Genomic DNA, 71,622 nt, shown 5'->3' with positions numbered 1-71,622 from the left:
GAACACCGTGGCCTGTGTTTGAAGGTCAAAGGGCCATTGACAGCAGCCAGTTCTCACTGTGTGGGTTCTGGGGGATCAAACTCAGGGCATCGGGCTTGACAGCATGAACCTTTGCCCACTGAACCATCTCACTGGCTATGTTGACTGATCCCTCTTGTTTGACATTGTCCTAGTTAGGGTTTCTATTGCTGTGATGAAACACCATGTCCAAAGTAACTTGGGGAGGAAAGGGTTTATTTGGCTTACACTTCCACATAACTATTCATCACTGAAGGAAGTCAGGACAGGAGGCAGGAGCTGATGCAGAGGCCATGGAGAGGTGCTGCTTACTGGCTTGTTCCCCTGGCTTGCTCAGCCTGCTTTCTGATAGACCCCAGGGTCACCAGCTCAGGGGTGGCTGGACCCTCCCCTATCAATCACTATTTGAGAAAATGCCTTCCAGGCTGTCTACAGCCTGATCTTATGAAGGCATTTTCTCAAGTGAGGTTCCCTCCTCTCGTGGCTTTAGCTTGTGTCAAGTTAACATAAAATTATCAGCACAGACATCCAGCCCTTGAGAGTCCTCTGAGAGTTTTGCCTTCTGTTCTGCTGCCTGCCTGGGCCGGGCCGAGTTCCTGGCATTTGGCTGATGTGGGGTGGGTTGTATAAACGAGTGAGCAGACGACGGAGTGCTTAGAGAATCTTTCTACAGAGTCTGTCGGAGTGACAGTGAGGGAGTTCAGCGTTCTGTTCTGCGGTGGAGAAACAAGCCTCCTGGCCTGCCTTCCTTGTGGACAGTTCTTTAGGGCCCCCATGGCAAGTGTGCTTAGCTCTGGGGTGACTTCCCACAGTAAGCCACGGCAACCGAGGGGTCAAGGAGGCCCCTGGTAAGCCACACTTTGTCCTGCACAGTGCTTTCAGAATGGAGCCTGGGCTTCTGTCTTTCTTCAGTGCCCGAACACCCCCGAGAGTGGACAAGTGTGCCCTCACAGACCTGAACCTGGAGGCCTGGGAGGAGAAGGGCAGGGAGTGGCAGCTGGCACAGGTGTCAGACAAGTCAGGTCATGCCTCATGCCCGTCCAAACGGATCAGGCTGGCATGTGGGTGGTGTGGCCTGACTGGTTGGGTGAGTGCAGGGTGTGGCCTGGGGAGAGTAGAAACCAGTGACTGTGAAGACAGAGGGCCGCAGTGCAGACACCTGTCTTCTGTCTGCCCTGGCTCTAGTTCTTGTCAGTATTGATTCTGGGACTGGGGTGACCCACTCCAGAGCCCCCACAGAGCCCTGGCATCCTTCCAAGTCCCAGGGAGGTGCCAGGAGCTAGGTCACTCCCAAGGGCTTCCCAACAGCATTGTCTTTTTTGGGGAGAGGGAGGCCAGGTGCTCAGGGTTAGACAGGCAGAAGTTGGGGCAAGAGAAATGGACCTGGGGCCAATCAGAAGATCCCCAAAGAGGGGTGAGAGAGCTGGGTGTGGTCATTGGCAATGAGGGGCCACAGTCTTCAAATCCTGGCTTTTATTATCCATTTAATTAGCCTGTCTGGATCCTGGTCTCCTCAGATCACAGAATCTGCTTCCATGGTGCGACTGTCAGGATGTAAGAACCTGGGCTTGTAAAGTGCTTAGTACCTGAAGGGAGGAGCTAAGCGGCTATATGAAGGCCACATTGCTCCATGTGGACTTGCTAAGTCTCACTTTCCTAGAAAATGCACAGATGTGGACCAGCAGGATGCTTTCGTGGATAAAGACATGTACCACCAAGCCTGAAGACCTGAGTGTGATCTCCACGATCCCCATGGCAGAAGGAAAGAACCTATTTCTGCAAGTTGTTCTTTGACCTCTCTCATAGGTAAATTTAGAAAAAGAAAAGAAGGAGAATAAAAGGAAATGCATGGATAAGTCAGTATCTTCCAGACCTATCTGCTATGTCAACTTAAAAGCTGATTGAGAATTGCATTAGCAAGCCTGGTGTGGTGGCCCATACCTCTAATCCCAGCACTGGGGAACAGAGGTAGGTGAATATCTGTGAGTTCAAGACTAACCTGGTCTACATAGTGAGTTCCAGGCCAGCCAGGGCTACACAGTGAGATCCTGTTTCAAAAAGTGAAGTCAAGCTATAAGAGTGTTTCCAGCTAAGGTGTTCGTGGCTGTCTTGCAGCTAACAGAACAGTGAATTAGCTTGAGAAGCCAAAGGAACATTCTTTGTAGAGCCTAAAAGTGAAGGGGAGTATAGTATGAGGAGGAAGTTTGAGCTAAAGGGGCTTCCTGAGCCGCCCCCTCCTGACGGCCCTTCCCCAGCCTTGGCTATATTAGATGGACCACGGTTGGACACCCTGAAAGAGGGATGATGGGGATTAAAGCCTCACATCTCCTTGGTGATCATATGACTACTTCTTCAGCCTCCACAGAGGGATGGAGTCACCAGAGGCTCTTCATGGGAAGAGACCCCAAAGTTCCCGCCTTGTTCCTCTGTGGTTTTGACTTTGATTCTTACAATGTATCTAGAAGGAGACCCTTGAATATCTCATCTCAGTACCACCTTCCTGGTCACTGTCTACACTTGTGTGTGGAGGAGTGTATGAACATTTGTGTGGGCCCAAATGTGTATATGTAGGTGTATGTGCAAGTGTACATGCATACATGTGGAAGCCAGAGGTTCATGTCAGGTATCTTCCTGATCACTTTCCACCCGTCTATTGACAGAGGGTCTCAGCTGAAACCAGATCTCTGGGATCTGGCTCCACTAATCAGCTGCTCTGGGATCTCCTATTTTGGTCTCGGAAGTGTCAGGATGACGGGTAAGGTCACCATGCATGGGTACTAGGAATCCAGACTTTGGTCTCCACTTGAACTATTTCACAGGCCCCTGTATTTGTGTTTTTGATGTGTAGCTGTTTTCTTGAGTCTGAAGCACCGCCCCCCTCAGGAAACTCACCAAACTCACCAGCCCCTCCCTGAGGATGCAAGAGTAGGGAACAACTGCAAGAGAGGAGACTCTTGGGTAGTGCAGCTGCAGGCAGGCTTTTCACTGTTACCCATGCAGCTGCATGCAGACTCTGCACCGCTACCCACGCTGGAGAGCATGATCTGGTAGTGCAGATGCTCAAACCACGCTGTTCCCATAAATCACTCCAGAAAGTTCATTAGTTGCCCATGCTTGACTTGGATGGAATGGTTTCTTTGGTCTGACAATACTGTCACTATCTGAAGTGACTAGAAACAGACGCTGCAGGAAGTGTCATCCAAGAACCGTCTGCCTCTGTGATAACTTCAGAGGTTGCAAAATTGACCTGCAAGCCGCATCTGATCCTATGTGTGCTTTTGTAAAGAAAGATTTGGATTTTTAACTTTTTACTTATTTTTGAGACATGGTCTCATGTAGCCCAGGCTACATAACTTCACTATGTAGCCAAGAATAACCTTGAACTGCTGATTTTCCTATTTCCGCTTCCCTAGTGTCAGGATGTGGTGGTTTGAATGAGAACGGCCTTTTTAGGTTCCTCAGTTGCTGGAACTGTTTGGAGAAGATTAGGAGGTGTGGCCTTGTTGAAGGAGGTGTGTCACAGGAGGCAGGCAGGCTTTGAGGTTTCCAAAGACTTGAGCCGTTCCGGTGTACTCTGCCTGCTGCTTGCAGATCAAGACATGAGCTCTCAGCTGTTTCTGCTGCCGTGATTTTGCTCCAGCATCATGGACTCTGGGACCATAAGCCCAACTGAATGCCTTCTTTACTAAGCTGCCTTGTGATGGTGCCACAGCCGTAGGAAATAATGAAGACATGGAGCTCTGGGCGTGTCCACCACAGTCTTATGCAGTGCTGGGGTTGAAACCATGACTCCCTGCATGCTAAGCAAGCGCTCTACCAAATGAACTGCATCCTTGGGCTGTATAACTAGTTTTATTAGCCTGCAACCGCCCCACTCCTTAGAGCTTGTCTGTGGTTTTGCTCTCTGGCCCTTGACAGAGAAAAAATGAGTTGATGCTTAGTTCTACTTCATTGAAGAAACAAAGTAGTTGTTTCTCGATGCTTCCTCTGTAGTCCCCATACTCAGAAGGATAAGAATTAAAAGCCAGCCTGGGCTACAAAGCAAGACTTTGTCTCAAAACAAAACAAAAACAACACAAGGTAGTTGAGTGGAAAACGTAACTCCATCCCAGCACTTGGGAGGTAGAGGCAGGATAGTCGGGAATTCAAGGACATCCCGAGATACACACCAGCTTCAAGGCCAGCCTGGGCTACCTGAGATGCTGCCTCAAGAAACCATCCTGAACCAAGAGAAAACAAAGCAAAATAGCCCTCTACCATCAATTGATATGATATCTGAAATATTTTATTTTGCTTGTAGGTATGTGTTCATGTGTGTGTGCGTGTGCCCACAGAGACCAGAGGGGCATCAGTCCCTGGAGCTGGAGTTGCAGGTGGTTGTGAGACACCTAAGTGGGGGCTGGGAACACAACCATAAGAGCAGCAAGGGCTCTAACTACAGAGTCATCTGTCCAGCCCTAGCTTACCTTAAAATTGACCTTTTTCTGTTCTTTACACAAGGTGCTGCTGATGGAACCCAGGGTTTTGCCATGCTCTGCCCTGAGCTGCATCGCCAACTCTGACTGAAGCTTTTCATCATGGTTCCACCTAGAAATCCAGCCTGAATTGGAGGAAACCAGAAAAGTAAATACGACCAGAGCAGAACAATGAGCTTCCATTCCATCTGCAGGCCACGGGCCAGCCGGCTTCTGAGCTGAGGCTGGTGGGTCCTTCCTTCAGAGAAAAGCTGCCGGGACGTATCAGGAGCACAGCAGCCCTGGGCTCTCACCCCAGTCCTGCCCTGCAATCTTGAGCCAGTGAAGTCCTGTCTCTGGGCTTGTTCCCTCCATGTTAATGTTTATCCAGCTAACCTGGTCACAGGGTCACCCGGGACTTTATGTACTAGTTGTAAAAATGGTAACTGCTGGTGCCTGCCTTTGGCAATCCTGGGATGTTGAGGGTGAGTTGTTAACCACTTCTGCCTCTCAGCCTTATCCAGATGGTCACCCTTCACTGTGGCCTCTAGAATCTTGCCTGTCACCCCTTCAACCTCACTGCCTTGCCATTCTGGGCAGGGGACTTGAAGTAAGCAGAGAGGGAACTGATTCCAACTGGGTATAGAGACGATATGGCAGGTGCCCTGGTCCCTGTCATGCCCTTTATTATTCTTTGAGTATGGAGTGTCCCCCACAGGCTCATGTCTCCAATGCTTTGTTTCCAGGCTGTGGGGCCTCTAAGAATTGGGGCCTTCTGGGAGTAGATCATTAGGGTGGGCCTTCTCTAAAGGTTAGAATTCCTGAGTTCCAGCCAGCCTCGGCTTCTCTGCTGATGAGGGTCCATCACACAGTCCCTCTGCTGTGAACTCAACCATGTCCTCTCTAGCCATGACAGACTGAAATTCCTCTCTAACTATGAGCCCAAATGAATCTTTGCTCCCTTGGGCTGTTTATGCCCGGGTTGGGGCCTCGGGATGAAAAAGCAGTTGGTCCAGGGCTGAGAAGATGACCCCACCTACAAAGCACACATGGAGAGGGCTGGCTGTGGCAGTATGTGCCAGCTCCCAGCTCTGAGGAGGCAGAGACAGGCAGCTGCATGAGGTCTGTCATCCAGCCGTGCTAGCCTGCTCCGTGTCAGAGACATTCAAAACCAAAACAGGAAATCAAACAACAACAACAACAACAAAGCCACAACAACTTGAAAGAACGCTCAGCAAATAAAGACACTTGCTGCCACGCAGATGCCCTGAGTTCTAGTCCTGGGTAGAGACCCATACGGCGGGAAGGAACAAATGACTCCAAGTTGTCATCTGACTTCCACACACGTGTGACTGTACCAGCACACACATGTGCATCTGAACACACAGGAAGGCACACCTTCTACCCTTGGAGCAGGTGCTTGGAGAAGCTACCAGGACCCATGAGAGTGTTCAGAAGGCAATTCAGGAAATAAAACAATACTGTTTCTTTTATCTTTAACTAAAGGCTTGCTTGCCAGTTTCCTGGGATCATTGTTTCCTCATGTCTGGTCCTTGGGAATCCTTGCGCTAGGAGTGGGAGGCCAGGGGAGCCTGTACAGATGCCTTCAAAACTCTTATGTCAGGGGGCAGTGGGTACGACACAGGATTGTACCAAATGGGTAGAGTCATGGGCCACCATTGCTGAACAGCCCCATATTGTCTCCTTCTCCAACTATCTCTACTTGAGCCCTGAGCCTGTCATTTCAGGTTCCAGTTCAATACGGATGAGACTAAGGTGTCCATTCTAGAATCCTCTGACCACTCCTTCAAGGGCAATCCACCTTCCAAGCCTAAGAGACTTGCCTTCCAGAGGCCGTCCCTAAATATCATGAATCTTTTCCTGCCCTTTAACCTTGCAGCTATTTGGCCTACTAGAAAGATCTCCCCCACCTCTTGTTTACCATGCAATGTTTACCATGTAACCTTTATCAGAAGTCATTCTTACAGTTGCATGTATGTTTCTTTCTTTACTTATTTTGCCCAAGCTCCCTTGCCTGCCCTCTTGCCCTCACCCTCCACTGGGCCAGAGATGAGCTGTTTTCTTTCATCATGGTACTTGGAGCACAAATCAAAGCCAAGTCTTGGAGGCCTCACAAAGCAGCTGCCGTTAGGTAGCGTATGTTGTACACACCTGTGATCCCAGGATCAGGAAATTGATGCCAGTGTGGGCTACAGCGGGAGCTCTATGCCAGCGTGAGAGTCTGAGACCTTGCCTCAAAACTAACCAGTTAGGGATGTGACTATGTTGGTAGAGTCCTTGGAGGCCAGAAGCCAGGGCCACAAAACTGTGTGTGGTGACTCACACCCATAACATCAGTCCTTGAGAGGCAGAAGCAGGAGAATCAGAAATCTAGGGTTATCCTCAGCTACATTGTGTGTTTCTAGCCAGCCTGGGGTAAGAGAGATCCTGTCTCAATACAAAAATGGTAGTGGTGGCTGGAGAAACGACTCTGCAGTTAAGCGCTCTTTCTGCTCCTCCAGAGGACCCAGGTTCGGTTCCCAGCACCCACATCGGTTAGTCTACAAGAGTCTGGAACTCCCACTCCAGGATGTCGGCCACTCTTTCGGCTTCTGGAGACACCCATACACACCCACACAGACCGTAAAAAGCTCTAATTAGATGCTGGGTAAAGAAATACTTACTTGCAGCATCTCTTAAACTTTGCATGCACACTAGTCATCTGAAATTTTTATTAAAATGCAAATTCTGATTCAGCATAACTGGGCCCAGGAGTGACGCTGTTCTCAGCTGTATGTCCCACCTTTGGTAGTAACCACCTGGGTGAACTCTGTCCTGTAGTAATAGGAGCGGCGGGGCTGCATCCCCGGCACCCGGCCGCCCCCATGGCTAGCTTTACCCGAAATAATTACACGGACACTGTATTCTTTTAATCACTGCTTGGCCCTTTATCTCTAGCCCTTACTGGCTAATTCTGATATACCGATCAACCCATCTCTAATAATCTGTGAGCACCGGTCTTACCGGGAAGATTCTAGGTCGGAGCTTCATCGCGTGTGTCTGCCCGGGAGCGGGGCATGGCGTCTCTCTCTGAGGTGTCTGCTCCCGAAAGGAGAGTTGTCGAGTCTGAGCTCACTTCCTCTTCCTCCTGGCATTCTGTTCTGTTTACTCCACCTACCTATGTCCTAACCAATAAAATGGGCCAAGGCAGTTCCTTTATTAGCCAATGACCTTCCTCCATCATGCCCCGCTCCCGGGCAGACACATGCGATGAAGCTCCCACCTAGAACCTTCCCGGTAAGACCGGTGCTCACAGATTATTAGAGATGGGTTGATCGGTATATCAGAATTAGCCAGTAAGGGCTAGAGATAAAGGGCTAGAGATAAAGGGCCAATGACCTTTCTCCATCACTGTCCTAGTTGGCCAGCCACTTCCTCACCTCCTCTTTCCCTTCTCACTGCCCAGAAGACTTAGGATTTCCAGAATAGCTACTGAAACCCAAATGGAGTTAACCAAGTAACAAAGCACAGAGACCCTGAAAACTGAGCTGTCCTGTTCCAGCATGGAGGAAGACGAGCTGTTCCCAGGGCTGGACCATAAGGCTTCCCCTCACTCAACAGGTTGTCTTCATCCTGTGCCAGGTCACTGTGCACAGCCCAGCACCTGCTATACACAGCCCACCTCCCGTCCCCACTCCAACCAGACTCAGACAGTTCTCTCCAGCAGCAATGACATACAGCTGAAGTTAAAGTAGCTGGACGGCTGAGGACATGGCCCCTTCCCCATCACCACCTCTGTGGGAATGTTTGATGACCTCTCTTCCTCCAAGAAACCCTTTCTTCATGGAATGTTAGCTTCAGTGTTAATCCACCCACGTCACGTTTGATGCTCAATCGCTGTGCTCACTCCTGTTTCCTCCAATGTGGTTCCTAGGGGCAGGGAAGATACAAGCATGGGGATCAGAGTTTGGATCCCCAGCACCCCACAAAAAGCCAGGGGTGTCATGTACCTGTAACCCCAGTGTTGTGGGGGTGAAGAGAGCCGGGAGGATCCCTAGGGTTCGATTTCCAGCCAGTCTGGCTGAACGAGTGAGCTTAGCTTAACTGAGAAACGCCTGCTGAAATAAGGCAGAGAATGACTGAGGGAGACACAGATCTCATTGGCCTCCACATGCACACTTGTTCACACACGCACCCCCCCCCCACACACACACAAGTGCAGGCACTCTTTGCAGAGAGGGGCCTGTCAGATACTCAGGTTCCTGAGCTCCGCCCCAGACTCTCAGAAAGTTCAGCTGCATCCTTGGAAACAGGCCCGGAGAAATTTGCATGGCTGATGACCTGCAGATGCATTTGTAGGCGTATAGGGCTTGTATTTTTTCTTCCTCTTTCTTCTATTCAGGTTGTGTTCCCTTTGTGTCCACTCTATTGTGTCTCTGTTTTTGATCATAATCTACCTTAAGCTTCCCTTTGGAATCTAGATAGAAGGAGTGAATATATGAGCTTCTCACGTGATCAGGCATTGCAGGGAGACACCCTGCACCCTGCATATTCCTGTCAGCAAAGCACATCTCAGTACACAGGTGTTCAGAGAATCCATCCTTAGTGCCTCAGCTAAGCCAGTGGGTCTTGAGACCTGCATCCAAGAAGCATCCTATACCACCAGACATGCCCAAATGAGAGCCACGCCTTAACATTTGGCCCCAGAGAAGTGTCCATTGCATCTGACCCCCAGCAAATAATATGCCTTTCTCTAGACATCTCTGTCACTGGGAACTTTGAATATCTTTGGGTTTTTCTTCTCCCAGACCTAGAATCGCTCCAAAGTGTGAGTGGGGACTAAGAATATAGCTCTGCTGGTACAGTGTTTGCCTCGTATGCATGAGGCCCTGGGTTCATGTCCTAGCACCACATAAACCGGGTGTGGCGATGTGTGTCTATAATCCCAGAACTTTGGAGGTGGAGGCAGCAGGATCAGCAGTTCAAGGTCATTGTCATCTACACAGAGTGTAGGAAGATCAGCCTGGAATATCTGAGACTCTGCCTTGAAACAAAACAAAATAAAAAACCAAACCTAAAGTAAACTAGATAAAGTGTGAATGGATCTTGAATTCTGGGTTGTTTCACACATCCAGATTTTTCGATTGAGTCCAGGCTCACCCTCCCTAGCCTTCTCTACACAGGAATTCAGTGAAGATTCATCATACAAGCTGCCCACCTTCCCTTCTCTCGATCATGTCTGCAGCCCCATCTCTGCTCTGCCCTTTGTGGTCTATCTTCCATACTCTTTCACACGGGGCCTTTGCACCCACAGTGTCTTGTTTGCTGAACCAACTCCCACCTCCAGACCTAACCTCCAGCACTGCTGCTGTGAAGAAGCCCTCATATCCCACGGGAGTGGGGTAGCAGTTGACATTAATATTGGTTGTCAGTTCGACAGGATCTAGACTCACCTAGGAGGCAGACTTTTGAGTGTGTCTGCGAGGAGCTGTGCAGACTGGGTTAATCAGGGTGGGAAGACCTCCCCTAAGTCTGGGTAGCACCATTCCATGGGCTGGGGTGCTGGACTGAATACAAAGAGAAAGGCAGAGGAGCACCAGTGTTCTTCTGTCTTCTTCTTGACCATAGATGTGATGTGAGCGGTCGCCTTTGCTTCTGCTGCCGTGGATTCCCTGTCAGGATGGACACTCCCCTCCCACTGTGAGCCCAAGCCAATCTTTTCCTCCTTTAATTACTTTTGTTAGGTAGTTGATCACAGCTGTGAGATAAGTAGTGAATACAGGGAGTAAAATTCCCTTAATGCCAGCCCATAAACTGACTCCTTTCGTTATGACACACTGTTGTGTATGTTCATGTTTAGATAAGGAACCACCATTCATTACCTCTGATGTGACAACACATTTCAGCTTTCCTGGACACTTTCACATACACCTGCAGTCCAATGACCGGTTCAGCTACGAAGGCGGGAGAGGGACCCTTGTTGAGTTTCAGGCTTGGCTTTGCAGAAAGCAAGTGCCCAGTAAACAGTCCTCCAGAGAACCAGATCAGCCTGCTTCACCTCCTATTACTCAGTCTTGGAGAACCACATGGTTGACCAGAAGCCAACTGATGGCATACCTCTCAATAGTTTGAGTGTCAGAGAATATGAAGACATATTTTAAAACACTAACATATTCCCAAGGACTTGAAATTCACCCATTTACCAGGCATCTGTCTGTCCATCCACTCATCCACCCACCCATCCACCTACCCACACATCCACCCATCTACCCACCTCCCCGCCATCTACCCATTCATCTATCCACCCATCCACCCACCCACCCATCCATCCATCCATCCATCCACTCATCCATCTATCCACCCACCCATCCATCCATCTACCCATCCATCTATTATCTACTCATCATCCATTCACCATTAGGCCATCATCCATCATGGATCAATCCATGCATCATCCTTCTATCCAAAGATGAATGAGACCTTGATGCCCACCATGCATCAGATGTGAGTGAGATAAACAAGGCCTCTGCTTTCAGGAAGTGCATTTTCTGCTCGGGTGTGAAGGTGCATAAGGAAGTGTGTGTGTGTGTGTGTGTGTGTGTGTGTGTAAAACATCATATAGATAATTACAGACTGTAAACAGGTGAACGGTATGGTCATGGTTCAGATGTGGTCTGTACCCTCGAGGGATGAAGCGTCAGATGTTCTAACCCCAGTGTGGCAATATGAGAAGTTGGTGGGACCTGTACGAGGCAGGGCCTGGAGAAGGTGTTTGGGGCCCTAGGCAGAGATTAGGTTTTTTTTTCTCCTGGGAGCTCTGATGGTTCTTATGCGAGAGATGTAGCAAAAGAGCACAGCTGTCTCCTCCCCTCTTGCTGGTTTCCTCTCATCAGACTTCTCACCCTCTGCCTCAGGCTGCCTCCACTGCAGGAGCATCAGCCCAGAAGACTTCAAGGGCCGAGCTGATACCTGTACGTGCCCCTGAGCTTCCATAACTGTGAGCTAAATAAACCACCTTTTCATTATGTTACCCAACCTGAGGAATTTTGTTACAGTTGTGGAAAATGGAGGAACGCAAGTGTTCCAGAAGAAAAGTCCTTTGAAGGGGCACTCTACGTGTACTAGCTGCTAGAGAGAGAAGTCAGGGTCTGGAGGCCAAGGCTACCTGATTCTGGATCCCTAACGTCTGGGTTTCCTGGGGGAAGCATTTGAGGGAGGAAGGAAAGCAAGCAGGCAGCAAACAGAAGCATTTCGATCCCTTCTAGGAATGAAGCACGGACATGTTTTGCAGATCAAAGGTTTAGTTAGCCGTCAGGGCTTCAGCAGCTCTCTGCGTAGAAGCATGAGAATGTCTGAGCTGAGGATGTATAGGCCTCATCTAGCCCTGTAAGGCTGTGTGTGACCTGTGAGCTCTCAAATGGGATGGAAGGGTGACTCCTGTTGAAAAGCAGGGACACGCGCCTGACCTAGTTTGATTTGAGTATAAACACTGTGATAAAAGCAGCTGATGAGGAGAAGGGTTATTTCAGCTTACACTTCCAGGTCACAGGTCATCATCGTGGGAAGTCGGAGCAAGAACTAAGGTAGATGCACAGGCTGCTTACTGAGCTCTATGGAGCATGCTCAGCTGGCTTTCTTATACATCCCAGACCCTCCTTTCTAGGGCAGTTACGTGAGCTGGACCCTCCCACATCAATCATTGGTAAGACAGTCTCTCACAGACAAGGCCACTGGCCAATCTGATAGCGGCAATCCTTCCCTTGCGGTTCTGGATCCCACATCCCTGGTGACTCTACATTGTGTCAAGTTGACAATTAAAACTCACCAGTAAACTGCCATACCCCAAACTTCATTAGGATTCATGAGTCCAGTTCAGATCTTACAGTTAGATTTGCCCAGGGGACCTGAGGTTTATGTTTGAGGGGTATTTTCATGGCCTTAGCGCCTAAGAGATAACACACCCTTACACCAAGCTCCCCAGTGATCATGGAAAGTAAACCTGCAGCAACCAGCAAGGTAAAAGTAGAACTTTCCGGGACTGGTTACGTTTTTGTGCGGGGAAGCATTATTCACTATGGCAGTCTCAAGGCCTCAGTCTCTGGTACCCAGAGGAGCTACACTAGCTTTAGTGAATGACTATGGGGAAAAATAGATGGTTTCCTTGAGACATTATTTGACAGAGGGAAGGATTTTGTTTTGAAAAATTAGAAATATTTAGAGAGCATAAAGGTTGCTCACAGGCTGAAGGAAGTACATTCATGACGGTACCAAAGATGTCTAGATGGCGATGCCCACTCCTGGAACATTAGTGACAAGATCTTTTTTTTTTTTTTTTGGTCAGGGTTTCATGTATCCCAGATCCCAGGCTGAACTTAAACTCACTATGAAGCAGAAAATGTTCATGTGTTTCCGATCCTACTGCCTCCACCTCCAAGTCCTAAGATTACATGCATGCTCCATCGCACACAGCCTATGGGAATCCATTACAGGCACGCACCATCACACACAGCCTATGGGAATCCATTACAGGCATACAGGCACGCACCATCACGCACAGCCTATGGGAATCCATTACAGGCATACAGGCACGCACCATCACGCACAGCCTATGGGAATCCATTACAGGCACGCACCATCACGCACAGCCTATGGGAATCCATTACAGGCACGCACCATCACACACAGCCTATGGGAATCCATTACAGGCACGCACCATCACGCACAGCCTATGGGAAGCCATTACAGGCATACAGGCACGGACTATCACACACAGCCTATGGGAAGCCATTACAGCCATGCACATCACACACAGCTCACTGGCTGTGGGGCTCAAACTCAGCATTTCGTGCAAGCTAGACAAAGTACTCTACTAGTGAGCCACATCCCCAGCCTAAGCTTTTTTCTCTCTTTTTCTGGACTTCTCAATATCACACTGTACTCTTCTCTTTCTCAAAGACACAGCCTCCTCACTGGGCTGAGGAACACATTGGGGCTCCCTCCCTTCAGCCATCCTGGTCTCCAGATAGTGAGGTCGATGGTGGTGAACAGGACACCTCAGGCCACTTCTTTCTTCCTGCTATTCTCTCTGCTTCAGAGAACTTGAAGTCAGGGAGAAGTCTAAGCTCTGGCCTTATGGTGCCAGCGATCCTGATAAATGTGGGAGCCAGAGGCAGAGCAGCAGGCATTGGGGCACATTTGCCCGGCGATGACAGCAGGAAAGCCCTGGGCACACCCTGTATCTCACAGTAGATGTGTGTCCTGCATCTGTTACTGACATAGCGTTAGAAGACACAAGGCAGCTCAAGGCAGCATGCTTTGAGGCTACATCTCCAAGGGCTGGGAAATTCTGTGATCACTGTCTTTAAAAATTATCAAACCTCTTTGTCATAAATCAAGCAGACAATATCATACCATTAGTCTTTCTGGTTGAATTTCTGAACTTTATGGGGGAGGGGAGAATCACAAGACAGCCAGTCAGAACCAAGCTCCCACATCACTTCATTCCCATGATGTGTCCCCAAAACTGCCAGCTTTCGAATCCCTCCCAGCATGGTCCTTAATGATGCCAGTGGCTGGGGACAGAGGATGTCGCTCAGATGGTACAGAGCTGTCCTAGCATGCACAGGACCCTGGTTCCATACCCAGCACCACAGGATCTTGATGTACTGATGCCTGCCTGCAATCCCAGCACTCAGCGGGAGAGGCAAGAGGAGCAGAAGCTCGATGTCATCCCTGGATACAGATGGAGTTAGAAGCCAGCCTGGACTATGTGAGTCTCTACTCAAAAAAGCAGCAGCAACAACAACAACAAAAAAGCCAGAGCTAGTGGGAAACCCATGCAGGATGGATGAGGAAATGTGAATCTGTAGAGGGTGGCCCCTCAGTTCAGCCTTCCTCTTCCCTGAGACTAGGCAGCTTCCAAAGAGAGGTGGCCCTGTTGTGTGATAAATTATATCAGTTGTCACCTTGACAGGATCAAGAATCACCCAGGAGGCAAACCTCTGCACATGTCCATGAGAGATTTTCTAGACTGAGTTCATTGAAGTGGAAAGAGTCACCTTAAAGTAGGTGGCACTGTCCCATGGGTTGATTAAAAAGGGAAAGGAGCCAGGTGCAGCATTTATCTCTCCCACTCCCGACTGTGGATGCAGTGTGACTCTCAGCCAGCTTATGTTCCAGCCATCGTGGACTGTACCTCAAATCTGTGAGCCAAATAAACCCTCCCTCCCTTAAGCTGCTTTGTCAGATATTTTGTTACAGCAAAGAGAAAGCAATGGACAAACCAGCCTTTGTTCCCAAGTAAAAACAACAGGGACCATGCGTCTCATTCAATCCTTGATGGACACGTGACATATGCGAGATGTCATTGGGATTGGGATGGACAATCTTGCAAGGGCAGCAGCTAGAGCTCAGCCTCCAGATCTGAGTCACCAGGGTTTATTCTGTTCTTTATGTGTCAGTTGCCTACTGCTGTATAACAAATTTCCCCACAATCTAGTACTTCCCAAGCAACAACAATGCATTATCTCACAGTTTGAGTGGGTCTGGAATATGAGCAGAACTTGGCTCAGCCCTCTCACAAGGGTTCCATTAAAATGTTGGCCACAACTGGGGTATTATCTGAAACTTCACTTGGGAAAGGATTCACTCCAAAGCTCACATGATGTTGGGCATTATGCTCCTTTAAGGGGGATGGGCTGACTGGGTGGTGATGGTACACACCTTTAATCCCAGCACTTGGGAGGCAGAGGCAGGTGGATCTCTGTGAGTTCAAGGCCAGCCTGGTCTACAGAGTGAGTTTCAGGACAGCTAGTGCCATACAGAGAAACCCTGTCTCAAAAAAAGGGGAGGCCAGTGGGCTGAAGGTTTCCATTTTTGGTTGGGTATTGGCTGAATCATCTGTCAATCTCTATTAAAAGGGATCACTAACAAGCTAGCTTAGAAGCATACAAGCCTAGAAGGCAACAGAGTTGGCTGGAGAGACAGCAGGCACAATGCTTTGCAGATTAGTCACGTGACACCCACTATTAGTATGCTTGCTAGAAGTAGGTCCTCATATCCAGTCTGCTGTTGGGGAAGACGTACATAGACACGAATACAAGGCACCTCGGGCATTAGAGGTCAGCAAGCAGCCTAGAAACCACACTGTTCTCCAAAGAAATGGTCCCTGGACGGAAAGCAATACGCATCTGTGAGGACTCAGCTTCCCAACCATGATGCTTGAACCACACTCATAGTTGATTATTTTCTAGTGATGTTATGAACCTAAATCACAATTACTTGAAAAATCTTCCTCCTTTTTGCAAGAACCTAGGCTGTCTTCCTGAAGACCTATTCTGCTAGTCTGTATGACAGCTCCTATTCATCACCAACTTGATGGAACCTAGAATCATCGAAAACACAAACCCCTGGGCATGCCTGTCAGGGACTTTCTAGATTGTGTTAACTGAGGTAGGAAACCCACACTGACTGTAGGGAGCACCTCCTGATGGGCTGAGGTCCCAGACCAAATATAGAGGAGAAAAGGGGCTGAGCACCAGTGTGCATCTCTTGCTGCTTCCTGACCGTGACCTCAGTGTGAGCAGCTGCCCCCCACTCCTGTTGCCATGATTCCCCATCATGACGGACCGTGCCCTCACCCAAATAAGACTCCCCTTAAGTTGTTTTGTCACGTACCGTCACCGTAATAAGACAAGTAACTAACGCAGGCTGTTTCAGGCCATGATCAGGCTGCCCCAGGCTTGGCTAACTCTCTACATTCCTCTTGAGAGCAAAGAGGAGCCAACAGAAACATTGACAAGAAGCTGACAGGACTCTTCAATGTGGCAGCTGGAACACAGCTAGTGAGAGACGGTTGCATTCCTTAGCTCTCTTTCTTTCTCTCTTTTGAGAAAGGATCTCACTGTGTAGCCCAGTTTGGCCTGGAACATGTTACATAGATCAGACTGGCCTCAAAGTCATGGAGATCTGTCTACTTCTGCCTGTTGAGGACTGGGATGTAAGCCATGAACCAGCAAGCTCAACTGGTCTCTTTCTTTAAGAAGAAAATATGTGTGATGTGGTATGGTCGGTGGTTGCTTATTCATTCCCGAAGCGAAATAATCACACAGAAGCTATATTATTTGCAATACTTTTTGGCCAATAGCTTAAGCATATTTCTAGCTAGCTCTTATATCCTAACTAACTAATCCATTAACCTGTTCATCACCACAAGGTTGTGGCCTAGTAGCAAAGTTTCAGGCCCCTGCAGAGACGTCTGTCTCCTGTGGCAGCTATGTGGCTTTTCTGACTCTGCCTACTCTCTTTCTACATCTCTGTTTGGATTTCCCACCTGGCTTTACTCTGTTAAGACATTGGGCAAAGCAGCTTTATTCATTAACCAATAAAAGCAACACATATACAGAAGGATTTCCCACACCGATGTGTGTGTGTGTGTGTGTGCGCGCGTGCACGCACGTGTGTATAGGTACACAGATAGAGACCAGAAGAGCGTGTTAGATGTCCTCTACTATTTTCCCCATAGTCCTCTGGAGCTTTTACTGGGTTAGAAAAGCCAACAACCCCCAGCAATCCTCCTGTCTCTAACCCTCTGAGCTGTAGCTATAGGCGTTTCCAGGAATACCCAGCTTGTTACATGGGTGCTGAGACCTAAACTCCAGTCCCCTTAGTTGTGGATTAAGTGATTTTAACTATTTAATCATATCTATAGCCTCTTTTTCTCTTTCCCCAACCCTAAGCCAACCCCTCATATTGCCATTCTGTTGTGGCCCGACGTCGGGTGCCATCTGTCAGAGTCTAGTCTCAATGGGTTCACATATTCCAGGGTAGGGGTGTGAGGATTAGAAATATCAGGCAGGAGAACGGAGATATGAAAGAAAAAGATGGAGATGCAGAATAGAACCGGGGGGCAATCCAGTGAATACTGAACTCCCCCATGTTTATTTTCCATATGCTTATATACCCCAATTCAAAGCGGGGGTTGGGGAGATTGCCTGCTTCAATACGTGAAGCATCAAGCAACTGTATCCTGAGTGAAATAGTCTATTGTTTAGGCAGAATGCACAATGACCACATCTTAGAACAAGCATCCTGTAGGCAGCCACTCTCTGGCTCAAACCTGTCGTATCCTTGAAGGAGCAGAAATGGGCTTTTATTTTCTGACCTTTGATCAAGGTGGAACAGAACCACTTCTGTGGGCTCCTGCATCATTCTCCATGGCTCTCCACATCTTCAGATGCCCTGTCTCCAAGCTAGATGATCCTGTTATTAACTAGCTCTCGACAAATAACCAAGAGGCTACCGTGGCATACAGAAATGGTCATGTGTATCTCACCCACCTCCCTGCAGCTCTGGGCTTCAGTGGAGAACCCTGCAGCTTACCCAGGGTAGCTATGCTCCAAGCTGCTTTAATTTTTCTGGAGCCAGCCGGGTACCAGAATGCTATTTTACTCATGGAAATGGCAAAACTGAGACAGGACGAAACTACTGTCCAAAGGCTTGCCAGCTTCCCCAAGTGCCTTGTTATTTGCTCATTGGCTGAAGTAAATCATGTGGTCCAGCTGGGGCTCCAGCTTAAGTCAGGTGTGGGAGAATGTGCCCTGCCCACCTAAGGCAGCAAGAGTGGGCATGTGTCCTATGTCATCAAAGTGTTTGGAGTGAGAACTCTCTAGAACACACCTTCACTCTTCTCCACACCATGGTATTTTATTATTGAAATACCAGGAGCAAAAGTACAGCATAGATAAGGCAAGCTTCTGCCTCACCCCAGAAGAGAGCCATGTAGGTTCAGAGAAAATAAAGACCGACCAGAGGCAGGTGAAGGGACCAGGTGGGTGGGGCTCCTCGGAGGGTCTGGAAAAGCTAGAGACTCAGTCCGCCCATTTTTCCTTCCCAATTCGGGACACACCCATCAGCAGGAGGCCTGGGAGAAGATACAGGGAGGAGGTCACTTTCTCTCGGGGTGAGGTCTTGGTCCATTTTCCTCCATTCTGCCTGAGTTCAGCTGGCAGCATCCTCTAGTCCAGCCTGCTGCCACTGTTCCCACTGCCCCGGGCTTGTTGTCCCTTCAGTCAACACCATCTGGACTCAGTTTGCTAACACTTTTATTTTGGTGGTGTTTATATTTTAAGTTTGTCTTCTATTTTTGGATGATGCCACTGGCTTCCTGTTTGGCAACACGGAGTTTCCTTTCAAATAAATATATTTAAATAAACAGTTTATGTTATTTGTCAAAGAAAGGGTAAAAAGGGGGTTGATGCAGTTGGCCTGGCTTCAAATCCACAATGTCATTCCTATAGGGTCTTTGAACGGGTCCTTTCATAGCTTGTCCTGGCTTTCAGCTTCAGGGATGAAATGAGGGTGTCTTTTGAAGGTCTGTTGTGTTGCATTCCAGCTGATGCTTGTCAGGTCCAGGACATAGCAGTTAGAAGGTTTGCCCAAATCCTGAAGCCCCGGATTCCACCCCCAGCACCACATAAACTGACTCTGGGGTGCTCGTCTATCATTCTTGGGTAAAGGCAAGGGTATCAGAACTTCAAGGTCATCCTTGGCCACATAGTGACAAGTTGGTGGTCAGCCAGCTACAGGAAATCTTGTCTCAATTACAATAATAGGCTCATGTTGGTAAGGTGTTTGACACATGGCTAATGCTTATTAAACGGCAGTAGGCACAGGAACTCTCCCTTCTGGAAAAACCTTTGGGTTTTCTGTTTTCTAGATGACCGTGGGACAGACAGGCCTCAGCTCAAAATAGCGCCTCCTGTGCCTCGTGCAATGACTCTCACTTGGGGAATTGCCTTGCCCATGCAAGTGAGATCCTAGACCAACTACAGCAGCTGGAGGCCTGAGGGGGTCTCAGAATATGAGGCCTCATGTCTCATAAGGAATCTCTAGCTGAGACCCAGTGAGAGCTTCCGTCTACAGAACTCTGCAACCAGATTTTAAAATGAGGCCCATGATCACTGAAATATAGCGACATGGCTTAGAGTGGTAGAGGGGGTGGCGTTTGCCTTGTGTAACCCTAGCACTTGGAAGGTGGAGGGGCAGGAGGGTTAAGAGTTTAAGGGTGTCCTGGGCTATATAGCAAGACCTTGTCTCAAAAACTAATAAATAAACAAATAAAATAAACTCGGGACTGGCAAGATGGTAGTCATAGTTAGTTCAGCTGTCAGTTTGACCCAAACCAAGAGACACGTGGAAAGAGAGCCTAGCGACTGAACTGAATTGTCTCCAGGCATGCTGGGGCTGTATTTTCTTGACCACCACTGTGGGCGGGGCCATCCCTGGGCAGCTGGGCCTGGGCTACAGAAAGCAGTTGAGCAGTCCAGTAAGCAGGGTTTCTCCATGGTCTCTGCTCAGTTCCTGCCCCCAGGTCCCCTCGCTGAACTTCTATGCCCCCGAAGTGTTGCTGAAGTCAACCCTTTCTTCTCTAAGTTGTCTTTGGTCCTGGTGTTTACCACAGCGACAGGCTAAGGACGCTTGCCACCAAGTGTGAGGACCCGAGTTCTATACCCAGGACCTGTGCGGTTCTTTCCGACTTCCATGTGTGCTATCCACACACACAAGTGAATAATAAATAAGTAAAGATAATAAAAATGTTGTAAACAGGGAGAAACAAGTGAACAAGGAAAACAGCTCAGCAGGTAGAGGCAGGCACTTGCCACCGAGCCTGAAGAGCCCTAGAAGCCACATAAAGGAGAAGGAGAAAATCAACCCTACAAGGTCGTTTTCTTACTCCACATGTATAAACACACACACACACAGGAAGAGAGAGAGAGAGAGAGAGAGAGAGAGAGAGAGAGAGAGAGAGAGAGAGAGAGAGAGAGAGAGAGAGCTTTAAAAATGTGCTGAAAAAGAAAAAGAGAGAAAGAATACAGTGCCCAATTGAGACCACACAACTGTGCGTAAGTTCCCGTTGGTAGTTAGAGGTACAAGCAGGTGCCTTTTATCTTTGGTTTGTACAAGGAACACAGACCTGTGGAATTAGAAGTCTAAATCGATGCTGTAATATGCTGGGCCCTGGGTCTGAGTGTGTTCAATTTTAAAACATTCCCTTCAACACCTAGGACGGCACTCAGGCCCTGGCCTCCTCCGTGGCCCCCTAAGGGCCTTCTGCTGGACTGTCTGCCCCCCTGCTGTTTTCAGATGAGAAAAGCGAGGCAAAGGAAAGGGTGGCTTGGTGTCTTGTCGTCATTTTCCCAGGAGTTGGAAGGACTTTGGGAGTGATTTGTGTGAGGGTGTGTATGTGTATCAGTTTGGGGAGGTTGCAGGGAGGAATTGGAGGAGGGGCTATTGGGGTGGAATCCACATGTCAGGTAAGCAGGAAACCATGGAATCTGACCTTCTTTTTCATTTTTGAGTCAGGGTCTTACTAAGTATCAAGGGTTGCCTTTAATTCATTCTGGGCCTTTAATTTGGACCCTCTACATCAGACTTCTCAGTAGCTAAGATTTACAGGCGTGAGTGATATTTTTTTAACGATTTATTTATTTTATGTGCATTGATTCATCTGCATGTGTGTCTGTGTGAAGGTGTCAAGAACCCCTGGGATGTTTGTAACTGGGAATTGAACCTAGGTCCTCTGGAAGAGCAGCCAGTGCTCTTAATCTCCCTGTGCCATCTCTCCAGCCTAACTTGGCAGAATCTTAAGACTGGTCCTGATGGTGGTCTTACCTCAGGAGAGGAACTCTTAATTTTTCAGTTACAGCTACCCAGCCTCTCCAGGAGCCAGACACTGTCTAAGTATTGCTTTTAGGCCTCAGAACAAGATCCCACTATGTCTTCCGTTTTCATCAGAGGAAACTGAGGCAGGAGATATTAACAACTAGCTCACTAAGTTACTAAGAGAAAGAGAAGGGTGCTAGGAAGAAAGCGGGAATCTGGGGTCCCTGTTAAGTCAGGAGAAGGCGGGAAACAGACGAGGAGGGGGGCGATGTCTCCAGTGGGAGACTTCAGCTCCCTTGAACTTTGCGAGTGTCACAGGGCGGCCAGCGGGCAGGAGCTGGGGGGTACCCTGCGGCCTGCCCGGGTCCCGCCCCCTGGATTGGCGGCTCCTGACATCACGGCCCGGGAGGCGGGCTCCGGAGAGGGCGGCGGGGAGGAGGCTCGTCGGCCCGGAGGGCGGAGGAGGCCGAGCCGTCCCAGCCCGAGCTTCAAAACACCCGGCGCCTCACCCCGCGCACAGCCTGCCCCTGCGTCCAGACGCCCGCGTCCGGTGAGTTGGGGGCGCGCTCGGGGACAGCAGTGATGTCGGGGTTCCGGGCTGACAGGGGCGCGGTCCGTCCTCTTTAGGCACCGGGACAGGCCCGGGGATTCGTGGGTGACAGGGAGGGGCCGGGGTGCGGTCTGTGCGGCAGCCCCGCTGCTCTTTCTCCAGACCCCTGGGGCGCAGGCCTCCCTTTTCTGGTCCCCAAGGCCACCGTGCCACCCCTGGGTGGCATCCGTCGCCTTTTGCGCCCAAACGGGCGGGAAAAGTTTGGGGAAGAGTCAGAGCGCACACCCGCCCCCGGCCGCCACCTCTGGCCCAATGCTCTGAAAGTCCAGGGTAGCCAGCTCACTTCTCGCCTGTGGTACTCAGCGTCTGAGCCCCAAGCAGGGCTAATCAGGCAGGATCTGCGGCGACCAGGCGAGGTCCATGGGTCCCTGTGGGCCGCTTGGTCCTCCGGACCTGGGTTCCGTGGCGCCCCACTGCGGCGAGGGGCAGCTTCCTTGGGTTCTTAACGGTGTCCCAGCGTGGGGGGAAATGCCAAGGATGAGGCCCCTACCTACTCTTACCTACTGTGGCAGATCTGAGTGCTTTAAAGGGAAGGAAGCATGCCCCCCTGATTCCCCACAGAATGTACATGCCGGGCTTGGAGAAGGACTGAAGCTTCTAGCCTCAATTCAGGACGACCACACTCTTAGGAGGCATCTTGAATCCGCAACTTCAAAGACAAAGTGGTGGGAAGCAGTGGTTGCCAGGGGATAGGAATGGGTGGGACTTGGTAATATTTAACAGGTACAGTTTTGGTTGACAACGATGGGATGTTTCGAGTATAGATAGGTTGCTCAACATTGCTGGTTCATTTCGGGCCATCGGCTTGTACAATTACAAATGGTTTAAATCATAAAAACTAGGTGTATTTTATCACAATGAAAGGTACGAGAGACACCTCTAGCCACTGCTGTTTGGTCCTTCTGAATCAGAGACAGAAGTCCCCAAAACCTGCCCACCTCTCCCTGAAATGTCTCAAATAAGGGTAGAGGTGCAGGTTACAGGGGAGATCCAAGGGAAGAGGATGTGGAAAACCCACGGGGGTGTGCCATGGGCTCCACGTGCCTCCTCCTCCCAGAGAGCCTTTTCCTGTCCCCAGCACAGAGAACCCTCCTGTTGAAGGTGGAGAAACCTGGCTCAGAGACCTGGTAGAGTTAGGAATTCAAGATTGTGGGGCCAGAACTTCTCCTTGTCTGTGTCCTCCTCCATTCCCACCAGGAGATACCTCAGTGGGCTGCAGAAAATGGGGAGAGAACCTTTAAGAGGTGTGGGTCCCCTCCAAAGTACGTGGGCAGATAGATGCCCAGCCCACAGCCTAGGGGAGGCACAGGGGGTGGCCAGAAGGTGCCGAACCTGTTTTTCCTCCGAGGGATTTTGGATCCTTACCACCCCACCCCCACAGGAACTGAGGAGGCAGGCTGGGAGGCAGAAAGAGCCCGTCACACACAGCCCAGAGCCTTCTCTGTCCCTCAAATGCAGAAGCTGAGGCTGGCCTGCAATCTGGGCAAGGGTGTCTGTGTGGGAAGCTGGAGAAGGAGCCAGGAGGGAGGGAGAGAGGAGGGCAAGGCTGGGCAAAACAGTTCTAAGAAGACGTTAGTTGGGTGGTGCTGCCCCACGGGGAGGCCCCCTCTCAAGCCGACACAGCCCCAAGGGAGGATTTAATTGTAAATACACAGCGTATCTATTTAGCAGCCCCCAGACACACATGTGCGCATGCGCACACACCCTCTTTACAGGTAATGGCATCTAGATTACTTTCTCTCCCTTTGTCTTAAGTGCAGGGAGGGCCCATTTGCCAGTGTTTTGCTTATGCGCAGGTACAAACTGACACTCTGCTTCCCCTGGTTCCCTCTCCTCTTCCCAGAGCATCCCTGCTCATCCCTGAGGAGCAATGGAAGGCAGTTCTTTGTCACCGTGAGCTAACTCCAAGGGACACTACAGGGAAGGAAGTCTGTCGAGACAGAACTATATAAAAACCTTTGCAGGCTTGGGATCGAGGCTGACCGGAGCGTGGAGTGCAGCCACCTCCTGGGGGACAGCTAATTGATATGTACTTGTTGAAATATGTGGCTGGTGCTGTGTCTGTCATCAGGTGGGGTCTCTGATGCAAGTTTCAAAAGCTGAAGTGGGGCAGGTGCCAGAGGTCACTCAAATGGACCTGGGCTTCGAGATCCAAAGGTGGGTTTGGGTCCCCGTTCTGGGATTGGGGAGCAAACCTCTCAAAGGTCGGCAGAGAGAGGCTGTGCAGGAATGTTTGCTCCTGTGTACTAGAAAGAACAGGAGTCTGTGTCTGGAAAGGGGCGGGGTACCTGTGAGAGGGTGGGAAGAGGAGGTACCCCCTCCTCACTCCATCACTGATGAGGTGCTGCCTTGCTCCCTGCAAGTGCTGCCCCAGGAGCATGAGTTAGGTAGGATGTAGACAGGCCTTTGGCAGTCAGGGATTGAACACATCTGACTCTTGTTAGGGCCAGGCCCAGGAGGACTCTAAAAATATCAGTCAGGGCTGCCACCCAGCCAGTGATCGCTTGTAACCCGACACCCCCAGTGAGGCTGGTGGCTGTGACAGATGGTGATGACAACACAGGCCTCTGGATACTCTGTCCCTTGAACTCCTCCAGGCTAGCCAACCTGGGGACAGATGCGGCAAAGGGCGAGTCTCTCTGCTTTCGCTGGCGTGGGTAAAAACTGGAGAATTTCGGAACCTAAAGAGTCTAGCAAACTCCTTTTTCGAGAGCTAGGCACAAACTGAGAGAGGTGGTATGAGTTGTCCAAGGTTGCACAGCCAGTTGGTGGCAGACCTACATCCCAGGAAGTGGTCAGTGGGACTCCAGCCTCATGGTTGCAGGAGTCTTGTAACATATGTCGTGTGTCTAGTACTCTGGTAGAGGAATGTTAGGCCAAACATTCTCAAGGAGTGGGTCACTTTCCTTAGAGCATCTGGGATCTTTCAGATGCAGCTGCCAGGCTCTAGAGAAGCTGGCTCATCTTGGAGCAGGATGTAGGGAGGAGGAAGGCTGGAAAAAAACCAAGTAGATGGTCCTTCCTCTTCCCAGCTGAGGTACCATTGGCTCCATTCCTTAATAAGTAAGTACCTGTCAGATACTGAATGGAGCTCCCAGACGGTCACCCTCCTTGGGCAGCCAGGCTTCTGTTCCATGGGGGCTGAGGGCTCTAGAGGGAAGAGAAGACGGCACCAATCTTTTCTGTTTATTTTTCGGAGACAGGGTTTCTCTGTAACCATAGCTGTTCTGGAACTTGATCTGTAGACCAAGCTGGCCTCAAGCTTGGAGATCCATCTGCCTCTGCCTCCCGAGTGCTGGGATTAAAGGTGTGCGCCGCCACCACCCACCTTGGCTGCTCCATTCCTGCCAGTCTTGACTGCCGCAGTTTTTAGAAGGCTCCTAAGATTTAGGGTTTGGAGCTGAGTGAGGAGTCACCAGTGTGATATTTGGTGTGAATACTGCCCTCAGAAATCAGGGATGCTGGACGCTGGTTATGGCGTACGATGCAGGTGCACTGCAAATTGCTCATAGTCTAAGACGGTGTCCCCCGTGGCGGAGTCCCCCAGGTAACATTTTTCTTCCCTTTAACAAATGTTTCTGTGTTTATTTTGTGTGTGTTGGCGTGTACACATACCATGGCGTACATATGTGGAGGTCAGAGGACAACTTGCAGAATTTGGTTCTCTTCTTCTACCTGTGGCCCCTGGGGATTGGACTCAAGTCATCGAGTGTGGCTTGCTCGTAAGTGCCTTAACTCACTGAGCCACCTTGCTGGTCTTCAATTTTCCTTTCTGATAAGCTGTCACAAATCGTCTGACCTTGTCTTTCTTGAAAATAAAAGGATTTTTAAACATTTCAGAGTTAAAAAAATACAGTGAAAGATGATCTCATTGATTTGAGGTAATGAATTTTCCTCCAAGTGTTATGCATTTCCGTTAGTGCCCAAGCCGATTCTAAAATTAAAAGTCTATGGCATGATGTAAAAAGAAGAAAGATTAATCATCTATTTTCCTTGATTGGCATTTGAAAAACTTACAAACATCATATGAACTTATAATTTCACCGATACTGCTGTGTGGGGTCAAATTTTTATAGCTAATGCTTTTTAAGCTCTGAAATATTTTTTTTTAGTTAGAGTAATCAATAAGCACAGGTGATCTCAAGCTTGGCAAAAATCTTAGTGGCAGGGTGACTGCCTTTTAAGAAGGTGTTTTCTAGTGGGGACTGAAGTGGACGCATTTCACACATTTTAATATAACATTTGAAAAAAATTTTAAAAAATAATATAACATTTGTATTAATTTCTGAGAATTTAGTACATGCTTGCAATGTATTTTGATCACTTCACACTTTAAATAACTGATTTATTATTATTATTATTATTATTATTGTGTGTGTATATATATATATGTGAAGGCATATACATGTCATCATGTGCCTGTGATAGAGGAAATCTTTTGGGAGTTGGGTCTCTCAACCATAGGCCCTGGGGATTGCATTCAGGTAAAGTGGACTTGTACCACAAGTGTTTCTGCCCCTTAGGGAGCCAGCTCACCAGCCCCATTTCACACTTTTTTTTCACAAATTTTTATGCTGCTTATTTATATTTTTGGAGACACTTTTGATGAGAGAACCAACCCCCACACACCCACGAGCTACCACACACTCTCCCCTTCAGCAGAGTCCCACACCTAGCGTCAGATGGGAACCACCGACTTGGTGCCCGACACTCTCCTCATCTCCAGTGAGGATCCCATGACCTTCACTGGTTGTCCTGAGGGTCAGAGGAGGTGATGGTAGATGTCCGAGGAAGGAGCTTAAAGTGTTTGGGGTTTGCTTGATGTGACGTGAGGCTGAGGGAGATGGGCTTGCATGCTTCAGTCTTAGTCAATATCGTTAAGCAACTGTCTGCTAGGAGCAGCCTGGAGGGGGTTCCCTCTCGTCAGGGGCGCTGAGTCCAAGTGGACATCCTGCAGGGCTGCTGGATTCCATTTCAGAGAAACTTGGAGTATGGTGGGCAAGGAGGCTGGACGTGGGCTTGGAGGACCCTTTAGTGTTCTCCAGTAGCCACGCTTCTGGGGAAGGTGACTGTCTTTCAGTCATTCTGCAGGAGGCTTTATATAGCATTAAGAAGAACAGGTTCACACTGTCAAGATGGAATGGGGAAAGGTGAACTACCTCTGGCCTGTATCATTGAATCTTCTTTTAGTTATTGGGATGTAGTGATAACTTGGTCAGAAAAAAATATAAAACAAAAACAGACTTGAGTTTGACCCCCAAGACTCACGTTAAAAAAACAAACAAAAATAAAACAAAACTGAGTGTTCTTGCAATCCTAGTACTGGGCAGACAGAATAGTGGACCCTTGGGGCTTGCTGGTAGTCCAGTCTAGAGTACTTATGAGTCCAGGCTAGTTGGGAAGGAGGGAGGGAGGGAGAGAGGGAGGGAGGAAGAGAGGAAAGAAGGGGGGAAGCAAGGAGTAAAATACACTTGAGGTCCTCTGACCTTCAAACATACATGAGCCATTTGCACTTGTACACATATGAACACACACGCAGAATATCAAAAAGTGTATGTGAGGAACAGAAAATGGCTGATTGGGTAGGAGCACTTGCTATGAAATCCTACCATCCTGAACTGGATCCTCAGAATTCACGGTGGGAGGAGAGAATCAATCCTGAGTTGACTTCTGACCTACCCATGTATGCTGTGGCGTGCATATGCCCACTTCAGCACACACACAAACACACATGAAGAACGATAACAAAAGCTATATATCAAAGTATGTATTATTTATATAAAAATAAACAAAAGTCTCATTACATGCTCTGTGTCCCTATATGAATTGTATTCATTTCAGGAACAATGGCCAGAAGGTCGCACCAGATAGATGAATATGATTTCCACTGATGAAAGGGGAGGCCAAGGAACTGGTGTAGCCTGTCGTATCTCTAACAGGGAGCGAATGCATGACTTGCCTCTGTGTCTGAACTGCAGCAACAATGAGCGGGTCTTCCCTGCACTCGGGGAGCAGTGGGGTTTCGCAGGTGTGAGGATGGGAGCTTCCCAGGGTGTTCATGGCTATGGGGCATCAGAAAGACCACAGACAGTCACAGTCATTCAGGAGCAAGATGGTGAGATGAGGTGTCATCCAGCCCCGCCGGCATCTTTGTGGATGCCAATGAGTGAAATAAGTTCTGATCTGGGTGCTGTGGGTGAATGCTAGCACTGGTTTGGAGAAGAAAGACCAACTAGTGTGGTCATGGGCAGTCATCCAAGCAGGTGATAGCATCAGGCCTGGGTATCCAGGGCTTGGCGAAGAACTCAAGCAAAGGGGTGAAGACCTGAGTCTCACACCATGAATTAGCTTGACATTACTTAGGGCGGGAGAAAATGGCCCCTACTTAGCAGTGTTATCAGTAGTAATGACAGTAATCACCATCGCTGCCTTCAGAGCAGTTTACTGGCCACGTGCAGTTCCTCCCTGCACTCATTTAAAAGTAGAAACTGTTATTATCTCCGCTCTCAGAGATGAGTGAGTCTGTTAAGGAACGTGCTCCAGTCTCACAGCTTGCAAGTTAGGATTCGCTTTCGGAGCTCCTGGGCGCCATTAGACACACCGACCCCCTTCTGTTCTTGCCAAAACTCAACATATGCTTTCTCCTTGAAATAATCCTGGTCATCTGGGTCCAGAATGTTCTTTTGGTCCAGAAGTCCTGATGGGTATCCTGGATATTAAATATGCCTCCTCTAGAATAGGTGGTCTGAATCCTCCAAGGCTCTATGATATGATGCTCTTTAGCATGTTCTGTATGTGAACGTGTGTGGGTTTGTGTGTGCACATGAGGCCAGAAGACAGCCTCCGCTGTTGCTGCTTCTCTTTTTTCCACTTTGGTTTTGAGGCAGGGTCTCTAAATGGATTGGGACCTCCTAAGTAGGCTGGGCTGAATGGCCAGAGAACCCCAGGGACCCACCTGTTTCTGCCTCCCCAACACTGGAATTATAAGCATGCACCAGTATTCGAAGCTTTTTAAAACAAACAAGCAAGAAAAAAATCATGAATTTTGGGGATTGAGCTCAAGTCTTCCTGTGCAAGGCAACCCCTTTACCAATGGAGCCATCCCCCAGCCTCTCCTTCATGTATGTCTGTGAATATATTTAATGTTATTAGATGATATTCCCTTTTGATAGGAAAACCTCTTATTACTGTAGAATGTGTCCCAGAGTCCAGCCAGATAGACATGGACCCAAGCACCTAGGGGAGGCGGCTGAGAACAAGGTCCAAGCCCTCCATGAGCCTGCTAACAACCTCAGCTCACCAGGACACGTCCTCCACTTTTCCCTGCAGGTCCTATTTCTGAAACCATCCCTGCTTTCTTCACCATGGGCACCATCTTGGCCCAGACCACCATGGCCTTCCTCACTGATAACCATCCAAACGCTTTGACTATTGTCCCCACAGCCGCTCACTCTGGCCCTCAAGTCCATCTTTCACGTTCACGCAGAAGGATCAGAGGCCAAGCTAGCTAGGTGGTTCTCACCCACCCTATGCAAAGACTCTTCAGTGGTTTCAATTGCTCCTAAAGTAAAGAGAGAAAAAAAAGTATCTCAGGCTTTGCCTGATCTGGCGCCAAGATCCTTGGCTGGCTGCCCATCAGAACCGCCCAAGGAGTCATGATAAAATGCAGTTCCCAGTCCCCACCTGGAGAGAATGACATCAGCCTCTCAGGAGGGTGGGGTCACTCACAGGTAGTTTTTCAGGTCCCCCAAGTGCGGCTGGGCACAGGACTGCTTCCCTCCCCGAACTCATCAACTGTTATCATTCCGCCCCAGACCCTCTTCTTGCTCTGGCCACCTGGCCTACCTACTTCCTCTGACTCTGGTGATGCCCGGATTGAACCCAGCACTCCCTCAATGGTAGACAAGCACTGTGTCACTGAGCTTCATGCCCAGCCTTCTTTCTACTTTTTTAAACAGTTGACACTAGATCTAAGTTCCCCAGGCTGGTTTTGAACTGTCAGTCCCCTGCCTCAGCCTCCTGAGCTGAGATTATACTTAAATTCCAACCTTTAAGGTGTCCCTTAGCCTGTGAGGGCAGTAATTCAACTGTATATCAGGCTGACCTCAAACTCTAAGGTAGCTGAAGATGGCCTTGAACTTGTCATCTTCCTGTTGTCACCTGTGGAGCGCTAGCCTTACAGGTCTGTACTGCCATACCTGGGATATGCTAATGAGGCAAGCACTCAACCACTGAGCCACATCCCCAGACCCTACAGGCCCCACAGGCTCTTCAACAATTTTTGTTTGTTTTGGGTTTTTGGTTTTTGAGAAAGGGTTTCTCTGTGAAACAGCCCTGACTGTCCTGGGACTCGCTCTGTAGAGCAGGCTGGCCTCCAACTCTGAGCTCCACCTGTATCTGCCTTCCGAGTGCCGGGAATAAAGGCATGTGCCACCACCACCAAGCTCCAAGTCTTTTCTTGTTTGTTTGTTTTTTAAAATAACATATTTTTTGTTGATTATTTGGGAATTTCACACCATGCACCCCAATCCCACTCACCTTCTAGTCTCTCCATATCCACCCCTCACCCCTGCAGCATCCCCTCCCAAAAGAACCCCGCCCCCAATGAATTAAAAACAAACAAAAACACCTCAATCTTCCTTCTTTCCCACCTCTCGAACACCTCTTCATTTGCCCTAGTGGCTCTGGGAGCTGCGGTGTTTGTCCAGTCGGCCCCTTCTGCAAATCTTGATCTCCTCAACCGTTCTTCTACTGTTGCTTGCTTTCCTCCCCTTCCTCTCTCTGACGATGCGTTCTCCTTTCAGAGGCACCATCTTTATGGCATGCTTCCTCCCTGGGTCAAGACAGATCTGTTCTTTGGCCCTCACTTTCGGTGGCATTGTTTAGGAGTGGCTAGGGAAAGCAGGCACAGGGACCTTGTGCCTGTCTGCTGAGTTCACTGTTGCATCCCCAATAGCTATCACAGGTCAGGCCCCTGGGAAGGAGTCTCGAAAGAGACTCCTGTCTGAGCTGGGAGAAGGGTGAGGGGCAGGGGACAGCTTGGAAGATCTAAGAGACTAAGAGGTGACAGGCAGGGTCGGCTACTGAAAGCACGGACTGCTTGTGGCTCACCGCTTCCCTGCCATCTGCCTCTGTCCCGGGTCTACCCTCCACAACTTGCTGGGAGACATGGGAGTGAGGCCCAGGCCCTGGGTCTCAGGACAGGACAGATAGTAGGTGCTTCTCACCTTCTGGAGCCCCCTGCAGGATTGGCAAAGGTGGGTGTTCAGGAAGTGCACCGTACCTCCTCAGTTCTTGTCACTTCTCACCAAAGAGTCAGGCACCACCAAACAAATCTCACAGGCACTCAGTCTCTGCTGCTCTCAGGGGCTGCCCTCAGGGGCTGCCACACAGACATGCTGCCCTCAGGGGCTGCCACATGGACATGCAGATGCAAATCTGCACAGGTTGCTCAGAGGAAGAGCTGGTGGAGGGAAAAGGAGGTGAAGAAAGCCCGGATAAAGAGCTTGCCTTCCCTGACAGTATTAATGGTATGGTGTGCACTGACCTATCCGTAGGTCTTGGTACGAGAAGCATAAACCAAGTGGTGAAGCCCGGTGGTACCGACCTCTAATTCCAGCTGTTTAGGAGGCTGTGGCCAGGAGGATTGCAAGTTGAAGGCCAGTCTGGGCTACAGAGAAAATTCCTGGCCAGCCTGGGCTGTAGTAAAGAGAGCTGTGGATGCAGGCAAGGACCTGCTTAGCAAGGAAAGGCCCGGAATTCCACCCTCAGCATTGCACAAAGAAACCTATTTCCTCTCCCGGAAGGCAGCATTCCTTCCTTGAGTCTCAAGACTGCCTGGAAAGTGAGATTTCTTTCTATATAGAGTGTGTGGAAATGGAGTCTGTTTATTTTTGTATGCACATTCAAGCTCAACCTCAGTTCACAATGTGATCAACTGGGCCTTAGAAATATTACCCCATAAGGGCCAGTGAGATGGCCCAGCGGGTAGAGAGGCTTGCTGAGCAAGACTGGTGACCTGAGTTTAAGCCCTGGACCCTACATAAAAGTGGAAGGGGAGAACTGGTTCCACAGAGTTGTCCTCTGACCTCCACATGTGTGCTGTGGTGTGCACACATATACGATAATTAATGACATAAAAAATTTTAAGTATGGTCAGAGGACCACCTGTGGGAGTCATTTTTCTCCTTCAGCGTGCAGCTCCTGAGGATCAAACTCAGTTCTTCAGGCTTGGTGGCAGGGCTCCTACCTGCTCTGCCATCTCTCTGGCATGGGCTTGGCTTTTCTATAACTCTTACTTGATCACATGTTGGGTCCAGGCCTTGCTGTCTTCTGAGTCTTTTTCTTTTCCTATGGCTTCTGTTGGAAAGGTGAGGGTTCAAGGTATAACTGTGTAACCGCAGATCTTCCCATCACCAACACCTCTCCATATTCTTATCTATGAACTGTACATGGTTTCTTATCTTTGGACTCCCAGGAGATTCCAATTTCAACAGTATCTTTGGGGTTTTCATTCTTTGTTTGCCTTTTGTTTTTTTTCTGGATTTTCATGCCACACACAGGAGAAGCCCACATACAGTCTTGGCAGGCATCAGGGTGGAATAATAATAATAAAAATCCCGAGTCAGGCCTGATGGCTTAGACCTGTGACCTGTAAGGATACTTGGGAGGCTGAAACAGAAGGGTTACCACAAATGTGAGAGCTGAAACCTGCCTAGACTGTATAATAAGACTGTCTCAAGTAAAAGACAAAGAAAGAAAAGGCCTATGAAGCAACTGTGGTGATGAGAGCCTATAATCCCATCATTTGGGAGGCTGAGGCAGGATTGTGCGTTTAAGGCCAGCTGCCTTAACATGAAATAAGATAAAATAATATTCTGTCTTGAAATAAAATAAAATGATGATGAACAAAGGTCCTTGCTTGCTGTGGGTCCAGCGGGAGCCCAGCCCCCTTTCTATGCCTCATCTTTGTCTTCACAGGAACTCAGACCCCTAAGGCCCCATCCTAGCAGAGGCCCGGAACCTCCATTGCTGCTCTAACCTCACAGCTCGTTTGTGGACTGGCCTTGGTGTGCGCCACATCTGTCTGGGGCCCCACGCGTTTCCCCTACCCCTCCTGTGCTCCTGGGCTGCCATCTGCAAGCACTGGTTGAGGGTGTTTGAATACACCCCATGGCATGTCTCAGCATGTGGGCTTCTTAGGGCAGTACCTTCCTTTACCATGAGGCTCCCTCATGGGAGCACCTTGTGGGAGCACCTTATGGGAGGCATGAGTAGAAAGAAGAGTGCTTCTGACGATGTGCTGTGTGTGGAGCCCTGGGGATGACTCATCAATGACCAGACAGACATGAGTGAGTGCGTATCACCCTTAGGGAGCTCCTGGGCCCGGGAGGCAGGACCAGAAGAAGCAAATCATGGTGAATAAGACAGTAGCAATGGATGTTTACTGTTTAGGGATATTAAGGTGAGGGTATGGGCACAAGGTCTTACTCTGTAGCTTCGACTAGCTTGAACGCACAGAAGTTCTGCTGTAGTAATTTTCCAAATGCTAGGCATGACTGGCAATTGGACACAGGGCTTGAGATTTCAACAAGCCTCTCAGAGGGAAGCCTGAGTTTAAAAAAAACATGAATTATATCTCGAATTTCCCACTTAATATTTTCAGGCTATGGTTTCTAGATGGAGTTGTTGCAAGTAGAAGTGGGATTATGGGTAAGGGAGGCTTTACCGTATGTATACTGTATGTTTGTATGGAAAGAGAGAGGTGGAGATTATGGGTAAGGGAGGCTTTACTGTATGTATACTGTGTGTTCGTATGGAAAGAGAGAGGTGGAGATTTTATTTAAGGCTGGCTCTTGATGCTTAAGTCTGCAGGGACTGGAAACCCAGGGAGGAGTCTGCACATCTGCTGGCCTATTTTGAGAGTTCTTTGTTGGCTGATTTCGAGGGCTCTTTGCTGGCTAATTTCCTGCTTTCTTGGAGAAGGTCAGCCTTTTGGGCTACTCAGGCCTTCAGCTGATTGGATAAGACCCACACACATCAGGAAAGGCCATCTGTTTGCTCCAGAGCCAGTGGATTCAATGTGATGGGTGTCATCCCAGGGACTGCAGCCTGACTGACCTGTAACGTGTTCTCAGCATACCTGGTAGCTCAGGTCTGGAATTCTGCACTATGGAGTCTGAAGCAAGAGAAGCACTGGTTTGGCTCCAGACTAGCTTGAGTAGCTTCACAAGACCCTATCTGAGAATTGTTTTAAAGGGCGGGGTGATGGGGAGAGGGGGTTGAGGGTGTAGCTCAGTGACAGAGTGCTTGCCTGGCCTGCATAAGGTCAAGTCAGTCCTCAGTACTGCAAAATACCATCAGAACTAAATCCCCACAGACTACTTAATTTGTTTTGATTACATTTACTTGTTTATATGTGTGTGGATGGGTGCATGTCGACCAAGGTATGTGTGTGAAGGTCGGAGAACAGCTTGGAAGAGTCAGTTTTCTTTCTTCCCTGTGTGGGTTCTGAGGATTGAAGTAGAATGGTCAGGCATGAGGCAAGTGTCTTTACCCACTGAGCCATTTGTCTCCCCCTCCCCAACACCACTTCAATGGCACCATATACTTAGCATTAAATAAAGCAATTTTTTTCCAATTCCCCTTTGACCCTTTCAAGACGGAATCTTGGCTTTGAGCTAAGATAGAGAACCAGCTGGCCTTACACCTGGAGCCATTAACAGTAAGGGCATGGGATCAGATACCCATAAGATGACTTCCGTGTGACTTTTGGGGCAGAGGCTGACTCTCCAGTGAGCTGACACTTCTAAGGCTGCAGGTTTAAACGTGAGCCAATGACTGCTCATTTGGCAGCACTGGGACAACAGGGATCCCAGCTGGGGTAATTCCTAAACACCCCTTATATCCAGCAGTTTCCCATTTCCTTCCTCCTAGAGACAGCTCAGGGGTTTACATCTACTGGTACCTGCCCTGCAAGAATGGTGGTGGACAGGTTGGAAGAACGCTGGGGGTGGGGTGCGAAAGGGGGATTCTGAGGAGTCTGTGCAAAACACAGCTCTAGGTCAAGGGGAATGGGAGCCCTGACCCAGGGAACACAGACTTAGGTTGCCCTGGACGAAATTCTCTCCTATGGAAGTAGTTACTGAGCTCTCTCAGTCACAGAAGAAAAGGTCATTTTTCAAATCAAGGCATTTTTCAGATGCACTAGTTAGGGTGAAGTTAGGGCAGGAAGTAGATGATAGCAGCTCATCTCTGCTAGAGGTTTCAGGTGCTGTCTGGAGGCCGTCTTAGCTTGTGTGGCTGTGCTAGTGCTTTGTAAGCTTGTGTGTCCCACAAGGATTCATCTGATGGTCACAGGATGTGATGTCCAGCACAGAGGGTGGCAGTCAGTGGTTAATGGGGACTGGAGATAGAGCGAGGCAATTTGGCTCTGGACCTGCCACATTCCGACTCTACACTCGCAATGCCATCATTAGGCAGCCTTGTGGGACTTTACCCCAGGCGTGGCCTTGTTCTGGGCACCTTTGCTCGCAAGGGTCCACTCCTTGACTAGAGATGATCACAAGCCCATAGTCCCTGCACTGTGCCAGGCTCTAGTAAAAGCCCTTTTATTTGTTACTCCCAGTCCCACGAGGTGAATATACCCATGTCATCCCTACTATTTTGAATGGGGAAAGCAAGACACAGCAGTTAAAGACACGGCAGTTATGCAGCTAGATCAATCAAGTGTGCCTGGTTGCAGCCTTTGGCTTTTTTTTTTTTTTAAGACAGGTCTCCGGTAACCCAGGCTAGCATCCATTATAGCCAAGGATGAACTTGAATTCTTGATCCTCCTGCCTCCCTGCCTCCCCTTTCCAAGCATGGGGTTCAGAGGCATGTGCCAGTGTGCCCAGTGGTATGTGTTGTTGAGGATCAAACCCAGGGCTTGTGCATGTTAGGCAAGCATTCTGCCTCCTGAGCCACATGCCCAGCCCAGCCTGTGTTCGTACCTCCTTTTGCCAGAGCTACTTCCCACTCCTAGTCTGCTTTCTGGCTCTGTCCTCTATTAACTTCCTAGTTAATCGGATGGATCCTTGTTTTCCTGGATGAGTTGCTTGAAAAATCCATCTACAGAAGTGACACAGCTCTTGTCTTGTTACGAAAGAGGAAGTGGCCATTAAATGGAGGTCACCTGGGATTTCTTCCAAGTCACTAATTCAGAATTCTCTAGAAAGAAATGACTATTGTTCATGGGTAAACAGAATGGGAGCTCCCTGAATTTGACACCTTCCTCACCCCTCGTGGCCTATTCTTAGTCAGCTCCCTCCGCACACTGTGTGCTATAAGCACCCTCTCTTGGGCTGCCTGGTGAATTTACTGAGCACTGTTAATTACAGGGAGCCCCTTGGATGATCACAGCCAGGAGTGAGCTATGTCATTGTCTTGGGCAGGAAGCAGTCACTGGTGGAATAACAGTAATTAGCTGTTCTGCGCAGACTCGCCAACATTCGACAAGTATTGTGTGTGATGTCATCTGGCTGCAACACTGGTCATCCTGGGTTGCTAGACCCCTTCCTCCCTCACAGCCCATGCCACTCGTCCAGGCTGGCCTTCACTCAAGGGTTTAGCTCCTTGCTAGAACCTGCTAGAATGTGCTAGAGCATGCTCCCTGCTAGGACCTCCATGCAGGCTCAGCAAATATTTGCTGAGCAGCCTTGACACTGGGGGAGATGAGAAGTGGTTTTTTTCCTTGAGGAACTCGGACTATAATGAAGCAATGTTGTCTCGGGTGTATCAGTCAACTCTTGCTATATACAAACCTTCTGGAATGTGACACCTTCAACAGAACATGGCTTCAGTTTATGATTCCCCAGGTGGGCCCTTTGGGCTGTGTTCAGTTGGACAGCTCTGAGGAGGAGCAGTTTCTGAGTCTCTGTATTCAAATAGAGGCTGGGTAGTCTTTTCTGGACTAGCCTGTCTGTGAACCGGCCAGTCTGGTCTTGTTCATGTGGTCTCAGGACAGAGGGAAAGGGGTAGCGACATATGCACCTGTCAAAGCTGTCAGTCAGAACTGGGGCAGAATGCTTTCTGTCACCCTTTGTTGCTATAAGCATGTCACAAAGTCAGCAGGGTTCAATGTTGGGAAAGATCCCACCTGTCTCCCTACTTTTGCATTCCTGACAGAGACAATCTCATGTGGGATTTGTCTCTGTATTCTATGAATATGTTTTATTACCATTGGTTAATAAAGAAGTGACTTTGGCCTATGGCGGGGCAGAATAAAGCCAGGAAGGAAATATGAACAGAGATATAGAGAGAGAATAGGCAGAGTCAGGGAGACACCATGTAGCTGCCAAAGGAGACAGATACCAGTAAGCCACAGCCTTGTGCTGATACACAGATTAATAGATATGGGTTAATTTAAGATGTAAGAGTTAGTTAATAAGAAGCCTGAGCTAGTAAGCCAAGCAGTGTTGTAATTAATATAGTTTCTGTGTGATTATTCAGGTCTGGGAAACTGGGAAATGAAAGAGCTACAACAATCTAAGGGGAGAAAGGTCTGGCCCATGATGTCAGAGTGATTTCAACCTGTGGCAATGGGGAGGGCATAGCAGTAGGAGTGTGTAGCAGGGCTTCTCAGTATTAATCGAAGGAACCAGGGACCAGGCTCTCACCTTTGAAGGCCCACCCTTTGTTACCTACTTCTAGGCAGGCCCACCTTCTAAAGCTCCCACAGCTTGGGGCAGTAGAATGACACAGTTGGTGAAGCTGCTTACCACCAAGCCTGGTGACCTGATTCGATCCCCAGGTCCTATACAATGGAAAGAGGGCACTGACTCCCAAAAGTTGTCCTAAACAAACGAACGAACAAACAAACGAACACCCCACAGTTCACCCAAACAATGTCCCTAACTCAGGACCAAGCATTCACAGCATGGGCTTGTGAGAACCATTTTAATTAAATCAATAGGGCTACTTTTTCATGGGGGCAGAGTCATTTCATCATCCTACTGCCATTTTGGGAGTGCGGAGGTTGCAGAGGTGTCCCCCGGTACAGTGATGCAGTGCTGGAGTTAAACCCAGGGCTCTGTACATGCTCAGAAGCATTCCAGCAGCCAGGCTGCAGCCCCAGCACACTTCCAGCTTTCTGAAATGCAATGCATTTATCTAATTGTTTTTTATCAATAAAAAACTCTCTCTCTCATTTCTATAAGCTCTGCCCTACTACTTCCTGTTTCTCATCTGTCCTCAGTCCTCCAAAACCTCTATGATTAAATTTGGTCAACTAGTAGCTAGCTTTGCCTTCTGATTCAAAACAAACATTATTGTCAGTCTTGGGAGCATCCAGATGCAATAAAAATATCACATAACATTTCTCCCTTTTTGTCTAAATTAAAACAGAAAGTGTTAACTCTGACATAGAAAAACTATATACAAAACGAACAATTATCAGGTAAGAATTAGATTCACAATGTTCAGTCCATTTGCATTTGGCAAATTCAGAGAAAATACTCCGTTATCTCTCCTATCTTGGTGAGTCCAAAGTTTTGTGACTAATTCACTTTCAATACTAACTTGTATTGCCAACCCAGAACTATTTTTTTAGACCTCAAACATTTTCTTAGATAAATAATTTATTTCTCTCAACTTTATTCACATTATACCTCTTTTGTGAGTTTCTTTCTGAAGCTGGTAACAAGGAAAACTATAACTATCTAGTCTTCAATCTCCATCAGAGACCCAAGAAGAATACAATATTACTTGAGTAGCAGGAAGTGCAGAGCAAACAGCTTCCAGGACTATAGAAATGACAGAGACAGCTGGCTGCTGGACAATCACCCAAGGTTACTCTGTATCATTCCTCTTCAACCTATAGGCCTAGGATGTCTTTCAAGCTTTTCTGTGAAGCAGGGATTTTGAAGGACTGTCCTACCTTAACTTGGCAAAGCAAGTCATTTTCTTTTGTGCCCTGCTTGTCCAGTTTGGACAGCATACTGTCAGCAGTTGAGGCAAGGGCAGGTTTTTGCCCAGTGACTAACTTTTGCCATAAAGAAAGAAAACTCCATATGACGTTTCTTCAATACTCATTATCTTATCTGAAGTAGATTGGTGCTGCCAAGAGCAGATGTGTCTCATTGTAATGAAAAGCTTTATGTAATTAAAACATCTTAAATGCCACCTTTTGTAGATCTCTGAAGTGTTTAAAAACCATCTGTCTATCTAAAATATATCTCTGTTTGACCTTAAAACAAACCTAACATGACTACAAATTTGATTGTAAAAGGTGACTAACTACTAACATGCATTTCTTTATTATCCTAAATAGTTTGTAATAATAACTTTCAAGGACTAGAAATTTATATTACCTTGTTAGATGAGCTGCAGAGGTACAATACCTTAAACAAGAGTAGAAACATATAAACAATGTGTTCTAACAAAAATAACCTTAAATTTGTATCGATACACAGAAATCCATACCAATATTTAAAATATTTAAGACTAGTAGTTGCTTTTTTGGTTTAAAAGTTGATTCAATAATCTACCCTTTTATTCTGTCATTTTTATATCCCAATTTTTCTTTTCAGAACAAGATTCCTTTGTTCATCTTTTTTTACTGACCATTACCAATAACAAACTTGTGTCCAAACCCCTAAATGATGACATATTTCCATAGTCCACTGAATAACAAAAAACCACCCATTACACCTCTCAGAAATGTGGCTGTGTGCTTTCTAGTTTGCTTCCTGTTGTCTAGGAGGTGATGGCATTTCTAGGGAATCCTGAGAAAATTGAGATAATAGTCAAGTGCTGGGATAGCTAGCTGTATCATTTGTTGCCAGTCTCTGTGGAATGGGAAAGTGTAGGACTTACTTGAAGCCCTGGCTGGAGTAGTCTGTGAGGCTGGACCATCTTAGCTAGCCACCTTGAGATTATCCCGAGCAGTTTGTAGTCCAAAGCTGATCTTTGGGTAGTATTTGTCATCTTAGTGACTTTACCACAATCCAGGTGGAATTGTTGGGGGCCCCATCATCCTTTTGGAGACCTCAAAGGTTTCTGTGAATGGTCATGGCTCACTGTAGAAAATTTAAACATTTTAAATGTCATATGGAGCAGATCTCAGAGAAGTTGAAGGACCACAATTTGCTAAGTACATCTGGAGTACACAAACTTAATTCCTAGTTACCTGTTACTCAAGCCTGAAATCATGTACAGGAAGCTATATTAAACTTTTTCTAGGATTAGTACTCATGTGACCAGTAATACCACAACAGAAAGTTTAAATATATATATACATATTATTATTGTAAATTTTGAGATAATATTTATACCTTAAGAAAAGTTTTAATGAGTCAAAATAAAACCAAAGATATGAGATCATGATATATAGAGTCCCTTAATTTTGGTTTTCTTCTGTACCATACCAGATAACTCTTCTGACATGAGACAGGGATTTTTGATTTTCCTTTAACAAGCATGATTAGGTTTAGAGGAGAGAGCCACACTCCAACTCCAAAGCCAACTTTTTTTTTTTAATTGAACTGGGACTACAAAAAGACCATTTGCCTTCTATATGTCTACATATATCTGTAAAGAACAGCAGAAACAAACATTTGGGAAGATTTATGAAATTTTATCCTATTGGAAATGTGCTACACCATTAGGCCAATTTACTCTTTTCTCGGGACATTTTCTCTGAATGGTTCATCCTTTTTCTTCAAGTGTCTCATTTGTCCAGTCATCTTCAGATTCTTTAGCTGACTGCCTTCGTTCTCCTGGAAAGACAAAAACAAAATGCTGCCCCAACCCTAACACTGATGAGTTTCCTTTTTGGCAGGTTATATCTGATTAAATGAAAGATATTTGTTAGTCTTTTAAGTTAGTTTAGATTTAATGGCCATGCTGTTTGATGAACTATCACCTTTTCTAATTAAGAGGTCTCTTCTGTTAAAATCTAATCTTTATCCATTTTGATGATATCCATAGCTTTTCTTCTCCTCTGGAAACAAAATCAAAATCTCTTCCCCAACATAACACATATCCTGGGTTCCATTCGGAGGTTAACACATCTTTGAAGTATACAGGCTGATTGAACTCAGCAGGTTTTTTTTATTATCCAATGTCTCTCTAAAGCTGCTGTTCTTTTTCATTAACATCTAAAAATTTAAAGTTAATAGAGCATTGTGCAATCTATCTTGGGGGGGGTCTTTGTTACCCCTTTTATTGTTTATTTTTTATTAAGCATATCTTTTAAAGTGCAATTAAATATTTCTATAACTGCTTGTTCTGTAGGATTGTGTGGTATATCTATAATGTGCTTCATATGCTGGAGCATTGTCAGTCTTAATTTGTACAGGTATTCCCATGATGGCCACGTCTTCTAATAAATGTGTAATTACAGAGTCAGCTTTGTCAGAATGCAAAGCAGTTACCCATTGAAATCCTGACTATGTATCTATAGTGTGGTGGATATAATATAATTTTCCAAACTTTGCAAAATGAAGTACACCCATTTGCCAAATTTCATTTCTTTGAATACCCTTTGGGTTGCTTCCTGCAGGTGGTGGAGTTTGGTTATACAAAAAATAAGTAGGACATTTCCTTGGCTTGTTGCAGGTGCTGAAAAAATATTTCTTCAAACTCTCCCTATTTCTTTTGAAATTCTGAGGCTTACAGCATATTTCCTACAAATAGCTGATCAGTTTCATCATTACCTTGTGCTAGAGGGCCTGATAGACCTGTATGGTATTTGATATGTGTTATATACATGGATGATTTCTATTTCTGGTTATTCTTTGTAATTGAATAAATAACAAATTTAGTTCTGAATCATTTGGAATAAATTCAGCAGTTTCAATATATAATGCATCTCTTTCTGCATATTGAGAGTCAGTAACTATAGTAAGAGGTTCTGCAAAATCCAATAACACCATGAGAACAGCATATAAATCTGACTTTTGAACTGAATAATAAGGGCTTTGAGCCACTTTATTTAAGTTTCCTGACTTATTACCTTCCTTTCCTGATTTGTTTGCATCAATATAGAATGTCAGGGCTCCAGAAATTGGCATTCTGTGAACAATGTGAGGAAGGATCCACTTAGTTCTCTTTATAAACTGCAGTCTCTGGTTTTGGGGATATTTGTTGCTAATCTCTCCCCCCAAAAATTACTGCAAGGCCTTTGCCAATGTTCATTTTCTCTCTATAATGAGGAAATTTGGCATTACTAAAAGATACCACAATTTCTGCTGAGTCTATTCCTGCTAATTGACAAAGTCTTAATTTTCCTTTCAGGATGAATTCAGAAACATTTTCTACATAGGCCTTAATTTTTTTACTTTGTTTATGTGGTAAAAATATCTATTATAAAATATTATCTTCTCTCTGTATTAGAATTTCAGTAGGAGATTGTATAGAAGGTGAAATAACCAGAATACAGTCCAGTTTCTGGATCCAAATGATCCACATGTGTATTCTGTAATTTCTTTTCTACCCAGAGCCAAGTCTCTCTCAATCTCAGATGATAATTTTTTGGACTATTTAAGTCCTTATCACCTTGTAAGGTTTGAAATAAATTACTTAGTTCTTGAGTTGCCAATTCAGTTGTGGAATGTAGTCAGTTAATATCTCCCAGGATTTTTGAAAATTGTTAAGAGTTCATAATTGAGCTCTTTGGATTTGTGCTTGCTTTCTATGGTTGAAATTTTTGTAACCCTATCTCATATTCTATGTAATTAAAAGAATCTCCTTTTTGTATTGCTTGAGGAGTAATTTGTAATCCCTAACATGGCAATAATTGTCTTTACTTCAAAATTTTTCTCTGAGGTATCCCAATCTGAACCAGCCCATAAGATATTATTCATATGATGGAAAATTATAGGTTAAGGAAACTGATTGAAAATTATTTCCAATGGTTATTGTATAAAATATTGACATGAGGTAGGGCTGTTTAACATCTCTTGTAGGAGAATTTTCCACTGATATCTTTTAACAGGTTGGGAATTATTATAAGTAGGCACTGTGAAGACAAATTTTTCTCTATTCTGTTCTTGTAAAGGAATAGTAAAAAAAAGAAGTCTTTTAAATCAATCACTGTAATAGACTGTTCTCTATGTAATAGAGAAGGCAAGGGTATTCCAGACTGTAAAGAGCCCATTGGCTGAATCACCTTATTAACAGCTCTTAGATTTGTTACCATTCTCCATTTTCCAGGTTTCTTTTTAATGACAAATATAGGAGAATTCCAAGGACTGGTTGATTCTTCAATATATTGAGCATTTAGCTGCTCCTGTGCAAATTGTCCTAATGTCTGTAATTTTTCTGATTTAAAAGGCCATTGTTTCACCTAGACAGGTTTTTCAATTAACCATTTTAAAGGTCTGGTTGTTGATACCTTTGATAAATCAGGGGCTGTTGTGTCCTGTTTGTGTACAACCTGAATGGTTAGTGACTGTTCTTGATAATACATTTTAATATTTTTCTCAGAAATACACATTAGTTTATTTCATAGTTATTTTATTTGTGGTTTGTTTCTGAGATTGGAGGAATGCTAATCTGGGCATTCCATTGCTTTAACAATAAATGGCCCCATAAATTGATTACTATATTAGCCACATATGGTTTTAATTTTCCTCTCTGTCTTTCTAGCCCTGTTCACTCAACACATCTTGTAGTAATAAGGGCGGCAGGGCTGCGTCCCCAGCACCCCGGCTGCCTGGCTAGCTTATGCCCAAAATAACAACACACAAACTGTATTCATTTAATTACTGCTTGGCCCATTTCTATCTAGCCTCTTCTAGGCTAATTCTCACATATTAATTTAGCCCATTTCTAATCATCTGTGTAGCGCCCCTAGGTGCGCTTACCGGGAAGATTCTAGCCTATGTCCATCCTGGGTCAGAGCTTCATCGCGTGTGTCTGCCTGAGAGCTGGGAGCATGGCGTCTCCCTGAGGAGTCTGCTCCCGAGAGGAGAGCTGTGGAGTCTGAGCTCACTTCCTCTTCCTCTCAGCGGTCTGTTCTGTTTACTCCTCCCACCTATCTTCTAACCAATGAGGGCCAAGCAGTTTCTTTTTATTTAACCAATGACCTTCCTCCATCAACATCTTGCACTTTGTTTTACCTGAGATAAAGTTCCAATCCCTAGAAGCTGAAATTTACCTCCTGAAGAGGCCAATTTGGATCCCAAGATTTTGTTGCAATTATTGTTACATCTTCCCCTATGTCTACTAAGCTCTCAGTTTCCTTGCCATTGATTTGTGTTTTTAATTTTATTCTTTGATCATTTATAGAAGTTTGTCAAAATACTTGTTTTATTGTTTCTCCTGAAAATTTTGTTTTATCAAATGAAGTTGTTCTGTCATCCAGAGAAGTATGGTTTTTCACAATAGGCAGTATGTCTTTTAATTGCTCTTTGGAGGAGTTTCCCCAATTCTGGCAGAAAAAGATTGAATCAGATTTGACACAGGGACCTGCAAGAGGAACCCTAAGGTATTTCCCAATAGCAAAGGGTGACTTCGCCTGTCTCATGTTGATCTGCATTCATCAGTCCATTGTTGACCTTAGCCACACCTTCTGGATATTGCAGAAGGCTAGGGCTTTTGTTTGGACTATCTCTAGAAAAAAAAATGTTGTTCCTAGGCATGCCTTGCCTACAATCACTTTTCAGATAACCTGGTTTTTCTGAATTATCACAATTAAAACATCTAACTCTGATTTTTCTTAAAATTTTTAGAAATCAGTTTTCCTATCCAAGTATTATCATAATCATGAGATCCAATATCAGCTGTATTTCGAATCCATTTTTCTATTGGTGCTGATCTTGCCTTTAAAGCCCTAATCACACCTTTACTTCTGAATTAGCATTTTCAAAAGCCAAGGATTCAATTAATATTTGTCTGACTTCTGGATCTGATATTCCATTTACAGCTGAAGTAAATTTTTGAAAAAAAAAAAAACCAGTGAAGGCTTCTTTGGGCCTTGTATAACTTTAGTAAAAAATTCAGTCCTCTTTCCTGATTCTTCAACCCTGTTCCAAGCATTCAAAGCTCCTGTATGGCATAGGACCAAGGTGTGATCAAATAAACTGGGCCTCACCAAGAAGCCCTTCATGGAAAATTTCCATAGCTTTAGCCCTACCATGCTGCTCTCTGACCCTAGCTTCCTCTTTCCACCATGTTTTCCATTGTAACTGAGGACCAGCTTCCAATATTGCTGTAACTAAACCTTTCTGGTCTTGTGAAATAATTCTGTTGTGAGTGGCCCATGAATTTAACATCTGCTTTACAAAAGTTGAATGCATACCATATGAAATTATTGCTTCCTTAAATCTTTCAAGTAACATTTGCACAGAATCCCAGTTAACTTCTGCATAGCCTTGGGTGGTTTTGAATGGTAACTGGATAAACTAGGTTGGTTTTTCTAATAACCTTGGGCCTCTCCTCTTCAGTTTCACAATGCAATGGTGCAGTGGCATCTGCTCTAAACACCTATGTCTCTGTGTGAATATTTTTCCTAGTTTCATTAGTATATCTTTCCGAGTATTATCGTATCAGTCAGTTTTTCGTATTTGGCACCAATATCAAGCCACGTTTAGGGAATAAAACATGAATTACCAATCTGATAATGATTATAATTGACATTAATTATGTCAATCCCAGCTAAGTTGATTATCCCTTCATTTGTTTCATTTTCAAACCATCCACTGTAGAACAATAGAGAGGTCTACCTTCCTACATTGTAATATTGTTCCCCATTTTTAACATGATGGAAAACTTTTTTTCTTTTTTTTAAACAAATGTGCCCCCCCCCCCCGGCTTTAAAAATTCTCAGGCGTTTTACAAGATCTGCTGACAACACTGTAATGTGAGTCTGGCTGTCAGAGAACTCAGGTGGTGCACAGCCTGGCTGAGGGGCAGTTGCAACAGCTTACATGTAGCAAGGGGGCAAGAGTGTGTAGCAGTCGCAGCAACAACAGAAGCCCAGGTAGCTGTTGAGCCAACTGATCTGGTGTGGTAGGGGATGAAGAGAGGGTCCGGGGAAAGCTCGCAGCCCATGGTGAGAGGGAGTCAGCTGCCTGAAAAGCGGACACTGGAATGTGTGGAAGATGCATGTGTGGTAGGAAGTGAGAGCATGAGCCTGCGGTGGCAGTCAGAGCCTAACTCCAGCAGGATTTGGAGCCCGGACGCCTGTGGACATTGGGGCCAGGAACTGGCAGCAGCTGGAGGCTATTGTAGAGTGGCTGCAACAGGAAAATCCCAGGCTTGCTCAGAGTACTTGGGATGAGGGAGAAAAAGCCAGCCACAGCGGAGCTCAGGTGGCTGCAACAGGAAAATCCCAGGCTTGCTCAGAGTACTTGGGATGAGGGAGAAAAAGCCAGCCACAGCGGAGCTCAGGTGGCTGCAAAGCCAGGAGTGAGCATCTCCTTTGTGATTTTGTGACCCAAGTTGAACACCAGATGATGTGTTTATATAATTATTCTTTATCAATAAAAACTCAGGAGTTAGATAATGGGATAAGGCCCTGAATGATCAGAGAAGCAGTGGAGAAGTGAGCCATGACCTCCTTCCCTCCTCCCCTGGTTCCTCTATCCAAAAGGGCTGAGGCCCTCTCTAAATCCTGCCCTGAATGATCAGAGAAGCAGTGGAGAAGTGAGCCATGACCTCCTTCCCTCCTCCCCTGGTTCCTCTATCCAAAGGGCTGAAGCCCTCTCTAAATCCTGCCCTGCTACTGCCAGTCTCTCTGTCTGTCCTCAGTCCTCCAAAACCTCTATGGTTAATTTTGGTCAGCTAGTAACTAGCTCTGCCTTCTGAGTCAAAACAAGCCTTAGTGTCAGTCTCAGGAGCGTCAGAATGAAATCAAAATATCGCAGAACAGAAATGTTCACTTTTTCCCTTCATGCACATGAGGGATTCTGGTCTGCCAGCTTTTTGAGATTATAATTTAATTGTAACATTTGTCTCATTCATTTCCCCCTCTAAACACTTCCATATATCCCTCACTGCTCTCCTTCAAATTCACAGCCTTTTTTCTCCAATGTTATTGTATTCATATATGTATATGCATATATATTCTTAAGTATAACCTGTTCATCCCATACAATTTTACTTGTATGTATGTTTTAGTCTGGTCGGTGATCTGTGTTGGCTTCACAGACTGACTGTGAAGGTAGGGAGGGTTTTTGGACCCCTCTTCAGCCTCCTGGATTTGGGGTTATTCCCCTTTAATGTTTGGTCAAATTCACCAGTGAGGCTGTCTGGGCCCAGAGTTTTCTTCCTGTGGCTGCCTCATGACTCCTCATTCCTATTAAGCTCTGCCAACAGCAGGCTCACTTCCTGTGGGGTACATGCTCCCCTTGCATTGGTACATCTTGGCATTGTGGGCATTCTCTGGTCTGCCCGGTACTGCTCACCTCAAAGACCACACTGGACTGTTTTTCTTTCACCTAGGCCTGCTATACCACTACACATGCCTGCCAAGCCATATCTGTATATTTAAACAGCCTTGAACTTCCTGGACCACATGCTTGTAGGATGCAGAGAGCCACTGGATTCAGGTGTCCGTGTCTCAGTGGCACGAAGCACAACAGGTGCTCCACCAGCGCTCATCGCATGTATAACGACCCCTTTCGGGGAGGCTGGTACACTGTAGGCAACACACAGTGGCTGCCTTTCCCGTTGATGTCATGGTTATTATGCCACTGGGTTGAAAGACCTACAGGGGTGCAGACAAACCATTCTTTCTCTATGGCTTCCACACTGGGCATCTGCCAAATCCCAGTGTCCCGCCTGTGGCCGTTTCCGCACAGAGCCAAGTGCTGGCCTTTAGCCCAGAGCCCCAGAGTGAAGCCAGAGTGTAAAGTCTGGCTGCCCTGGATCCATGGGCTTCCACTGTCCCCAGTGCATCCCGGAAGCCTCAATATTCCCTTCTGGCGAGTTTCCAAACTCCAAGACAGGAGGCAGAGTTGGTCTCTGTCTTCCTGAAAACAGAGGCAGAAGTTACTTTCAGCTGGATACTGAAGGAGCAGGAGAGGCCTGTGTTCCAGACGTGGGTGGAGGCACCAGTTCCAGGGTGGGTACCAGATTTCCTTGATCAGTGTGGCCCAGCATCTCCCCAGCTAGGCCAGTGCCCAGGAAGCAGGACTATAGGTGGAGGGTTCTGACTGGAGGACTGCCCAGACCTCATCAAGTAGCTCAGGTCTCCTCGCAAGGCCCCACACTTCTGCCTTGCCTTTGGTCCTGTCCTTCTGGGGATGGTCCTAGCCCAGTCCTCGGGGTCAGGTGAGGTGGGATGGAGCTGGATGGACAGAGCTGTCATCCAATCAGCAGGCCCTCCCTGGACTTTTGGTTCCTCTGCACGGATGCGGCCTGTGCCAAAGCCACTTCCTCTTGGCGAAAGCCAAAGTCCTGGGCCCGTGGCCTGGATTATGTGAAGGAAGGACAGGAGGGGACCCCAGGCTGCCTTCGTCAGAATCCTGCTAGCAGTATCCCACAATTCTTGGCAAGATGAGCGTGGTGCCTGGACACGGGAGGGCCACTGAGTCAGCAGCCCTTCTATGCTTGTGTTCGTCCTTGAATATGGGAAAGAGCAGGAGAGAAGACGGAAAAGTGCCCTGGAGTCAGGACGGTAAACCAAGGGTTGGGCCCTCTTCTGAAGCCTCAGTTTGTCATCTGTGAAATGGGGATAATGAGCCCTTGCTCAGCTAGCTTCACAAGGCTTGACACCAAGACATGGTATGCAAACACAGCTCCACCCTTCATCCCACTGCGTCTGTTTTTTCATGTGGGGTGGCCCCTCTGGGCACCCATCTCCTGGAATCTGCTCCAGCTCCTGCAGATCTTAGAGTTCTAGCCGCCTACAGTGGGATTTGCTGGTCTTCCCTGAAAAACGCTGTGTGTGGATGGTTCAGCCGCAGGCAGCAGCAGCTGCTGAGGCTGCCTATGGCAGGGAGCCCAGGAGGATGGAGCCAGGAGAGGAACAGAGAGGACTGGAATGCGCTCTGCGAGGGGTGGACTCCTGTCTGGCCTCTGCAACCAGGCTCTGGGGTGACTTAAATGTAGAAAGAACATAGGAAGAAACATGGGGGGAGAGAGAGAGAAAGAGGGGGGCAGGGAGGGAGGGAAAAAAGAGAGAGGAGGGAGAGAGGTGGGGGAACAGACAGAAAGATGGAGGAACAGAGATTGAGAGATAGGGGTAGCATTCTTGGGAGGAAAGAGAGCAGGATGTTTGCATGATGACCAGACAATGATGATTGTCACCTACATAGAGACACTTAGGTGACAGGAGAAAGGGAGAGGCAATTGATCACAAGGGAACACTTCTCTAAGCAGGAAGTTAACACGGGTATGTGTGTAGGGGGAGGAGCCTTGTGCAGCAGAAAGGAGGCCGACTTACCTCACTCACTCTGACAGCATATGTGCATCCAACATGCTAAGTAAATAAATAGACAAACAACATCAACACAAAGAAGTTAACAGGCTGTCAAATGGCTCTGTGGGTAAAGGTGATTGTCTCCAGTCCTAACTACCTGAGTTCGAGCCCCAGGCCCCACATGGTGGGAAGAGAACTGGCTACCAAAGTTACCCTCTGATCTCCAGAAGCACACCGTAGCATGAACATGCCCACAGTTGCACATAAAATAAATAAATAAAAGCATTTTTCAAAGGAAGTTGATAATGGGGCTGAGGACATGACTTGGTGGATAAAAGGCCTGACTTGTGAGTGTGAGGAACTGAACTCAGTGCTTCAGAGTCAACGGGGAAACCGGTTAGGAGTTGCAATCCCAGTGTTCAGCAATTTCCCTCCCTTCCCTCCCTCACTTCTCCTCTCTCTTCTCTTTCCTCCCCTCCTCCTCCTCCTCTTTTTCTGTTTTTGAGACAGGCTTTCTTGTAGTCCAACCTGGCCTTGAACTCACTATCTATGCAGCCAAAACTGCTTTTGAACTCCTGGTCCTCCTACCTTCATCTGAACAAAAAGTTTAACATTGTCACTTTCTTCAATTAATTGCTTTAGAACCTGAACGGGTTTATTTGAAAGGATTCAGGCTACAGCTCTTGTTCCTTTTTAGGAGTTTCAGCTTTGTGTGTATGTCTGTGTTGTGTGAGCAGAACACTGAAGAACACCAGTTCAGTCCTCGAGTTTTGTCCTGGTGAACGGGCCTTTGAGCATGTGGCAGTGCTGTGGCGTTCAGCCTGGCGGGTGCGCTTTTATTGGAAGGTCAGAAGTACAGTTATTTGGAGGCAGTGTATGGTGACACTGGGCATGACGCAGGCCTCAACAAAGAGGAGTTTGTCCCTTAGTAAAGAATTGGAGGAATCTGAGTTGGTGAGCCAGCTGCTGCAGGAATAGCTGCCTGGACCTCCCTGAATATGTTCTGTGGCTGCACAGCTCCTGGCTCGTGTGCTCAATCCTGGTCTCAGAGATAAGCCCGCCCGTGTGAGCCCATGAGCCTCGGTCAGTCCCCGCGGGAATAATGGGGGAGTCGTAAGATATCAGCGAGGAGAGCTGGCAGAGAAGGGTGAAGGGTTTGTCCAAGGCGTGTCCGGCAGAGGGAGGCGGCAGGCCAGCTGCTGTCAGAAAAGTGCAGTCTTGAACAATTCCATTTCACAAATACCTGCGGGCACTCTGACTATTAAGGTGAAAGCTTCATGACAGCTGGGCCCTTCCTTCATCTCAGGAAACCCCCGTGACCATGTTATAATGTGGAAAATACAACGCTGAGTGGAGGAAGCCAGGCACAGAAGCTCAGCAGCTGTCCCTTCGACTGTCACTGTCCAGGAGAGCATCCAGAGACTTAGGGCTGAGTTGGGAGGGATGACTGCGTAACAGGTAACAGTTTCATGATAGAGTCATGGGCTGTGCTAGAACTGGGTGGCGGTGATGGAGATATAGTGTTTAGACAAAGGGACCAATTACATTTTATTCATACTTTACCACAATAAAGCATCTTTCTCTGAAAACAATTGTGTTTTGTGCATGTATGTATGTGAACCCACTCACTGGTGTATGTGCACACATGTATTGGCCAGAGGTCAATTCAGCTGTCTTCCTCCACCTGATTTTTCCAGGACAGGGTTTCTCACCAATTTGGAGTCCACCATTCTGGCTAGTCTGGCTGGCCCAGAAGCCCTCGGGATGTGGCCATCCCCTCCCCATCGCATGGGGTGTGGGGGGCAGTTAGCACGTGTGCTTCACCACACCCAACCTTTTCTGTGGATCTGGACTCAAATCCTCAGTTTGCGTGGCTCCCTGGCCTACAGACGACTGTCGGAGCCTTGCATTTTTCTGCTCTCTCCTTTCCCTCTCCTTATTCTTGTTTTCTCTGTCTTTCTATACCTGTCTCTTTCTATCTCTCCTCTCTCTCTCTCTCTCTCTCTCTCAGTTTCTGTCAGTCTCTGTCTCTTTCTGCCTCTCTCTCTCCCTCTCTCTCTCTCTCTCTCTCTCTCTCTCTCTCTCTCTCACACACACACACACACACACACACACACACACACAGTGCTAGGGCTCAAACTCCAGGATCTGGCACATCTAGGTCAGTACTCTGCCATGGAGCTAGACCTCCAGCCCCAGATGGCTTTGCGATTACAAAGGAGAGGGAAGTGAATGTGGCAGCCGTAACCAGCTTACCAGCTGGTCACGTCACCTATGGGACAGATTGACACTCTGGGGCTTCTGGTGGGGTGTATCAAAGTCACATCCATTATGTAGCATTCTTGCTAAGAAAACAGTCTGCATTGAATCGTGGCTCTGATAACAGTCTTGGCTGGCAACTTGCTGAGATCCAGAGTCCCTGGGGAGACAGACTTTGGCCACGCCTGTGGTGTTATCATGACTAAGCTAATGAGGTGGGAAGAGGCATCCACTCTGGGTGGCACCATTCCCTGGGATGTATCCTCCACTGCACAAAAAGAATCAAGTGAGCTGAGCACAGCATCCATCCCTTTCTGCGTCTTCACCGCAGATGCTGACCACTGTGGCTTCCCTCAGGCACCCATCCGTCTCTGCTCTTTTCCCTCAGATGCTTCTGCCTCTGGCTTCCCTGTGTGATGGCTTACAACCATGAACTGTGAGCTGTCATCAACTACTTTTGTTACCTTAGCACAGCAACAGGAAAGGGAAGAAATGGAGAAGCACTGAGAATGTTGGTCAGGCTTTCTGTTTCTGTAACCAAGACGACAGCTTGAAGGAGAACAACTTCATTTGGGCTCTGTCTGGCTTTGTTGATTCTAGGCCTATGGTGAGACAAAACATTGTGGCAGTAAGGATCTATGGAGGGAGAGGATCTCCCAGAGACAAAAAACAGAGAAGAGAGGACTAAGGACTCTGCACACCCTCTGAAATCTACTTCCCCCAGCTAGGCCCCGCCTCCTAAAGATTCCACACCCCAATGCTATCATATTATGAATCCACTCAGGGATGAATCCACTCCTTTGGTCGGAGCCCTTAAAACCCAGTCACTTCACAAATGCCTTCCAGCTGGCAGCCAAGCACTTCATACTCAGACCACAGCAACCAGCATGTTAGACATCCCACAAAGAAGGCCAATGCTCTCTCTTAAATCCCATCACTGTCATGAAAATGAGTGAGGGGCCACTCTAGAGGGAAGAGAGTGAGGGACAGATGGAGACTGTCATCTCGGAGGAGAAAAATCACATAGGTGTGCGTGGGCTATCTGGAGGTGTGTTATATGGGTGATAAATGAGATGCTGCCATTGTGTTTTGGTAGATTTGGTGGTGAGTGCATGCACATGCATGCATTTGTGTATGTGAAAGTGAGCTCGCATGTGCCATAGCATGCATGCTGAGGTCAGAGGACCTCAGCGGTCAGTGCTCGCTTTCCACCCTGTTTGCCATTGCTTTTCCACTGTGTGAGCCAGGAGCTGGTCCCTGAGCTTCCCCAGGACTTCTCTTGTCTCTGTCTCACGTCTCCTAGGAAGAGCATAGATGCTTGCGTTACTTGGTCCAGCTTCTGACTAGGATCTGGAGATTTGAACTCAGGTCCTCACCCTTGCCTGACAAGCACATTTACATGGAACTAGCTCTTCAGCCCTTGTATTAAATTCTTAATTATGATTATTACACTTTGGCTATGTAAGGAAATATCTTCATTTTTCAGAAATACACTGTAAAGCACTTAGATAAAAAGAAGGTTGGGTTTAAGCAACTTTCAAGTATTTCAGAAATCTGTGTGTGCAGGTGTGCATGCGCACACACTTTTTACACACTTACATATGTATTAGTTCACTAAAAACTAAGATTTAATCACAGCATAAACAAGGCCTAGTCTGCATTGTATTTAAACAGAGAGATTAAAAGTCAATTTTACAGATTTTAATAATAGACTCAGGTTGCAAATTACTGACATGAAAGGAGCCGTGTATTGATTTGGGGGTGAACTTTTCCAACCCCATTAATGTGACACGTTCACATGACTTTTGGGTTTTGTCAACCAACACAATGGTCACGTTTGTAAAACACTTCAGAGGTTTCATGGACTTTCCCACATGTGACTTTTAACTCTGGAATATTCAAATCATTCCTTTGAATGCTTTTTTCTTTCCACCTCACACGTCACCTGTATCCACTCTCCCTCTTTTGCATGAAGCAGCCTGGCTTCGACAGGTTCTCACACGCCGAGTGTCTTGCTTTCTCTTGAGCAGGCCTGTCTTTCCTGAGCGTGGCACACGGCTTTCATTTCCTCTGCAGCCGCTTTGTGTTCTATACTATTCAGATTGTCCTACTCCAGTTTTTAAAAGTTACCCAGAAATCTCAGGAACACCCAGAGTCTTGTCAATCATAACTCAGTCCAAGGTGTGAGGCTTCAACATCACCTAGCTCCACTGGCCCACTCTAAGTGCAAGGGATTCTGGGAGGTGTAGTCTTCCTGTGGGATCAGCGATGAACATGAAATCACACCTGTCAGGAGCCAACACTCTTCAAATGTATATGTAGGCTGAACTCAGTGGCATATACCTTTAATCCAGCCTTGGATACAGAGGCAGGTGAATCTCCATGAGTTCCAGGCTAGTCTGGTCTGCATAGTGATACCCTGTCTCAAAAAAAACACAAAACCTAAAACAAAATGTACATGTGTGCATGTCTGTTGTGTGCTGTGTGTAGGCATGCAGGCCACAGCACACATGTGGTGGTGAGGGGACAACTCTGTGGAGTAGTTCTTCCGGGATTGAGCTCAGGCCATCAGACCAACATTGTTGCTGCGGCAGGTACTTGTGTGGCCCCCATTGCTCTTGAGACAGTTTCTCATGCAACTCAGCCTGGCCTTTGTCCTCTAACTCACGGTGCGGCTTCATCCATTTCAGAGTGCTGGGATTATAGGCATATGCCTCCATTTTTATGCAGTGGTGGGGAATCGAACCCAGGCCTCATGCATGCTAAACAAGCACTCTACAAGTTGAGCTACTGTCCCAGCTCTGAATTTGAGGTTTTAATTGGTCTTCACCCTCCTGTTCCACTTGGATTCAGCAGTGCAAAGCCTCTGGGCTTCAAGGCAAGAAAACAGGAAGAGCTGTCCTAAATTTTCTGAGATCCTGTTAAAAGTTGTTGATTTGAGTTTTGTCTTGTCGTTGACAGGTGTGGATTTTTCTCCGCCATCCTCTGGCTCTTCGTCCCTCTCCGGCCTTCACTGCTCTGTGAACATGTTGGTGATTCTGGCCTTCATCATCGTCTTCCACATCATCTGTGCGACGCTGCTGTTTATTTCCACCATTAACAATGTGAGTTCCTATTCTTGTCAACCACCCCGAAGTCACGGGGCAGCAAAGACCACAGAGCAGGGTGGAGAATGGGGAGGGTGTGACTGTGATCTCTGGGTGTCCTCTCTGCTAAGGCATCTCCCCAACCCAGGCCTGGGTGCTCTCATCCTGGGCACGGATGGAACTTTGGGAGCATCCTGTGCTCAGGTTCGGCTGAGGCTAGCCTGGGCTAGCTGGTGTGATGCGTGTCTTCCAGCTGTCCCAAGGATAAGTCCCGCCCTCTGCCATTCTCAGCCTTGGCACCATTGCCATTCAGAGCTAGATAATTCTTTCTTTTCTTCTTTCTTTCTTTCTTTCTTTCTTTCTTTCTTTCTTTCTTTCAGATTTATTTATTTATTTATTTATTAAGCATACAATGTACTGCTGGCAAGGAAGGCACCAGGTCTCATTATAGATGGTTGTGAGCCACTATGTGATTGCTGGGAATTGAACTCAGGACAGGCAGTGCTCTTACCCTCTGAGCCATCTCTCCAGCCCCCTAATTCCTTTTTTCTACTCAGTGTTTTTATTTTATTCTTTAAATTTATTTATTTTATTTTGTGTATTTGGATGTTCTGCCTACATGCCTGTCTATGAACCACTTTTGAGTGCCTGGTGCCCTAAAGGGGTCAGAAAAAGGACTTTGGACCCCTGGAACTGGAGTTACAGATGGTTGTGAGACACCATGTGGGTGCAGGGAATTGAACCTGGCTCCTCTGCAAGAGCAGCAAATGTCCTCAACCACTGAACCATCTCCCCGGCTACTATTTTGCTTTTATAATTAGGATACAAAATATGTTTTCTAAGGTTTTGCCTCTTTTGCTTTAGACAAGGAGTTAATATCTTAAATACATAAAAAACTACAAAATCTGCTGGGTAGTGATGGCACATACCTTTAATCCCAGCCTTGGGAGGCAAAGGCAGGTGATCTCTGTGAGTTAGAGGCCAACCTGGTCTACAGAATGAGTGTATAAGTATATACACACTCATACTCACACAAGCAGTCACGTGCACATGCACACGCATGCACACAAGCACACTCACACACACAACCAGTTGATAAATGGACCAACAAATTAAACAAATAGTTCTCAAAGATAAAGAAATACATGTAGCCAGCCAGTAAATATTTTTTAAAGTGTTCAACATCCTTAGCCATCAGGGCAATGCAAATTAAAGCTCCTATAAGACTCCATCTCACCCCTATCAGAGTGACTGTCATCAAGAAAACAAATGACAGCATTCTCTTCGGTGGTGTAGCTGCTGGCAAGTTGCCTGTGTGCCAGCAAATAACCATGACCCATGCTCACACAGACACCACCAGATAACTCAGTGGGAAAGACACGACAGCGTGATGGCACTTGCTGGAGGAAAGTGGGTTCTGTGCGAGTGGAGGAGGAGGAGACAGTGATGCGGGCGAAGGGCCCCAAACACATTGTATACATGTATGAAATAGTCAAAGTATTTTTTTAGGACAAACAACAACCCACTCAAAGGTAAGGAGGTAAAGAGGGAGCATGGCAGGACATGCGAGGTGCAAGAGAAAGGAGGCTATGGATGTGGGCGTAGCTAAGGGCGGAGCAGGAGGATGGAGGAAAAAACGGGGAGGAGAAGCAGGGAAAACAAACTTATTTTGACAGTGGCAGAGTGACACCTATTGCTGTGTGTCCTGATTTTTTTTAAATAAGGTAAAATTTAACTGAAATTAGCACTGCCACTCCCCTAACCATACCACACACCCAGAAGGTGTGTTCTCAAAGGCCTATATCTTACCACAGGGCTGCTTGCACACCCATGATCTCTGCCGCTCTATTCACGGTGGCTAACGGCATGGTCATTCATGCCAAAGGACATCTTGCACCTTGCAGTGGTCTAGCAACATCCCTGGCCTTTATCACTAGGTTGTTCTACTCACAGTAGAAGGGATGTTTTCTCCAGATGTTCATAGCTGTCCTGCAGGAAGCAAAATCAGCCTGGATGACCAATCCAGCCACCTCCTCCGTGTCCCCTGCATCTTCTGATTAGCCAGGCCCTGTGTTACTAACCAAGCACTGTGTTCCTAGCCAGGCCCTGAGTTACTTGCCCACTTACAGACTCCCCATCAAATTTCCTGAGTGTAACTTTCTAAACTCTCCACAGGCCCCTGACATGTAACTTGTTCCTTCAGGGTCCAGCTGGCAGCTGTATTAGCAAGGGAGTATTTGATAGCCCCTTGCCCCAGGCAGGAGGTGATATTTCTAATGGAGACCTGGTCTTGTCCCCAATGCCTGGCTTCCTCTGGTCATTTCAAACTACAGAGACTGTTAAGAGGAAGAAAACTGCTCAGAAGGCCAACCAGTTGGGAATCTATAAGAGTGTGTGTGTGAGGTGTGTGTCTGATATGTCTGTGTGTGTATTTGTAATGAGTATATCTATATGATATGTATGTGTGTGTTTATGTGTGGTATATGTGTATCTATCTGGTGTGTGTCTACTACAGTTTATCTCTGTCTGGTGTGTGTGTGTATCTGTCTGGTATGTGTAGTATGTCTCTATTTGGTGTGTGTGCGCGCACATGCTGTGTGTCTGTCTACTGTGCGAGCGCTGTGTATGTGAGCTTTAGATGGACTGACATGAGCGGAGTGGTCCAACAGCAGCGTTCACACTGGAGAGGTCAAGAGCCCCAGAGCGGCTAAGTCCACAAGGCCGGATGCCTCAGCAGCCCCAGGCTGGCACTGAAGTGTGGAGAAATGGAGAACAGGTCATCAGCCATTAATGGATGGCTGAAGACACTGCATTCCCATGGCAGTGAAGGATGGAGGCAGTGACAGACAGCATCACTCATGGAGAAAAGCATCTGCACGCACGCACACACACCACACCAGACAGACACATACATGAACTGCACTGCCCTTCCTCCAATGTCCTCCCATCCAGGCCCCCAGCTCGTTGGTTAGATAGCACTGCTCCAATGCGGGGGTGTCTGTTTTCTCCCATTACTCTCCCACGTCAGCTCTCTTGGGAAATCCCTCACAGACTCCCAGAGGTGTGATTAGCCTCTAGTCATCCCTTAGTCTAACCAAGTGGACAGCCACATTCCTGAATCCCGAGAGCTGGTGTGCACTGCGCACATGGCCCCCAGTGCTGCCTGCATATTTACTTCCTGGTTAATCACTACAGTGGCACCATTAAGTCTTACATTCGTCACTCCAGCGATCTCCTTGGCAATTCAGCCTTTTTGTGTGCATCATCTTGGCCTATCCAGGAGGCAGGGGCTTGCCTCTGATAGCTCCAAGGCTCCCAGATGGGACTGAACCTTCAGTCAGTTCTGGCCCTTGCCAGAATGTACACTGTAGTAAGAGGTGGAGCAAGGACTTGAAACATCCCAGAGGCTCCTCGTTAGGCTCTGCCAGCAGGATGTGAACACAGCCTCCTCGAGGATCTTGCTGAGCTGCTGAGTGGCCCAGGCTGCGGTCACATAGATGTGTTGGTTTGAAGTGTTTGGAGTCTCCAAGGAAAGGGCCTACAGTGTGAAAAACATAAACTGAAGGTTCTTCTAGAGTGTGTGTGTGTGTGCGTGTGCACGTGTGTGTGTCTTTCCTGCAGCTAGTCCTTTAGGATCCCAGAGATTTCCCAGACTTAGTGAAAGGGTTGGATGGGCACAGAGGAGGGGCACGGGGGGAGTGCTGGAATGTGCTCCCACACCCAGGTGTTTATATTAGCATGTCACCTGGATGATGGACAGAGGTGTGCCAGCCAGTGAGTCAGCCTGTGTTTGGTATGTACTTGAAATTGTGCTTGCCCTTGAGGCTGGATGTAAGTGGGAACACGGGGGTGTATGTGGGCCCAGTGGGCAGGAAGGAGGCACCCAGCCTAGGAGGCGGGCCGTCAAGGGTAAGGGGCAGGAACAGAAGTGCAAGGGGAAATAAAGGCTTGGGGCCAAGGCAGAGTCTCCTCTGCTCATCGCAGGATGCCCCCCTTTTCATTTCATTTTAATTTGTTTATTGTTTGAATGTTAAAAAAATTTAAGCGTTTCTATTTTTCATTCCTTGCTTGCGGGGGGCACATGTGTGGAGGTCAGAGGACAACTTTCTGGAACTGATTCTCTCCCTCCACCATGTGGATCCTGGGAATAAATCAGGTCACCGGGCTCAGAAGCAAGAGCCTTTCTTCATCCCTGAGCCTTCTTGCCAGGCCTTGGATACTTTTCTGAATTGATTTTTAGGGTTAACATACAGAGTAATGGGTTTCCTCGTGGCACCGTCATACAGGTGTGACGTCATCCTTTGTTCTCATTGGCTCTTCTCCTCCAGCTAGTTCCTTCTTCCCCAGTAAGCCCCTTCGGCTGTCTGATCATGTGAATTCCATTAACTTCTATATCCCTTCTTTTTAAAGTCTTCTCCCAGGCTCTGACCCCAGTCCTAGTCCCATGGCCTGTAAGCACACACATAAATACACACACATACACAGTTGTGAATCTAGTTCTTCATCTAAGAGAAACCATGAGTGTGGTATCTCCTTGAGCCTGGTGTGTTCACCCATTTCCTGCAAATGTCATGGCTTTATTTCAGTTCCATTTTGTACATGTGCCACATTTCCAGCATCCAGATGTCCAGCCTGGTTCCATTCCCTTGCTACTGCAGCAGGCTGTCCCTTGGCGTCATCCTTTCTTTTACACATTGCCCCTGCCGTTCTGGTAGAACTGGTCTCCATTTACTCCGATGGCTTTGCTAACTCAGTGTTTCCCCCACATGTCATGAGAACACGGGCCACCTCAGGTCCTTCTGAGGACTTGCAGCCTGGCATCCCAAGGGACTCAGCACAGACTCAGAACTGACCTGAGGCCTCTTGACTAGGAATGTGTACTTGAACGAAGTCCCCAGGAGACTCTGAGAAGGGCCCACATTTACTCCTCAGGCCAGCAGCACTGGGGTCGGTCTGAGTCGTTAACCAGCAGCTCCCGTTGCCTTTACAGGCCTGGTGGGTTGGAGAAGACTTCTCAGCGGACATCTGGAGAGTGTGCATCAACAATACAAACTGCACAGAGATCAATGACCTGAGTGGCAGCGATGGGTTCACAGGTGAGTGGAGCTTTGGTGCCCCCCCAACAGCCCCAGGCAGACCCAGGCAGGACCACCTCAGCAGACCTAGGGCGCTGCACTTGCTCTCTGTCCCTGTGCATCATGCTCACATGAGCCCTGGGAAGAGTCCACTGTGGTGGTAACCAGGGTCAGTCAGGACAGCCTCTGCTGTTTGTGTTCCTTGCTCTCCATGTGGGATTATTTCCATGTTATTGCAGGGATCTGTGTCCTGCCAGCTAAACTCAGCCCAAGGCCTGTTTGGTATGGCCCAGGAGCTAAGGATGGTTCTGATATCTTAAGAGTTGTGAAAGGAACAAACACCCCCCCCCCCAAAAAAAAAAGAAGAAGAAGAAGAAATGTGACCAGAAGTTTGGATTATGTATTGCCTGAGTCTTTGCTGAATAAAAAGAAAATCCTGCCAGCTCAGACTTTTTCCACACATAAATTTATTTTTATATGTTAATTCATTCTGGTCCTACCATCAGTGGTAAACTGGTGTCGAATGAAAGTGGGAGAAAATGCTAGACTAAAAGCCAGAGACCCTCGGTGAAGTCTGACCACACTGGCTGCATCAAAGGGCATGGCACACATGTGGACATCAAAGGACAATCCGTGAGAGTCAGCTCTCTGTGCCTTCCATAACTCGGGTTGTCTAGCCAGGTGGCGGACGCTGTAACCCGCTGACCTCTCTCCAGCCCGTCCGTCCTCGGTTTTCTTTGTATTAAAACAAAAACATAAGCACCCTACATTGCAGTTGTAGCTGTGCGTCTGAATCTGCAGGACTGGCTCTGAGATGCCCTCTGCCCCTCCCCCAGGATCCCAAAGGATGTAAAATGAAACAAATTTACATGCAACCTATACCTGCCCTCCTCTATGCTTTGGTTTCTAGATGACTTATGACATCGGATACAATCGCTGTATGTCATTTCATCTGTGTGGATCTGGTCTGGTACATGGCAAATTCAAATTTTGCTTTCTGGAACTTTCTGGGCTCTCCCCCAATCCACATACCTCAAAAATGGTTGTTGAGTCCAGGAATGCAGAAGCTGTGCACATGGAGGGCTCTTAGCAGGGGCTGTGAGATGCTAACCCTGTGAGTGAGCCGGTTCCTGAGGCCTCCAGGAATGCAGAAGCCACAGCAAGGTGACACACACACACACACACACACACACACACACACTGAGTTTCTGCTCTCCTGCCTTGCTGAGCCTTGCCCTCACTGACAGCTAGCCGCCAGTGGCACACTTTGCAATCCAATGCCAAGAAAGCCTATGCTAAAAGTATAGAGTCATTTTCCTCACAAAACCAGTTTCTACATTTGCCTCGTCACCAGGCATGAAGCACCTGGGACACTTGCTAAAAATACAGATTCTAGGCACCCACCCCAGAGTAACAGCAGCTCAAACAAGCGATTCTTGGTGGCTCCGTGGAAAATTTAATAAGTGATGTTCAGAGACACAGGGTCACAACCTTGGCCCACTTTGAAATTCCCCAGGAGACTCTAGAAGCCCCCAGATGAGTGTTCTCAATGTCCAGTGTTCCGGTTCTTTTTGTCTCGGTGAAGTTTGATAATAGATTTTAGAACAGGGCTGTCATTAACAAACATGGGAGTATACACTTCTTAAGGACTCCTGGGCTCAATGAGTTTTGACAATTTTATATACTCCTTCCTAGCAAGCCGCCATTGAAAACTAAGTAGGAAACATTCTTAACACCCCACAAGGTCCGTCTGCCCGTTCCTCAGTTCCTACCCAGGTAGCCCTGCCACACACACCGTGCTCCCACAGCTTTCTTGCACCTGAGGAGTGGAGTCAGGCGATGCGTTTGTGCTGGAGAATATGTTTGTCCCCCAGGGAGCGGAGCCAGGCGTTCTCTGCTGGCCCCTGACGTGCATGCAGCTGGGATGCATTAAGTTCCACTGCTGTAAATTTCTCGTCGGGCCTCTGCGAGCGGCGCTCCCTCCAGCCATCCTCAGGCAAGCAAGGAAGCTGCAGTTTAGGCTCCGGGGCTGTACTTCTGTTCCTGAGCCAAACAGGTCAAGTTCGACCCAGAGAAGGCAGAAGTCAGAGTTCTGGCTCCATCTTCTGGCCAAATTGGTACTTTCGTCAAGTGCCTGGCTGGACACTAGAGGGAGCTGGGCGCAAGATTCCACAGCAGCGGGAGCCTTCTGCAAGCTAGGTGTATCCAATCTGCGACCGGCAGCCCAAAGCTAGGGTTGAGGGGGCCCAATCAATGCTGTGAATTTCCTTAAGACTGTGCGGATCTCAGTGTGGTTTATAGACGGCAGTATTGTGTTGCCGTGTCCAAAGGTTGGATGGACATGCCAGACTGTAGGCAGTCCGGGGACCCCTCTGTGATGCCTCGGTCCTCAGATATGTCTTTGACTTCTGCCCACAGATTACTCCATCATGCAGGCCGTGCAGGCCACCATGATCCTCTCCACCATCCTCTGCAGCCTCTCCTTCCTCATCTTTCTGCTCCAGCTCTTCCGCCTCAAGCAGGGAGAGAGGTTCATCCTAACCGCCATCATCCAGCTCATGTCCTGTAAGTGAAACTGGAAGCAGTCTCTACTGCCCGCCGCAGAAACAAAAGCAGAGAACCGAATCTTTAAACCCTATGTTAATCCAGTAGCTGGCAGTCTTGGGAGCCAGAGCAAAGCGGGCTTTCTGGTCCTTTCCCCGGGCTCCTTCTTGCTGGGTAGCTCCTGTTTCCAAGACTCCCCTTTCCCTCTTCATCAGCTCTCCTGCAGGCACCAAGGCCGCCAAGCCTTGCATTTCTTCTCAGTAGCCGATTTGGATGACATCTAGAGTTAAGGTTAACTCAGAACAAGCAGACCATTAGCAGCAGGTACAAGCAGATTCCGTCCTGCAGAAAGGAGCACACACATGCTCTTCTTATGTAACTTATGCTGTGCCTGCATTGTGTCCCCATCAAAATGACTGGAGAAGTCGGGGAACAGCCAGAAGGGAGAAGCGAGCCACACACTTACTATGGAGGAGTTTGGTTTTAGTTGGGGGTAAGGGAAGGTGTCCCCGAAGCATGAAGCCTGAGCGTGGATTTTATGAGCACGACAACCACAATTTACAGTGTGTTGTCTGGGTACACAGCGGAAGGAGCAGTGTGCCGGGTAGAAGCCTCAGATGAAGAGCCCGGAACTGTGAGGGCTAGAGTGTGCAGGCTCAGACCAGACGGGCTCTCCGAGGCTGGGGAAGGGACTTAAGGTATGAATCTTAAACTGGTGGGAATACATTACCAAGTGTTAGGCTAGTTCCAAGTTACACCATGGTCTGCAATATATCTGACCCCTGTCTTGGTTCCTGACAGGTTTATGTGCCATGATCGGGGCTTCCATTTATACAGACCGGCGCCAAGACCTTCACCAACAGAACTACCAGGTCTATTACCTGATGCAGGAAGGCAGCTATGGCTACTCTTTCATTCTAGCCTGGGTGTCCTTCTCCTTCACTTTCATCAGTGGTCTCATGTACATGATCCTGAGGAAGCGCAAGTAGGCTTCAGAAGGCCAGCCTCTCTCCCCACAGTATGGATACACGCTCACATAACCATTTTGTATATAATCATTTTTGTGGTTTTTCTAGCAAACATATTGTTTCCTTTAAAAGCTTTTATAAAAAAGAAGAGAGAAAGAGGAGTTTCTGCCTTCTTGGAGTCTGAGACCAGACCACAAAGGCTGGCATTCAGAATGCAAGCCTACCAAGAGTCTCAGCAAGGCCCAGCAAGATCCAGCAATGTGGAATCTGCAGGATGCTTCTCCCCGGTGGACCTGGGGTGGGGTGTGGCCGAAGGTGGAAAAAGCCTGTTTTCGGGCACAGGCTCTCTGTAGGTTTCTGCCTTGCCCCTCTCCCCCGGCCCCTTCCTTCTGCCCACTCCACTCTGGCAGCCAGAGGTGGGATGATGAGGGGCCCGAGTGAGGAGTACATATCCTTAGATATTAATCCCTAGTTCATGTAAGCAGAGGGCAAAGACTAGCCCTGGTTTCGGTCTGTCCGGGACCCAGAGCCCCAGTCCCCCTGTGGTGAGTTAGGTCATCATGCAGACTTCCTGACAGTCGCCTGTCTACCTTAAGGATAGTGACCCTTAGCCTAGGTGTCATGTTGAGTCTCCGTAGGTAATTCCTTAGGGCATCTGTTACATGCAGAGTCTCAGGTCCACTTCGAAGACCCTCAGAATCCATCAAAGGGGTGAACCTGTATGTCTGAATTTCTGATGGTCTCCTTGCAATATCCTTAGATGCACTGAAACTGGGGGTAAGAGTCCTAGAGCCAGGGGAGTAGAGTTGCCCTGTAAATGTTAACAGTCTCATCACACTAAGATGGCCCCACTGCCAGCCACGTCTTGGCCCCTACTAGCTTCTCTCACAGCTGGTTATATCTGGGCCGCTTGTGCCGTACTCCCAGGCCATAAGCCTCCATCCATGAGGAGGACTGGGCAGCCTCCTCCCTGCCCTGTCCTTCCTGCCCTTTTTTCTAACGTGGGTGCTTCCATTGGCCCCTGTTTCTGGAGACTCAGAAGATCTGTCTTCCATCCATTCATCTACCTATCATTCAACATGAATGGGTCTTGCCACATGTCAGGTGCAAAGGTTACCTTTCAAACCATTCCTCATGAGACTCAGGCCAGTGAAGAACACACCAGAACCACTCAGAAACACTGCCACCTGTGATGGAGCAGCAGCGACGCCACCAGTCAAAACCTCCCAGGGCGAGAGGAAGCCCACTCTGCATGCCTGCCTTGAAGTGCCCTGTGGCATCTACACTGCTCTAGACAGAGTTCCACTCAGCTTCAACAGATGCCATTCATTGGGGTTTCCCCAGAGGGTACTTTAGTAGAGGATCCCACATGTCCCACAATGAGACAGCAGGAAAGGATTCCCAGAGCCAAGGCTCTGAAGATGGGCACCCAAGGGGGAGAACCCAGCTCCCCTCCAGTCAGTAAGAATGTCCTGATAAATGTGGCCATGAGAAGATCATACTAGAAATCCAAGGACTCTAAGATGGCAACCTTCTCCCTTTGGTACCCTTCACCATTGTTAGCATCAAGTCGGAGAGGCGACTCTGGGACAGGGTGTGTAGATTTGCGTTGTTTAAAACACGTATACATGTGAGCTTCTGTGAGGGGTCGTTTATCATCAGTACCTCAGTTCCAGTGGAGCTGGGGTTGTTGGGACTGAGTGGCTTCAGAGCCACCATGGACACCTCCTCAGTACAAGACTGGCTTCCCTCCCTCCAGCTCTCCTATCCTCCTTTCCGTCCTTCCCTTGGGGAGAGTGCCACGGTGGCATGGGGCAGAGATAGGGCAGGTGACCACCCCTTGCCTTGATGGAGAACTTCCCCAGGCTCACTGAGGCCTGTCTAAAGTGTCCTCTACACCTTCCCCTTGGGGACTTTTCTGTAATAATGTTCTGGTAGTCATGATAGAAACAAACAGACCAAACCACAGGCATGAAACATGAATTTCCACCTCAGAGAGCCCAGGCCTGCAGAAGCAAACCATCCGATGCGATGGGAATGGGATGGGGGTTGTCTGCTTGCCACTGTGGCCAGCATTCGGTGCCATCTCCCTGTGACACGAGAGGTGCCTCTCTCCTGCTCTGTGCCCTGCATCTGGAGTGCTAGGAAAGAGAAAGGGGTGTGAGGGAGAACAGACCCACCCTTCTCCTATGTGGGATCAGCTCTAAATTGGTGCTCATCACTAGTTACCAAAGAACAATGACAAAGTCAGCCGGGATATCCAAGAAGCATGGATTAGGACCAAACCCATCACTGTATTTAAAGGAACTTTAGTTTGCGCATCTTACAACATTTTTATAAAGTACTGTAATTCATGGGTGGGGCATGTGACAGAGACAGACTAACCCATGTTTGTCATTTGCATTAAAATTATTTTGGGTCTCTGTTTAAAGAATTCAGATAATGTTTGTGTGTTGTGTGTTCATGGTCCTGGATGCAGAAGAAGATGCCTCGTGCTCCCTTATACTCTCTGCCAAGGGCTGTGGGCCTGTGTGTACCCAGGCAAACAGGCTGACATTCTAGAATGTTCCCTGTGAGCTGAAGCTGGATGTGGACCCACTCTGCCCAAATGTAGACTCACTACACACAGCCACCCCTCCTCCCCCAGGAGCTCTCTCAGCAAGCCCACCTAAGCGGGGCTTGTCGTTTACCACACAGCAAGGCAGAATTTTGTCTCCCAAAAGTAGAGGTGGCAGGGAAGTGCCTTGGAAGCTGAGAGCTCAATGTTGCATCCTGTTTGGGGACAGGTGTGATTTCAGGGTGGTCTTACTCGGCTTGCTGTAACCCATAACTGTACAACCAAATTCTCCAAAGCTACCTTGTCTATGAAGGTAGAGCCTAGGTCAAATTCTGGAGTGGCAGGGAGCCATGGGAGGTCCCATTGATACAGTGATGTGAGCCCTGCCTAGTTATACAAGCCTGCATTCCAGTACTCAGAAAGTTGTGTCAAGTTCAGGACCTTTCCGGGAAACTCAGTGAGACCCTCTGTAAAAGCAAAAGTCAGTAGAGGGCTGTAGCTCGGAGGCAAGGTCGTGCCTAGCATACAGGGCACTGGTTCAGGCCTTAGTACTGGGAGATGGGGGTGGTGTATAGATTTCATGGCAAGCAATCAGTGACCGATGGCTCATCACAGGATAAACTCCATCCATTTCCATCATGGGGTTGGCATAGTGGCTGCTCACACAGATGTTGGTGGTTGGGTGGATGTAGATGATGGAGCATTCTCTGGTGGTGGATGTAGATGACGGAGCACTCTCAGGATGATGGAGCACTCTCTGGTGGTGGATGTAGATGATGGAGCACTCTCTGGTGGTGGATGTGGATGATGGAGCACTCTCTGGTGGTGAATGTGGATGACGGAGCACTTTCTGGTGGTGGATTGGATGACGGAGCACTCTCTGGTGGTGAAGGTGGATGATGGAGCACTCTCTGGTGGTTGATGCTGATGACAGGACACTCTCTGAAAACTCTTAAAGATCACATGAGATCCTTTCTCAAAAACAAAAATCTTAGTGCTCTTGGAGCAAAGAGCCCCATATGTCCTTCCTTTCTTCCAGAAAAGAAATGGGTTCTGGGAATCAAACTTAAATCCTGTGTTAGCAAGGCAAGCAAGTGCTTGGTCTACTGAGATGTAGCAACAGCTCAAGTTGAGGGATGTATTTGTTTTTGTTTTGTTTTGTTGAGAAAGGATAAAGACAATCTGAACACAAAATTTAATACATTTTGGCGGAAGAGCCAGCAGTACCCACCACCCTCCCTAGTGGTGCTGGATAGCAACAACAGCAAAGACCATCCCACCCAAACCCCCATCCCACCCCTACCCACCCTTACCCACCCCTAGACCCCAATCCCCACCCAAACCCCCATCCCCACCCCTACACTCCCACCCCACCCTTACACCCCCACTCCCTACCCATATCTGCACCCCCACCCCAACCCACACCCAAACCCACACCCGCACCCCCACCCCCACCTGCACCCACATCCACCTACACCCGCACCCCCACCTACACCCGCACCCCCACCTACACCCGCACCCCCACCCCCCACCCCCATGGGGAAAATCTGCTGATGATGTTGTGGGAGTTCCTCCTCAGGTAAGTCTGCTACCAACAGAACACAGCCTGAGCTGATTTCTCTTCATCTCAATGTAGTCATTATTAGCCATGGGGTTTGGTTTCTTTTCCTCCCCTTACAGAGTACTGCTGCATTGAGATAGGTTTATAGTTGGTAATTAGATACCAACTTAAAACTACCAACAGTGGCCCTACTCTCTGTAGGCTCCACATCCATGTGTCCTGGATTAAGTCACTCTCCAATAAAATAATATTTTGGGTTGTGTGTTTGTGTGCTGTATGTACTTGTCAGTGTAGGTGGGTACACCTGCACACGTGTGTGTGTGTGTATGTGTGTGCTGTATGTAGGCAGGTGCACCTGCACAGGTATGTGTGTGTGTGTGCTTTACGTAAGCGGGTGCATCTGCACATGTGTGTGTATGCTGTATGTAGGTGGTTGCACCTGCACACATGTGTATTTACGTGTATGTCCACAGGCGCATGGCAGTGTCTTTCCTGGATTATTCTCCTTTCCTTTATTTTTCTATTACTTTGTTTTAAAGTTCATTAAGAATGCACACATACCTTGGGGCTGGAGAGGTGGCTGCTCTTCCAGAAGTCCCAGCAATCACAAAGTGGCTCACAGCCATCTATAATGAAATTGGGTTCCCGCTTCAGGCATGCAGGCAGGAAACTGTATACATAAAAAAAAAATAGGCCTGGAGGGATGGCTCAACCATTAAAGGCTGGGCTCACAACCAAAAATAATAAATAATCTTTTTTTAAAAATGTATACTGCTCATATAGAGAACCCCAGTACAGTTCCCAGAATCTACATGGTAACTCAAAGCTGTCTAGCTCCAGTCCCAGGGGACCCAATGCCCTCTCCTGGTGTCCATGTGCATCAGGTACACAGTGGGTGCTCAGACATACATACAGGCCAAAAAAAATGTTGCAAGGAACCACTTATTCGTCCTGGCCACCCAGAACCAAAATAATCACACAGAAACTGTATTAATTAAATCACTGCTTGGCCCATTAGCTCTAGCTTCTAATTGGCTAACTCTTACATCTTAATTTAACCCATTTCTAGTAATCTGTGCATCACCACAAGGTTGTGGCCTACCAGCAAAGTTTCAGCACGTCTATCTCCAGCTGAGGATCCATGGCGTCTCTCTGACTCTGCCTTCCTTCTCCCAGCATTCAGTCCAGTTTTTCCCCATCTACCTAAGTTCTGCCTTATCAACAGGCCAAGGCAGTTTCTTTATTCATTAACCAATAAAAACAACACATAGACAGAAGGACCTCCCACACCATATGTATTTAAAAAAATTAAAAAGTGCTCTAGATACAAGTGTGCTTGGTTTCATAGACACACACACAACAGTTTTCTTCAAGGAATGTGAGCATCCATGCATTTGGCTCTTTGAGTCTGACCTCCGTCCTTCAGTCCCCTGGCTTCTTGGTCCCAGCAAGGTAGGCTATGCATCTGGGCATTTGGGTCTGTGTGATTGGCTTGTTGGGCCTTATCAGACAAGAGAAGGCTCTGTTTTTGGTGCAAACATCTTTGAGGTCTTTTGAAGTGGGCACGCTGTAAAGAGTGTTTTGTGCATTTTTCTTGGGTGAGTTTTCCTAGCAGGTGCTTCAAGCTGTCCCCGTGGACAGAGTTCTTGGCCTCAGCACGATATTGAGGTGGAGAATTCTCCAGTGTGGGCTGTGCTAGGCACCGTCATACTTCTCCCAGCAGCTTTGGCTTCCAGGATGACCACAGAACACTCTCCCATGCCCCTGTGTCACAAAACCATCTTGAGACATTGCTAAATGTCCCCTTTGAGGAGCTGGGTACCATTGTCCTGGATGGCCTTCTGCAATGAGGTTTGATATAAACCAGGAAACAGTAATCAAAGATCTCATTTTTTTTAATTTTTAATTTAATTTAGTGTGCGTGTGTGGGTGCTCGCACATGTGTGTGTGTGTGTGTGTGTGTGTGTGTGTGTGTGTGTGTGTGTGCATGTGTATGTGTGTTTAGGTTTTCTGAAACAGGTTTTCTCTGTGTAACCTTGGCTATCTTGGAACTTGTTCTGTAGACCAGGCTGGCCTCGAACTCACAGAGATTTGCCTGTCTCTGCCTCATGTGTGTGTTTTTACATGTGTGTTGGTCCCTGCAGAGCACAGAAGAAGGTGTTGGATCTCTTGGGCCTGGAGTTATAGGATTGTGAGCTGCCTGACGTGCGTTCTGGAAACTGAGCTCAGGTCCTTTGTAAGAGCCCTAACTGCTGAGCTGTCTCCCTGCCTTGGACCACGTTTCTTTACTCACATATCTATTGATGTTGATGCCATGTTGTTCATGGGAGACCATGGACAGAGGATTGCATCTAACAGGCTTCCTGGAGGCAGCAGTTGTCCACCATCAACAGATGAGTAGAACAGGAGAGTTGTGGAGTGGGTGGGTGGACAGACGCTGGCACCAGGGCCCTGCCTCTGGGATAAAAGAGTACAGAGGACCCTCCATCAGGATCTGCAGCTGCCTCCAGACCTGTAGACAACTCACAGTGGCCTCCACCCCTCAGAGAGGCCTGGCTGCAGCTGCATCCATGCCTGATTGTAAGTTGACGGTGAGTTGATCCCTCTGCCTCCACACGCCAGTCAGCCTGCCCTCTTGTTTACTGGGAGGCAGCGGGCCAGACCGCGGGCCAGACCGCGGGCGAGGCAGTGACTCCAGCAGCGCCTTTCCTGGGCAGGTTCCTCCCGCCCCATCTCTGTGCTCAGAAGAACTCCAAATTTGCCAGCTGAAAACAAGTTCTGGGGACACCCTGTCTGGACATGGAGAAGATGCAGATCCTTGGGCCAAATCCCAGGCTTGTTATTATGGGAGCCTTGGGGCTGGGACCCCAGAGTCCGCTGCCTTACCATGCCTTCCTGAAGGCATGCTGGTGGAGTCAAAGCTCTGCTCAAATTAAGGGAGTAGTTAGGAACCAGGGTACCTGAACTTGGCTCCTTCTCAGTCACGTCTCTTCTTTTCCTCTCGGAAGATGACAGATTGTGCCCTAAGGTGATGGGAATAAATATGTGCATGTGTACACATACACCCAGATACGTGACATGGGGCAGAAGAGGGAGTCTATCAGGGAAGAAAGGACACAGAGGGGCGGGACAGGAAAGTAATGTGGGGAGGAAGGGGACATAGAGGGGCGGGACAAAGAGCAATGTGGGGAGGAAGGGAAATAGAGGGGCGGGACAAAAAGAGTAATGTGGAAAGGAAGGGGAAATAGAGGGGAGGGACAAAGAGTAATGTGGGGAGGAAGAGAAATACAGGGGTGGGACAAAGAGAGTAATGTGGGGAGAAAGGAGAAATAGCTTTTTCTCATATGCAGAAACCTGACAATGTAAGTGCAATTCCTGGAACTGCATGCTGGAATGAGAGAATTGAGTCCTTCAAGTTGTCCTCTGATCTTCTTAGAAACACATACTATGTGCCCTGGCACACACACACACACACACACACACACACACACACACACTTGTATAAAGAAGTACATGGTCAATATTGGTGATGTGTTTAGAAGCCTGGGCAACGTTAGACTCTAAGCACACGTGCTCATAGAAAAAACAAAGTAAATAAATGTAATATCTTGGTGTAATATCGTAAAGCCAAAAATACTTTTATGAATATGAAATTCATTTCATAGTTTAGAAATTTTAAAAATGTGTAATTTAAAATACATACTAACCCCCCAATGTGGTATTTGCTTCATTTTTGCTGCTAAACCCTTCTTACTTTATTGGCTATCTCTTTATGAAGCCCACCTTACACATAACCCAGGCCTGGAACTCACATCCCCTAGCAGGAGCCTGGTGATAGGAGGGTGAGGAACAGCTGCTTTCCACCCAATCTCCACCTAGACCCACCCCCCCTTTGGACCTCTATCAGGTCCCGGAGCTTCTATACCACGCTCTGAGGCTCTACGGGATGTGTAGGCTCTAGAACCCTGGACAACTCATGTTCTGACACCTCCTTGTTCATTGGTTTGGTTTGTGGTTTTGTTGTTGTTGTTTTTTATTTTTTGTTTATTTGTTTTTGGGATTTCAATTAGTTCAAGTCCCAGCTCTGTGTAGCCAAGGCTGACCTTGAACTCTATGTCCCAAGTGCAGGGATTACATATGTGCGATATTGTACCTGGATTTGTCCTGCTTTACTTTTCTCTGGGGAAGGAGAATTTCCTTATATTTTTTTCTGTGATATGAGAAACATTCTGTTTGCTTGTTTTTTTTTTCATCAAAGGCATTTAGCCCAATGAGGGCTCATATGTCCTGAACCTCTTTTGCAAGGAAGGGCCGCTTATTCATCCCAGCTGCCTGGCTAGCTTAGCCTCCAAATAACCACACAGAAACTGTGTTAATTAAAACACTGCTTGGCCCATTAGCTCTAACTTCTTATTGGCTAACTCTTACATCTTAGTTTAACCCATTTCTATTAATCTGTGTATTGCCACATGGCAGTGGCGT

General features: G+C 47.6%; 1 protein-coding gene across 1 annotated transcript; it reads left to right on the top strand.

Annotated features, from left to right (window-relative positions):
* Positions 1-21,572: 21,572 nt before the first annotated feature.
* Positions 21,573-65,465, top strand: Emp2 (epithelial membrane protein 2). The gene is made up of 5 exons (XM_075942007.1): positions 21,573-21,684; positions 54,311-54,453; positions 59,426-59,531; positions 61,929-62,075; positions 62,856-65,465. Exons 2-5 carry the CDS (start codon positions 54,376-54,378, stop codon positions 63,041-63,043), a joined length of 519 nt encoding a protein of 172 aa, XP_075798122.1. The 5' UTR covers positions 21,573-21,684; positions 54,311-54,375; the 3' UTR covers positions 63,044-65,465.
* The last annotated feature ends 6,157 nt before the right edge of the window (positions 65,466-71,622 follow it).

The sequence above is a fragment of the Microtus pennsylvanicus genome, chromosome 11 (genome assembly GCF_037038515.1).
Source record: "Microtus pennsylvanicus isolate mMicPen1 chromosome 11, mMicPen1.hap1, whole genome shotgun sequence".
In the NCBI taxonomy this organism is placed as follows: Eukaryota; Metazoa; Chordata; class Mammalia; order Rodentia; family Cricetidae; genus Microtus; species Microtus pennsylvanicus.
The sequence above is the reverse complement of the archived record's forward strand: the minus strand, read 5'-3'. Positions and strand labels throughout refer to the sequence as shown.

Coding starts and splice junctions, on each gene's coding strand:
- Emp2 (XM_075942007.1), top strand. CDS start 54,376: ATGTTGGTGATTCTGGCCTTCATCATCGTCTTCCACATCATCTGTGCG. Junction 54,454..59,425: donor TTATTTCCACCATTAACAAT/GTGAGTTCCTAT, acceptor TTGCCTTTACAG/GCCTGGTGGGTTGGAGAAGA. Junction 62,076..62,855: donor CATCATCCAGCTCATGTCCT/GTAAGTGAAACT, acceptor GGTTCCTGACAG/GTTTATGTGCCATGATCGGG.